Genomic DNA, 70966 nt, shown 5'->3' with positions numbered 1-70966 from the left:
TGGTAGGACCGCGACGGCGAGCCTCCTCATCTCCGCACACAGTTCACGAATCTCCAGGTGAAGTTCGGAGATTCCTTGTGAATGCTGCCGGACGATGGCTCCTTGTTCCTGGAGGGCGTGGAACATGGCAGTAGTCAGCAGGGTCCATTTTGGCGAAATTGTTCTGAGACGGGTGCGTGGGGGTTGGACCCAAAATGCACGACTCAGAAACAATAGTTAAATAAAGTCCCGTTAGGGCTTTATTCGGGACGAGTCCCAGGAGCGTAGTAAACACAAGCAAAGTCCATACACGAAGATCCAGCCAAACAAATATAAAACAAACAAAAAGCACGGTGCCGAGGGAAGAGGCAATCTCGTAGTCGGTAGACGTGCAGGGAGGTCCGGTAGCAGGAGAGCTGTCAGCGGGGCAGATGAACAGGCGGACGGCAGGCAGAGGCGTAGTCGTGGGCGAAGCGGGAGTCGAAACCATGAAACAATCAGCGGGGCAAAAGTACAAAAACGGTAGGCGAGGACGTAGTCAAAAAACAAACGATGGTCACAAAACAGAAATCAATAAACTATGGTCGGTAAACAGGCTTGGATCGTAACGTGTAATCAAAACAGTAAATGCTCAAGAGTTGCGTGGAAAACAGAGGCAGACAATTTCGCAGTGAACAGTTGCGCGACTGGGCTATAAATGCAGGTGTAGACAGGTGTAGACAATTAGTTAGAGCGTAGCAAGGAAATGGAAAACAGGTGCGATGGATGACAAGTTTAACAAGGAGATTAGTAATCGTTAGTAATAAACCTATCCTGCCCTAGCATTAGTAAATTAGTAAATGACATGCACGAGAAACGTAAGGTAACATGAACACATGATTAGTCTTGTTAGTTTCTACCCAATCCTGATCTAGCGTTAGTAGTTTTAGTAAATAGACAAATAGAAACACTAGGGGAGTGAAGGACAGAACGAGAGAGAGAGAGAGAGAGAGAGAGAGAGAGAGAGAGAGAGAGAGAGAGAGAGAGAGAGAGAGAGAGAGAGAGAGAGAGAGAGAGAGAGAGAGAGAGAGAGAGAGAGAGAAGGCGGAACGCAAGGTTTGCGGAAAAACATGTAAAAGTGTATGCATAACAACGACCAGTTAACGTAACAATAAACATGCATCGAAACATAACACAAAGCGAAACTAAGACGATAATCACTCAACATAACCAGGTAATATAATCGTAACGAAACATAACTAGACATGACGAGAAAATAAATCGTAACAAGAAATAAACTAAACAACATGACGAACCTAGACTAACATAATACATGATAAGACACTACGTGACTAAGACAACATGAATAAACATAAAACATGGCGAGACAGACCTGAAACGTGACAAGTCTAGTCTCGCCACGTTTTTATGTTCTATTTCTCGTTACGTTTCATTTTCATGTCATGTTACTTTTCATGTTTAGTTCTTGTTATGATCTTATCATGTCACGTTATATAGTTTATTCATGTCACAGTTCGTTTCTTGCTTTGTCATAGTTTAAGTTTTATTCATTTTCCCGTTCATTGTTTAGCATACACTTTTTCGTGTCATTCCGCAAACCTTACGTTCATGCTTTCTCTCTCTCCCTTGCTGTCGCTCACGCTTCCTTTATTGTTTCATTAACAATAAAACCGTGTCGATTTACTAATCTACTGACGTTAGATCAGGATTTGGTAATACTAACATTCTAAACATGTGTTCATGTTTACCTTACGTTTCTCGTGCATGTAATTGACTAATTTACTAACGCTAGGTCAGGATAGGTTTATTACTAACGATTACTAATTATCTTGTTAACTTGTGAATCCATTCGCATGCTGCTCTCAAGCTAATTGTGTGCACCTGTCTACTCCTGCATATAAGCTCAATGTTCATCTCGTGTCATGTGAAATTGTTTCCAGTAACCAACTTTCCTGGTTACTGGACTTTTTTTTCCATGGTGTACCGATTTCGAGACCGCCTTCTCCCTCGGTGCTGTACTTTGGTTTTGGCTGGATTAACCTTATGAGCTTTTGCTTGTTTTCTACTACGCTCATTGGACAATCCCCTAATAAAGCCCTGACGGGACTTAATCACATCTCCGTTTGTTTGAGTGGTGCATTTTGGGTCCAACCCCCACGCACCCGTCAGCTAAAGGTGGTGTAACCAGTTATTCAGCTTAAGGGGGAAATGTTTAGTTACTGTCTTGGTTCCGTTATTGTCATGTCACGTATTGTTAGTCGAGTCTCGCCACGTTTTTATGTTCTATTTCTCGTTACGTTTCATGTTTAGTTCTTGTTATGATGTAATGAATGTAATGAATAATGTGATGTACATTTAACAGGACAAGGCTGCATATCTCAGTTGATTCCTTTGAAATAAATAAATGTGAGAATGTATGTTGCTTTAATATTACTGTAAGAAGTGGCTTGATAAATTTAATTAATTGTTAATTGTTAATTCCGTGTTACGTTACGTGCGTTTTGGTTGCAATGCGCCTCCAGTGTTCTGTGACAACTGCTTTGTGAGAGGTGCTACACTAAGGTAATCGGCACGGCAGGCGTTAACAAGGTCCTTTAAGTTTCGTCGGGCACAGAGTACAAGCGCGTGTATAAAACCTGAGAGCAGGTGCACAAACTGTTTCATGAGAGCAGGAAGTTTCCGGGGTAGCGTTTGTCGTTAAGATGCTGAATCACTAGGAAACTACAACGCAATGTTTCCAACCAGCACTGTGCATGAGGTGAGTATAGTTGGCAGTGCGGCGTATTGTTTAAATACGGAATGAGTGTTTTTTGATTCCTGAAAAGACGACCTCCTCGCAGCAATCACAGATTAGCTGGAGCAATTAGGCGCTGATCCAATCAATTGCCAAAGATGAGTAAATCTGCAGAATTTATTAGACGATGGTAACTATTTTAAAATGAGCTACTTTCTGCAATTGGCTACCAAATTGGGAGAAAACGGGAAAAATCGGAAAATAAAAGAAAAGATGTACATGCGATGACAGATCCGAATTTCAGCTTTTATTTCCTGGTATTTTTATCTAGCTTTGTTAAAAAACTATCAGACCACCCAATTTTTAGGAAAGGCTTGGGAAACACCATCACATATTTTGGTTTGCACTTTCTAATGTCTACTCTTGCCTGTTGCATGGTGCCCAATGCAGGGTGGAATTTAACTAATCATTAACTAATCATTCCAGATGGTTCTTTCCTGTTGTTCAGGCTACTTGTTTAAGACTGCAGTGTGTTGTCTCCTCTAGTTCATTCTCTCTTGCCAAAATCAACTACCTAATAATTTAATTTTGTTTAATAATTAGACTAAAAATTTGAATTGTGACAGCTCAATAAGTTGTCAGTCCTCACAACAAACTTTTATCTAGAGGTTTAAATGTTAGGATACCATTCCAGGGTCACTGTTGCCAAAATCAACTGACATAATGACTGACAGAATCAGTCTACAAACATCACAAACTCATGATATTGGCTACTTTTATTGACAGGTTTAATAAATACATTATATCCGAGTATCCAGTGTAGGTATTAAGCCCACATAATGAATTTCAGTCCGATTAATGTTGTATCGCAAAACATTTTATTGGTTGCGCAACATTGCGATGTTTACGCACGGTTGATTTTCATGGATTTTGAACCTATAGCATTTATTGAATTGATACAAACATGGAATTATGTCTAATAGAACATGTGTTGAAAGTAAAGACAATTACAAACCTTAAAAACAGAGATACAATACACATTGCATGCCCCTAGTTTACCGCTACTTTCGACCCACTCCTGTGTTACTTATGTCCTGCTCGGTAGGGACAAAAGTAACAATGCACTCGGTCCATTCTCTGCCTATTTATGTTAAACTCATGAATCCTAGAATTAAAATTACAGTTGATATCGTGAAGAACATGTGCAAGTTGTGTGTCATACGGCATGCAATCTCTATCTCTTAATTTTGGAGTAAATGGGATCAGACAAAAAAGTGTTACTTTCAACCCGGCTCTCCCCTACATTTTGCTGTTCTTCAAATTATGGTTGAAATAAAAATAAAACAAGGCTGTACACTCGGAAAAGGGTTGGGCAGCCCTGCCCTACAGGAATGGAATTTCCCACTTGTAAATTTCCACTGATTAGCCTGACCATAAAATGTATTAATTTTTCTCTCTCTCTCAACAATTTCCCACCTCCTTATTTTTCAGATGCTTTCAAGACAAACCAAAGAGTATCACTGACAATGAGCGACACTGGGCACGGCGAGCAAAGCTCGGTGCTCAGTCCATTGTTACAGACACATGAGCTTTGTGTTGCATGTGCATCATGCTGTGAACAACCACATGACATCCACCTTTCTCACCGGTGTGGTGAAAACATCTTGCTGGCCAGGCAGAGAGGAGGCAGAGAAACAGACTGGAAGCATGTTTCCCCCAGGCCTACTTTCCGAAACCCCGCAAAGTACGTGAAGTGTTTATTCACGGCGGAGAGTGGGGAGTGCCTCCAGTATGGCAAGCGCTGCACCTTTGCCAAAAGCGATGAGGAGGCAACCGTGTGGAATTTTCTAAAAAACAGCAGGCTCGAGCACAGCTTGCTGATTGGCCTGGTTTCCCAGGCTCAGGGGCGGGAAGAAGAGAAGGAGGAGTTGGATGTGGCAGAGAGAATTCAGAGCCTCTTCACCGGCCACTTCCTCCAACTCTGCCACGCCTGCTTCCACAGCAGCCCCCGGCAGATTACCCCTGAGCGCCCTGCCAAGGCGTGCGGTCACCCCCTCCATCCCGCTCTGGTCCTCTTCCAAGTGGGAGGATGTCAAGGCGAAAAAATACAATTCAGCGAGATCCGGCCCATCCCCCTGGGCTTGCGATTCCTGCAGTTCCGGCACTGCTGGCACGTGCAGCGAGGTCACCCGTGCCGGACTGCGTGCACGTTCCCTCACAGCGAGGCAGAGATGGCCGTGTGGACGGCCGAGAGGAACGAGGGCCTGGACCGGAATGACCTAGTCACGGCACTTGACGAGTCTGACGCCCAGGAATCGGCAGAGGAACCCCAGGCTCAGTTTCACTGCACCTTATGCCAGCTTCAGTTCTACTCCCAGGATGGCTTCGTAAGCCACTGCTCCTCTCTCGCTCACGAGAGGAGGTACTGCGAAGATGAAGACCCTGTCACTGAGTGGAAGCACCGATGCCCGCCAGAGTGCAGCCAAGCCTTTGAGCTGTGCAACAGGTATTGAAACAGAGATGTTCATCAAATGCAAATCGAAGTCTCAAGTCTCTGAGCTAGAGTCCAAGTCAAGTCTCAAGTCTCTGAACGCGAGTTCAAGTCAAGTCTAAAGTCTCTGAGCTAAAGTATAGAAATTCATCACGATCCCTATGCTAATTGAAGATATAGAAACCAGAAGTGTAGTGTGTGACAACTGAAGAAGCAGTATTATCAGGGGCAGACAAAAATATTTCATTTATTTATTCATATATCAATGAACTACCACACCTGAGCCAATGTTTTGGCAAAACCTTTCTCAAGATGGCTGGAGAAAGGCTTGCTAAAACATTAGGTCTGATTGATAAATCAGTTTTTAAGAACTCTGTGTGACTCATGTGACATAATGTAAGCATTACCATGGGCTGTAATATAAGATGATGGTCAATAACGAAATAGGGGCTGGTTACATAAACACAGATTAATCTTAATCTTTGACTAAATGCACCTTTGTATGGATAATCTCCAATTAAATTTAGTCTAGGACTAGGATAATCTGCATCTGCGACTCAGTAATTATGATTGTAACTTTATTTGTAGATGAAGTTACAAAGTGTTGAAATTTGAATCAGATTGCAGTATTGGTTTATTAGTTGTTTTTTACAATCACTTTGACACTAATTTCAGAACCTTGAGGTCATTTTTCAAAACTGTGTGCACAAAACTGATTCATTCATTCATTATCCTAACCTGCTTATCCTGAGCAGGGTCACTGGGGGCTGGAGCCTATCATTGGGCAAAAGGCAGGAATACACCCTGGACAGGTCACCAGTCCATCACAAGGCACACACACCATTCAGTCATACTCTCACACCTATGGGCAATTTAGACTCTCCAATCAGCCTAACCTGCATGTCTTTGGACTGTGGGAGGAAACCGGAGTACCCGGAGGAAACCCACGCAGACACGGGGAGAACATGCAAACTCCGCACAGAGAGGCCCCGGCCATTCGAACCCAGGACCTCCTTACTGTGAGGCGGCAGTGCTACCCACTGCACCATCCGTGCCGCCCTGACACAAAACTAAAAACGGATAATCAAAAAATGTTCTAAACTCTAAACACTTTTTTTCAATTGCTTGGATACAATATACATAAACTGACTTAGCTTTCGTATGAGTTTTCAAATTTTTCAAAATTTTACGTGGTTGCTCGCGGATCTTTTAATTCTCCACATTGTGCGAATTGCAATCATTTTGTTTGGCTCGATGAGCCTGAATTATTAAAACTCAACGGCCACAACATGCGGAACTGTAGCTAATCTCAGCGAGCTATGCTGAAAGAAATACAGTGTAGGGTGTTGCTATTTTAATTCTCCACATTTTGCGAATTGCAATCATTTTGTTTGGCTCGTTGAGTCTGAATTGTTAGAACTCAACGGCCACAACATGCGGAACTGTAGCGAATCTCAGCGAGCTATGCTGAAAGAAATACAGTGCAGGGTGTTGCTATTTTAATTCTCCACATTTTGCGAATTGCAATCATTTTGTTTGGCTCGTTGAGCCTGAATTGTTAGAACTCAACGGCCACAACATGCGGAACTGTAGATAATCTCAGCGAGCTATGCTGCAAGAATGCAGCGTAGGGTGTTGCTATCGTTGCAACTAAACGCACGGCGTGGCGCGTAAAACGACTTTGGGTGTGTTTTTAACGAAGGAAGAATATCTGGCTGTGACATTATTCACTTCGTCATTTTCACGATGCCATTTGGCAGACTCTTATTGTTCTCGAGTCCTTATTGACGAGTAGGATCGAGTGTATGTGCGACTCCAGTCCCCATCTCTGTATTTAAACCTTTGATTTAACAAAAACCATTAACCGTTCCAAACATTGTGTTACCCCTTTGCCCGGCTATCTGAAAAATAAATAAATAAAGAGGCATCTAAACCATTTCACTAACAGCTAACGGTACTTACAGTAGACACACAGACTGACATGATGAACTGCTCTACAGACCAGACACCTGTGAATATAGAGAGAACTGCACAGCAGCCCACTCCATTGAAGAGCTCCAGGAATGGTGCCTGAGGATGAGGATGGTTCGCAGGAAGAGGAAGGCTGCCCAGGAGCAGGGCCTGCTGTCCTACAGGGACCAATTGCTGATGGAATACAGGGAGAGCATCAATGAAGTTCTCATCGTGAGGATCAATTTATCTATTTCTAGCGCTCTCTCTCTCTCTCCATTAGTTCTTTAGTGCCTACTATTTTCCTTGGTTATTTAAATGTTTTTAATGTTTTAGTTTGTTGCAGGTATTTTATTTATGGGGAGTATACATCTTGTGCATACTTTTTATTTTCTAACAGATGTCTGAAGACGTAGAGGGTGTTACAGTCACCTGCGATAAGGAGCTACATTTAAGCAGTGAGAAGAAGAAATTGGAAGTAAAGTGGACATTCACAATACACTCTGAGGTACAGTTTAACATGTTCTTCAACATGATACCGTTCTGCAGCATGACAAAGTTATTCAACATGATACTATTCTTCAACATGATACTGTTATTGGTGTTTGTAAAAGTCCAGAGTTGTGCCAATGGCAGTCATGGAAGCCATTACAAGACTGGGAAAGAAAACAAAAACTGTCATAGACATTAAAAAATGGCCAGAGACATTGGCCCAATAATAGGCTTACTGAAATAAAACTGTTTAGAACATCATCAAGAAGAAAGAGAGCACTGGTTGGCTTGGTAATTGCAATGGGGCTGGTAGGCAAAGCAAGATGACTGAAGAGTTCTTGCCATAATGAAGAATAACCCCAAATGCCTGAAAGTTCTGTAAAAAGGTATTGTGGACAGATGAGACCAAGACTGACTTGCATCAGAGTGGCAAGAGCAAAGTGTGGAGGCTAAAAGGAACTGCCCAAAAAACAAAGCAACCCCCTTCATCTGTGAAATATGGTGGCGGGGGGGTGTTATAGTTTGGGCATGTATGGCTGCTACAGGTGCCGGCTCACTTGCTTTCATTGATAATGTAACTGCTGATGGCAGCAGCCAAATTAATTTTCAAGTGTACAAAAGAACCTTATCTGCTCAAGTTTAATCAAATACCTCCAAACTCATTGAACAGTGCCTCATCCCTCATGTTCTTCTACATGATACTGTTCTGCAGCATGACAATGTTCTTCAACATGACACTGATCTTCAACATGATACTGTTATTCAGCATGACACTGTTCTTTGGCATAACACTGCTGCTGTTTCTCCCTCACAGAGGCCTCTGAAGGCTGCTGCCCTGTTGAAGCAGGAGCCGGGGGCCGCATTCACATTAGGGGACAGCACCAGCAAATGCCCCTGTGCCTACTCAGACGGGAGCCTCTTCTGCACCTTAGGCACCTCCTACACCCTTCCTGTCACTTTCTCATCTGACTGTCCAGGACGCTACGAGCAGTGGCTGGCTCTAGACTTTGACACAAGGCCCGTGTTGCTGCAGAAGATCCAGGTGCATGTAGGTGAGAGGCAGATCTTCCCCGAACTTGCAGAAGACATGAGTCAGAGCGGCAGCCCAGCTCCCACTGCTCCCCTCCCTAGCCCCCTGAGGACAGAACCTTGGCATAGGGGAAACAGGATCATAGTCACCTGTCTGCATAGAACAGAGGCAGCGGAAGAGCTGCTTAAGGAGTACAAACCTCCTTGGCTGAACCCAACCTTTAGCCCTGCAACTGTGATAAGTGATGTTACCTTGACCCGGAAGAACTACAGGGAAAGTATGCACAGCTTCCTGTATAGAGAGGAGCTGGCACAAGACGAGGTACTTTCCAGGTAATGAGGAAATTTGAGATCCATAATGAGCTCATTATCATTTTCAGCTAAATGTCTTGCGGTATACGTATACAGTGGGATCTAGAGGTCTGAGACCACATTGACAATCTGGTTTTAAAACATTTATAAAATAAATTAAAGTTACTTCAAAGCTTTGCAGGCACTATTCAAAGACCAAAGAACAGCAAGAAATGCTGCACAAAACTGACCTCAGTCCCATTAAACATTAATGTGGGCACTTGAAGACTGACAAAAGCCAAGCATTCAGTAACATCACAAGATGCTCTGTAGAACATGCAGATATTTGTGGAGTCCATGCCAGCTGGAGTGCCCATTGCCATTAAAGCAAACGGGGAACATAGCAAATACTAAGAAATTCTGAAATTCATGTAGAAGATTAAACTTTTTTGCTCTAATTGTTATGCTGATGATATCAATTGTAATTAAATTAGGAAAGAAGGGAGAATAGAAGCATTTTCACTTGTGGTCTCAGACTTTTGGTCCGCACTGTATGTAAAGACGTGCATTTAAAAAATCTATATACAAATGCAGAAACATATGTGTACTGTCACAGTGAAAAATCAATGGGCATTTCATAATTTTGTGAAATAACCATTGAGGTGGTTTGACTTAGCCGTGTATATTGCGGTTCACAAAAAAATGTCTTGTCTCTCAACGCCAGGCTCAGCCTGCAGAGTGTCGTTGTCACGCTGTCTGACACCATCACTCGTTCTCCGTTTGAGATGAAGGCCGTCCCTTTCCCACTGCTCTATGCCTCGGTCCCACTGTCCTACACGCCTCAGACCCCGGAGGGCCAGCTGCTCCGGACAGCTGTTGGCTCTGCCCTTGTGGCCCCTTCTCCCTCTGCCGGAAAGAAGGTGTACGAGGCGCGGGTGCTCCTGGAGGCCAGCACTGAGGATACAATCTATCTACTGCTCTCCAGAGCCTGCTGCTCTGAGCTGAGTCTCCGGAAGGAGGAGTCGTGCCCCATGGATATTCAATTCCAGCTAAACCGCCTTGAGTTCTGCGAGTGGCATCAGGCAGTCGACCTTCTTCCAGATGTGGAGCGTGTCCTGCCAGAGCTGAACCGACGCAGCATCCCTGACTACAGTGGGGAATTCCCCAAACTCAAACTTAATGTCAAGCAAAGGGCTGCCATGTCCCTGATCATAGGGGAAGCCAGTGAACAGACACCAACAGCCCCTGTGCTAATTTATGGGCCCTTTGGGACAGGGAAAACATTCACCCTGGCAACAGCTATTAAGGAACTCCTCCGACAGCCCTGTACCAGAGTTCTGATCTGCACCCACACAAACAGGTAAAACCGGTACTGATGACACCCATGAGTTCTGAGATATGCGTAGGCAATCTATTGTTGGCAAAGATAAAAACGTAGTAATGTTTTTAACTTTGAACTACAGTGCAAAATGTTTTAAAATTACTTCCTGCCAGTAAAAATGTATGGAAGAGTAATAGAACCATCACACAATGGATTTCAATCGCACAATGATTTCAAGGATTAATTTCAAGATTTCTAGAATAATGCCAAAAATGTAGAAATTAGCTTGTCCAATGTGAAATTAGTTGTCAGCATTAGTACCTTCTATCGTGTAGTTGGTGAGATTGTACTTTATAAATGGTTTCAATAACCAGGAAATTGTATTCAATTGAAGGCCTTCTTTATCCTTGCAGTGTCCAATATGCATCCAACAGCCCTTTGCCATGATTTAGTGTTAGAAAGGAGTAGAGGGAAAGCTGCTAATACAGGGATCTTCTATCTTCTAGATTTTATATAGCATAAGTTACAGCTACGTATATGTTTACTTTTTATTTCCTGCAGTTCTACAGTCCCCTCCTAAAGTTTTGGAACAGCAAGGCCAATTCCTTTGTTTTTACAATACACTGAATACATTTGGGGTTGAGATAAAAAGATGAGCACAAGACAAAAGTTACGAATGTTCCTGGTATTTACACCTGGATGTGTTAAACTACTTAGAACATAGCACTTTTGGTATCAGACCACTTAATTTTTAGGTAAGCAAAAGTAACAAAATTAATAAATACAAAATCAATTGCTCACTGAGTGTATATACAATTCAATTTTGACTATCTACTAAGGTAAACGTGAATCTCTTAACTAGTCATAACTCAAATTAGAGATATCTCCACTGTAATTTTGACTAGTCACCACTCCAGTTCATGATATCTTCATTCGTATTTTGACTTGTAATATCTTAGTTTCAGCTATCAAATTTGTCTTAATCGTGAGGAATTAAAAAACATCTTTAATTGAAATTGTTACTTGTCAGAATTAAAATGGAGATATGACGAATTAATCACTTGTCCCAGGAGATAGTGTACGCTAGGGGGGAATTTAAACTTTTGAAACAGGAAGTTTGGGGATACAGCCAAGCATTCTGGGCAATTTCACTGCACAAATTCTGCCATTTGGGACTTACTTAGTTTACTTCAATTGCATTTCTAATGGATTAGACCGCACTTGAAAAGGACAATGTAAAACATATGGCTTGTAAAGGGGGATTCCCCTAAGTGGAAGGGGCCAGTGGAAGTGTGCGAGGGCAAAATATTTAAGGATTGGACTGCAGCCCTGGTTCCTCCAGCCCTGGAAAGGGGGTGGTAGTTCCTGAGTTCCGCAAAAAGTTCCCAAGTTCAGAAATATTTTACCGCAGTGGAAAGGGGGATTTGTTCCACAGCAGCTTATTACAAAAATATTAAATATTAAATATATCTACTAATGTTGCACACTCTTGTCCTTACCCTAACTGCACCTTTCATTGTAGTTCTGCAGATCTGTATGTGAAAGATCACTTCCATCACTATGTGGAGGGTGGACACCCAGAGGCCCGCCCCCTCAGAATAAAAGCCAATAAGAAAGGGTTGGCGATATTAAGCACTGACAAAATCACTCTGGGCTATTGTCTTGTCGCTCCCGACAACGACTCCTTCCTGTTTCCGAAGAGGTCCGACCTGGACTCGCACCGATTGGTGATAACCACTGCCTCAATGGCACGTCACCTCCATGACCTAAAGCTCCCAGTTGGCTACTTCACCCACATCCTGATTGATGAGGCTTCCCAAATGTTGGAATGTGCTGCCCTGATTCCCCTGACACTGGCTGGGTCGAGGACGAAGGTGGTCCTGACTGGGGACCACATGCAAACAGGGCCAAAGCTGTTTTCGGTAGCAGAGGGCCGCAGCAGCTCTGACTACACCCTTCTCAACCGCCTCTTCCACTATTACCAGGGACAGAAAGGTGAAGCAGCCTCAAGGAGCAAGGTGATCTTCAGTGAAAATTATCGCTGCACAAAAGTGATTGTGGACTTCATTGCCACCCACTTTTACTTTGGCAAACTTGATGTCAGGACTAATGAAGTCATAAAAGCCAGTGGCAGGGTTCCGTCGCACCCTCGGTTCCACCCACTGAGGTTCCACCACATTCGTGGAACTTGTTCCTGGGACAAGGTGTCTATGTCTTGGTACAATGCCGAGGAGGCCAAAGGTGTGGCGGAGATAGTGGAAGAACTACTCAAAGAATGGCCACCCGAATGGGGCAAACAAGAGCAGCAAGCTATTTGTGTTCTTTCACAAGAATATGGTCAGGTATGGACAAGATGTTTCAAGTTTTTGGGTCAAATGAACCATTGCTTGTTTTTGGAAATAACTTGCTTTAAAGTGAAGACTAAAATTGACACTCTCAAATTAGCATTATCAAAAGGCATAGCAAATGTGTGCCTTGAGCCATGCGATTGCAATTGAACAGTATAAACTGAATTATTTTGTGGCAAAATTTATTGGGGCGACATCAGGAGGCTCAGGGCGGCTCATCTGGCAGTCGGAAGCTCTTGACGAGCTGATTAATACCTTGCATTGCAGTCTATTGCCGTGTGTGTAAATGTAAAAGCACTATATAAATGCAGTCCATTTTCCATATGTCCTCTGAAATCTGACTGTACACCAATAATGTTTTATTACAATTGCAGATTAAATTAATCAGGCGTGAACTGCGGAAAAAAAAAATGGGAAACGTGATTGTGGAAACTGTATACAATGTACAAGGTATTTGTGGATTTTAATTAAGATGTACAGTACTTCAGCCAAGTCATTTTCAGAGAACAGCTTTGTTATGTGGAATGTTTGCAGTCAAACATGTATGAATAAAATCTCAGAAGAGATTCTGATACTGCTGAATTCTGTTTATTCACTGACAAAGAATTCTACTTTTTGTTTATTCAACTTGTGAAATCAATGTTTCATGGCTGTAAACAAGTCTATTTTTGTGAATTGTGCAGTACAGATGAATCCATTGGTGTTCAATATACCAGGAGGGTACTGTTGCAGGTGCTTACTCTCAAAAACATAGTTTTTTTGGGTTTGATATTCTGTCCATGTTACATTCCATCATTACAGCTGATCAGTAACTACAGTTGTCAGGTGATTGCAACAATACAGTGCCTAGGGATGTATATGTTAAAGCAATGTGAAATAATATTTGGTCAGGTGATATATAATACCATTCTCAAGGATTTAAAATGGAAAATGGTGTATCACAATGTTTTCGTATTTTCCTTGTTTCTCCTTAAGGAAAGCAGTTCAGAGCCATTTTGATGACGGCGGTCCACACTCGAGACAGCCTGCTCCTCTCAGACTCAGCACACCCGGAACTCTTTGAAGACACACGTGTGCTGAACACAGCTATGACAAGAGCACAGTCACAGGTAGTTGCTGTTGGTGATGCCCCTGCTCTGTGCTACTTTGGAAGGTGCTCCAAAATCTGGAAGTGCTACATTAACGAATGCATTGACAAGGGGAGTGCCAACCCAAAGCACATCACCATCAACCACATCAAGCAAGAAGTAAAGGAAATCTCCAAGTTCCATAAAACAGGGGAGGGTTACAACAGTGATATTGAGTCCTCTGAGTCAGAAGTAAGCAGAATTGAGGACTCCATTCTTCAGGAGCTTCTGGACGAAGGTAAGGATGTTCAAGTGGGCATCACAGAAGAAGGACTATTGGAGATTATCCAGAAGGCTCTCTCAGGTGAAACAACTGTAGCCGAAGACTGGAGTGACACCAACATTGAGCTATTGTTGAGGACAAGGCCGAATGACTTCAAGCGCTGTAAGCTCATTATGGAGAAATTTGACTCAGGGTATGCTATACCCCTAGACCAGGCCACACTTCGCATTAGCATTACAGGGAGAGATAACATTGGCAGATCTTTTCCAGGAGATGTGGTTGCTGTGGAGATCTTGAGAGATGATGACATTTCTTGGAATGGTAAAGTGGTGGGGGTCCTGAAGGGGCAATCCCAAACCATATTTGTCTGCGCCATTGACATGTACGATCCCCAGGTAATGACACCCATCAATAAGTGTGCCCCCAAAATATTTGCACCCTTTGTCAAGGGCAAGCCCAATTATGTTGCAGTGCGGAAAAAAGAAAACGGACACTGGTTTCCACATAAGTATGTCCAGATCAATGAGGATTTAAGGCAAAACTGCCTTTTTGTTGTTGAAGTCTTGAAATGGGTCAAGCCTTGCCGGTATCCCCTTGGAGTTGTTACAAAGGTGCTTCAGAAAACAGGATCTGAAGAAGATGGACTTGAAATGTTGGACATAGAATACCAATTGCTCAAAGGCCCTCCTAAATGTAATGAAAGAGACTTCAAAGTTTGTTTGAAAAACAAAAAAGACAGAGAAGAGTTCCGCAATTACACCTATACCTTCACCATCGATTCAATCAAATCGCAGGACCTCGATGATGCAATTAGCGTGAGAGATTTGGGAGCTCACTATGAAATTGGTGTTCACATTACAGATGTTGCAAGCTTTGTGGCCAAGGGCAGTGAAGTAGACAAATATGCAGAGACCCAAGGAAATGTGCTCTACCGGGTAAATGAAGACCCAGCATTCTTGTTTCCAGAAGCGTTGAGACAAGACCATTTGAGCCTGCTTCCTGAATGTGAGCGTCATGCTATATCATTGATGGTAGTTATTGAAAAGGAAAGCAACAGGATTATGAGTAATACATTTGCCCTATCCCTGATAAAGTCAAAGAAACGGATGACATACCAGGAAGCAGATAAAATCCTCCAAAGACATTATGTGAACAGTGGAGTTCCACTAAGGTTTGACACTTGGGAGGATTGCCTTGCTGTGGTATACCACTTTTCTAAAGTTCACAAGTACCACAGGGTGTCTGGCAACGTGCGACATGTACAGTCTGATGAGGGTGGTAAAGGTAAAGGGATGTCCCATGACATGGTAGCGGAGCTCATGATCATGTATAACAGTTTTGTGTCTGACTTATTGATTGATAATGAGGAGACAAAAAGTCTCACCCCTCTGAGATGTCAAGATTGCCCAGATCCTAAGGAGGTGAGCCAGTTGTTGGCCAGACACAGTGCCCTGATGCCATTCTCTGCTCATCTCTCCCACCTTCAGAATGAGAATATGGATTTGGACAATGACAATGCCAAGGGCCAATCAGCAGATGAACAAATATTAAAATGTGAAGAGGACAAGGTAGACAGTGAAACTACAGAACAATGCCATGCCCGTGACAGTTTTACAGAGTTCAACATTTTCACATCCCTGTTCAAGCAATTCGAGGCTGCAGCACAAAACAGGGACTTTCACATGTTGGTTTACCTTATCACAGCTGACGACATCCACCCACAGCTTCAACCTATAGCAGTCAAATTTAGTAGCCTCCTGCAGAAGAACTACATCCACCGCTCCAAATCCACGTCCCAGTCAAAAGTAGGTCACCACGACTTGCTGCTTGACTCCTACACCTGGGCTTCCTCTCCAATGCGCCGATACATGGATGTCATTGTGCAGAGGCTGCTGCACTCTGCCCTTGAGAACACCACCCCCAGGTACACTTCTAAAGAAATTGATCTGTTCTGTGCCCTCTACATGGAAAAGTGCAAAAGGAAGGCTGAATTTGACAATGCTGTGCAGAACCTCAACACAACTATCTATTTAAGCCAACAGAGTGCACAAATAATGGCTGTTGTGAATGACTTGCATTCTAGAAGACACTTCCAGGTTTCCTTCCTTATAAACCAAGGCATACCGTCACAAATGTCCATACAGTTCAAGGACCTCAAACTAATAGATCAGCCAGAGTTCATGGAGAGCGATGGAGAAATCCATTCCATAATACTAAAATGGAAGCGAAGGGTGTATTCATTCACAAACTCCCACATCAGCTCGAAACTCAAAGGGGTCAAGCTAAATTGCCATATCACCCCTGTCCAGGCAAATACATGGGAGTCCATTGTTTCAGCTATCAGGGCAGAGGATTGGGAGAAGGTTGTCTACTATGTTCGAGAAATCAAGCCAAGCTTAAGTAGATGTTTGAAGGAGGGGGAATGCAGACCTCCCGAGTTTCAACATTACACTGAACTCTCTCTGGAGCTGAAGGTTGGACAGAGTCTCCCTGTACAGCTGGGTACGGACATAAACCGTGGTCGGACCTTCCCCGCAGTGCAGCTGCTGAACATTCATCCACAGTTTGATATTTGCCTGCAGCACTCAAAGAACCCAGTCATGTGCTTTTCCAACCTAGCACTCAAGGCATCAAAGCAAGTGTACAGCAGCTACAGGGAGTACATGCAAATTTGGGGACCAATGTGTGCAGTGGACACAGCTCACAATGCAGTGGCAGAAAATGACAGCATTGTTCTTGAAGGTGTGAAAATCACATGGAAGGATGAAACAAATGGTTACTTCTACCTGTCTCTGGAACAGAAGAAGCAATGGTCAATAGAATGTGACCTCAAGAACTGTTTCCTGTGTATTAGACTGAGGGACCAAATGGTAAATGGGTGCGAAGGAATGGATTTTTATGGGATTTCCCCACTCTTGAACTTGGAGGATCCCCAGTCCTTTACATGGGTAGCCCATGGAGTAACCACCAAAGAAGATGAAGCATCAAGAAGGCGTTTGTGCATTCAGATTGACTTTAGCCTCAACCACCTGTCCATGAAGAACACCCTAGTCTTCTCTGAGAATACAGTGTTCACAGTGGAACTGATCCCCAAAAATCTACCTTGCGTGTAAGTGCCAAAAATCTTTAAACTTGCAAATATATAGAAAATGTCCTACTGAAATTCTGTGCATTGTGTTATGAGACCAATGTTCATTTTTTAAACATGCCATATTTGACTAAATTCACATTTCATATATGTATATATATGTATGCATTTGTATTTACAGTCTCAGGGAGCATGCCATTGCCAACCTGGTTCGTGCTAATGAACTTGTGAAAAACATCTCCATGGGCAAGACACCATTTCACACAAGTAAATCTGAGCATGGTCTTGAAAATGAGTAACACTGTAAATGTTTATTCAGTAAATAAGTACACTCAGTTACCACTTATGTATACCTGTACACCAGCGTGTTAGTGCAAATACAATACCTAATCAGTCAATTATGTGACAGCAACTCTATGCATAAAAGCATGCACACACGGTCAAGAGGTTCAGTTGTTTTTCAGAAAAAACATTAGAATGGGGATGAAATGTGATCTAAGTGGCTTTCACCATGTAATGATTGTTGGTCCCAGACAGGGTGGTTTGAGTATCTCAGAAACTGCTGATACCCTGGTATTTTCATGCTCAATCTAGGGATTATTGAATGGTGCAAAAAAACTGTTTTTGTTTATATTTTATATTAAAATTAGAAATGTATTTTGTCCCCTAGGTGCAGTGTTTGAAAATAATGCACAGAATGTTGACATTTCTGATGGTCAATTGCCAAGCTTATCTGCTCTCAATGAAAGCCAGAAAGCTGCCATAAAAAAAGCGCTGGAGATGCCATTCTCACTCATACAAGGCCCACCAGGTACAGACACAGTTTGCTTGGGGTTTATGAAAAATAAATAAATAAATAATAATAAGAATTAGTATTATTATTATAATTATGATTATGATTATGATTTCTATTATTATTATTATTATTATTATACATTATACATCCTGCTATGGAAGCTAATTTGTCCCACATTTACTATTATCAAACAAACACGTCTAATAATGAAAACTTAGCAGGAATTAACAAACGACAACATTGCATGCAAACTCAATGCATAAATTAACAAATTGCCGTTTCTAATTTGTTAAAAGCTGTGTTTCTTTGATTAGAAAACAGCCGTATTTTAATTAAATAAACACCACTTTTATAAAATTGTATCATCACCGTCACCTATGCCATTTATCGTTCCATTTGTCATCTCAAGAGTATACAACATTTTCGGAAACCACAAAAATCTGAAGCAGCAGCCCTCCAGGACAGCAGAGATCCCTTGGCCTGGTAGTCTATAGCAGTGGTTCTCAACCTTTTTTATTTGCGAGCATGTTCTCAGACACTGTCTGCAACGGTTTGTCTGTGTGTGTGCTGTGTCAGTACGGTTTCAGTGTATGCATTTGATTGACTGGATGTTTTTGTTCAACAGGAACTGGAAAAACAGTGGTTGGGATCCATATTGTCTACTGGTTCTTTACGAGGAATCAAAAAGCTGATGCCACAGGTCACTACACCCATAACAAGAAGGGGTTGGAAAAGAAGAATGGGATTTTATATTGTGGCCCTTCCAATAAATCTGTGGACATTGTCGCTGGTAGGAGTCCTAGATTTAGAGCTTTCTTTTGGTTTTTTCTTAAGATTTCAAATTAATTTCAATATTATAGTAGATTATACTCAACTAAATTTAGCTTTAGACTGTTAAAGGGATAATTAACTTTCTGGCATTTAAAATTCTGATTTCAGTTTTAGTGTATATTTAGATTATTCCGGGAAGTTTTTCTGTGCAATGTGTGCGTGAGAAATGTATGTACTTATCTAAAAATGTCCTTTATCACTGTCAGGCAGACTCAGGAACTCAGAGTAAGGGCAGGCTTTAATAATAACAGGTAGATCAAGGCAGGCAGAGGTCATATTCCAGCAAACCAATATAACAGGTGAGAGGAATGCAAGACATGAAGGAAATCTATATGGGTTGTGAAGAGCAAAGACACATAATGAGGAGAGAGGGAAAACAAGGACCAGAGTGAGAAGATAAGGAAACAAGGAAACGAAATAAGAAATACATAACACAGGGAAAACGAAGAGAAGATCAGCATAGGGGAAAGGGCAAAACATTTTGGGCCATTCAAAATTATTCACTAAAACTGAAATAATATCAATTGTTGCTGTTTTTTACAGAGCAACTCCTGAAGTTGAAAGATGTGAAAGCTCTGAGAGTTTGCAGCGATCAGATGGAGATGCTTGAGTTTCCCTACCCGGGGAGCCGTATGAAGGTGTGCCGCAAGTCTCTCCGTGAAGAGAAGCCCGACGAAGCTTTGAGGTATGTACGAAGCTCCCTCGCGTGGTGGAAAAGAGGATACTTCTCGTAAATATTGGCACGCGCCCAGGACCTTCAAGAACCCACTGTTCCATCCTTAAACTGAAGGCATAATGACTGTAGAGAAGGTGTGAGACCATGCATCAGCTCTTTGTTCCACCTCTTACCTATGGTGTGTTCCGATACTTGGAAAATGTCTCCTCCTTTCCCCCACTACCACCTCATCTCCTCTCCAGAAGTATGAGAGTAGGGGGGAGATGAGTGGAGAAAGGAGGATTCATTTTCTGAGTATCTGGATGCACTCTATCTCTCACTTTGCTTCTCTTTGCACTGGGGACAGTGTCACTCATTAGCTGACAGACCCGTTACTGTGACCAGGATACTCTACAGCAAATCGGCAGGTGGAAAAACAATTAAAAGGATATTGATTGTTTAAAAAAAAAGAAAAGAAAACAGTTACAAGTACATTTCTCACAATATGTTTCTCCAACAAAGATACAGTGGTCTCCAGAATGATTGACATCCTTAATACAAATGGAGAAAAAAGGCTGCATATAATAAACAACCAGGATAATGATCTATATTTTATGTTCAAACATACAGGAAAACTATACTTTGATTTCAATAGATTTAATCTCATGTTTCAATGTTTTTTCATTTAGTAATCTCATTTCTTATGAAAACGAGAGGTGCCAAAATTATTGCCACCACTAACAATTATTGTAGATAAAATCAAACGAAATTAAATAGACAATACAATTTCACTTTAATTTAGTTAATCTCAGTCTGTAGGAACTATAATGTGTCATTCCATCAATTTCTGTTTTCATAAATTATAAAAAAATGAGGTAACAAGTTTGTATTAAGTTTGGTGGGGGCTTTAATTTTGAGGTAATGAATGGGAATAAATGAATTAGTACTGCTAGGTGTGTGATAAAATCTAAACCTGCACCCTGACCAATCAGCTGTAACATTCAATATAAAATGGACATAATATCTATTGGTACATTTATTGGTACATCTTTTGATGTGTAGAGGTAGCTAACCTCAGCTAGTCTAGGTATTTGTATACTGCCTAACCTACTGCTAACATTACCCAGTTTAACTGAGAAAGCTATAGCTACCTAGATAACATGTAATCCAAACTAGCAAACTGTTGAAGATAACATTTATCTGTCATTATATTGAATGATTTCCCAGATAAAACCTAACAAGCAAGCGAGCTAGCTAGCTAAGGCTTGCAGCAGCAAACTCAAAAGCTAGCAAATATTTACACTTTAATTTGTTAACCAAGCTACCTGTGGGCTACCGCAAAAAACTGCCAGCTTTTCATACAGAGAAGAAATGTATAGTACTTGTGGTGTTCAAATTAAAAGACCACTATGTAATTTTAACTGAGACGCTGATTTCTTTTCTGCAATCTCCACAATCCCACAACCCATCTTGCGCATGCACAAGGTAAACAAGAATAAGTCAGCCACTCTAATGGAAAACCCTGATTGTTGCCCAGTCCCTACGGGTCTGGCAAATACATAAAATGGCACCTCCATACCAGGAAAAGGGTGGCACAAAGACAGCTTTATGAATTATGACTGGAAGACGGTGCTTCGGTCAGATGAAAACAAAACCGAACGTTTTGGATATACATTACATGCTAGCATTTAGCTGACACTCTTATCCAGAGTGCAGATCAAGCACAAGTACAAGTGTGAAGAGGACCTGAGAGGACAGTACGGTTCCGAGTCCTAGTGTGACCATACAGATACAATCAGAACCCTTGAAGAAAACTAGCATACCACAGTTGGCAGCTAAAATACCCCGAGTACAACAATGCAATAGCTAATACAAAACACAACAATATCTATATAACTATATAAGTGCCATTATAGTCTATGGCATATATAAGGCTAATCATGGTGGTGAGTTAGGGAGGGAAAGGTGTAGCCTGAAGTCTTCAGTCTGCGCTTGAAAGAGGTCAGAGACTGCCGTTCTGACATCCACAGGGAGGTCATTCCACCACCGTGGGGCCAGGACAGACAGTAGTCGTGAGCGAGAAGTGCAGGTGTGGCGAGGGGGAGGCACCAGGTGTCCCAAAGTAGCAGAACAGTGGGGTCTTGCTGGTGCATACATCTTGATAAGTGATTGAATATATACAGGGGGGTGGCATGGGTGGTGCAGTGGGTAGCGACCTGTCCAGGGTGTATTCCTGCCTTTTGCCCAATGTATGCTGGGATAGGCTCCAGCCCCCCTGCAACCCTGTTCAGGATAAGCGGGTTCAGATAATGGATGGATGGATATATACAGGGGCTGTTCCCTTAATTGCCTGGTACGCGAGCACCAAGTGCGGTGTTGTAGGATCAGTTGTAGGGGTCTGATGGCGGATGCTGGAAGGCCAGCCGGCAGAGAATTGCAGTAGTCCAGACGGGACAGGACCATTGCTTGTACGAGGAGCTGAGTGGAGTAGGTGGGGAGGAAGGGACGGATTCTCCAGATGCCTGCATGCCCGGGTCACCATAGCGATGTTCTTGGAGAAGGACAGCCTGTTGTCCATCACCACTCCAAGGTTTCCTGCACTGGGGGAGGAGGTAAGTGTGGTATTTCTTTCTTTCGAGCAGTAGACTGCTTTTCATAGAACAGTTCACAAATGTGTTTCAGATCCATCACCCTGCGCTATCTGATCCGGAAAACAGATAATCCATTTTCCCATGAAATCCTGTCTTTTGAAAGCAGAATTGAAGAAGAAGGCACAATTGATGATGATGAAATAGCCAGGTAAAGTGAAAATGTGTCTTTTTAATCCATATGCCACTTCTCTCAGGATCAGCAGTAACTTAGTTTCGCATTTCATTTCCATTTTGGGTGAATTGCTGAACTGAGTAGCAGCAGTTACATATTTCAATTGTACTCCTTTTTCTTCTTCCTTCAGTTACAGGAAACTGTTGAACAAAGCCCGCCAGTATGAACTGAGAAAGCATGATGTTGTCCTCTGCACTTGTGCGGCTGCCCAAGACCCAAATCTCCTTAAGACAATGAACTTCCGGCAGATTCTCATTGATGAGTGTTCAATGGCGACAGAGCCCGAGGCTCTGATTCCACTGGTTGCGCACAAGCCGGAACAGGTATTACATTACATTATTACTGGCATTATATTACATTATTGGCATTTGGCAGACGCTCTTATCCAGAGCGACGTACAGTCAATTAGACTAAGCAGGAGACAATCCTCCCCTGGAGCAATGCAGGGTTAAGGGCCTTGCTCAAGAGCCCAACAGCTGTGCGGATCTTATTGTGGCTACACCGGGATTAGAACCACCGACCTTACGTGTCCCAGTCATTTACCCTAACCACTACACTACAGGCCGCCCTGTATGCTTGGCATGTTCTCCCTGCGTGCTAGTAACCCAGCTCTATCCTTTGTCCATTTACCAAGAGTGAGAAGGTTTTGACTTCCTGGCTCTTTGGTCATTCAGAACACAATGTTTAGAGTGCTTTGTTTCACTGAAAGACTTAATAATTCAAGAAGCATCGCTGAAAGTATGTGTTTTTTCTAACTGTGTATTCTTTTTTTAATTCTGTGTACTGTAACTGATGTTTGTTATTGTATTCATGTTCTGTGCATACTGACCTTCTTGGCCCAATCTCGTTGCAGAATAGATTGTATACTGTATCTCCATGGGGCTTAAAATAAGGTTAAATCAAAAGAAGGGATAGTAGTATCTACTCTCGGTTTTGGCAATTGAGTGATTACCGGCCTACTCCTCTGTCTTTCAGATTGTGCTGCTAGGAGACCATAAGCAAATTCAGCCCATTGTTCAATGCAACCTGGTCAAGACACTGGGCATGAAGAAATCTCTATTTGAGCGCTACCAAACTGAGTCCTATGGGCATTTGGCGACAATGCTTGACACCCAATACAGAATGGTACTGTTCCCCTCTTTAGATCCCAGTTCACATTTTATGATGAGCTGAAGATATAGCCTGTTTTGGCAAGCAGGTCAGGTTGTGTCCTTTTCAGGCCCATTTTAAATGATAAAAAGATATAAGAAGGGAACAAAAAAAGGACATTCACTTTGCAGGGTGTGAATTCTGAGCTATTGTGACTGGGTATGATGACTTGATAAGAGAAGTTTCACCCTGTAACTTATATTCCAGCGCTAGGAAATCCATACAAAATTAGTCAATCATTTAATATAACGTTAGCTAATCATTATCTTCTATAGTTCACTAGTTTGGATCCCATGTTACCTGGGTAGCTATAGCTTTCTCATTTTAATGTGGTAATGTTAATTTAGTTGGCTACCTAGGTTAAGCAAATAGCTACGTCGCTACCTCTGCTAGATAAAAATGCTGTTGTAGTGATAAATATTATGTGAGTATCATTGATCAAATAACATGAGAAAAAGCAAAAAGCTTAACATTTTTTTTCATATAGTTTCTGCCACACATACTCCCCTGTAGCTACATGAGCGTCCGGCTAAGCCTTGTTTTATAAACCTTGTTTACAATAATTGTATGATATCAGTGATTTACAGTACTGGAGGAAAAGTCATGTGTTTGTTAGGTTCACATGTTCTGTTAATTTTATTTCTTTATTTTATTCATTGCTCACTTTTTGTGTGTGTGTGTGTGTGTGTGTGTGTGTTTGTTTAGCATGAGGACATATGCAAATTTCCCTCTGAGACATTTTACAATGGCTGTCTGGTGACCAAGGCCAAACGTGAGACCAGTGTCCTGCTGTCTCCATCAAAGAAGCCTACTGCTATACTGTTCGGCCAAGTGGATGGGAAAGAAGAAACGCTGGTGGTTTCCACAGAGAAAGGGAATGAAAACTCTACAATGAATGTGGAGGAGTCTAAGCAGGCGGTTAGTATCATCATGTTATTGTTGCTATAGACATCACAAACAACTTGATACTTGATGTACATATATTGTTTGGGAAACACCAAACAATATACACTCACTGAGCACTTTATTAGTAACACCTGTATACGTACTTATTCATATGATTATCTAATCAGCCAATGGTGTTGCCACGATAAGATCCTGCCAGCGAGCTTCACCTTGTGACCACTGTTCCTCTTTGCCAATGCAGTTTCTTCATGTTTTGTATACTATGTATCTTGGGCTCTTAGAACATTACTTTCATCCTATTGTTTTGGAAACTTTGTCAAACCTCTTTTATGGCTTATTTGAATTAAACTTAATGTGACTGTGTATCTGGCTTTGTAATTATGATTAATTGATTTAAAATTTAATGATTTTGTTTCATCCAAAAATAATTAATAGAATAGTGCTTAAATATTACCGTACATACAAATTATTACCTCACCTGTAATTTTCGATAAAGTAACACTTAATAAGCTGACCTACAAGATGGTCTAAATAGGATGAGAACAAGGCAATTGCCATTCATCTGTAATCTGCAAGCTGCTTATCTCTAAGTCTGGTATTGAACCCACAAGCATTGCCATCTTGACACCCTACAATGCCCAGAGGTCACAGATTAACAAGAACCTGTCTGAGAATCACATTAAGGGTGTTGCTGTGTGTACCATTATGAAAAGTCAAGGTATATCACTCTGTTCAGGTGTCGTGGTTAAGGTACATGACTGGGGCCCGCATCGGTGTTGGGCCCTTGAGCAAGGCCCCACATTAATCGCACATTGCTCCAGGGGGATTGTCTCCTGCTTAGTCTAATCAACTGTTAGTCGCTTTGGGTAAAAGCCAAGTAACATGTAATGTAATGTATGAAGATCTTAGAAGATTATATATACAGTCAGCTCCATAATATGTGGGACAAAGACATTTTGATTTGACTCTGTACTCCATAATTTTGAATTTGTAATTCACAATTCACATGTGGTTAAAAAGCAGATAAAAAGGGATTTTTTATACATTTAGTTTTACCTTGCAGAAATGACTGCACTGGTCACTGACTGTATAGGAATGTATGTGACTAATTGGAAAAGTCCAATTATCACTCGTGTGTTGTTTATTAGTGCATGGGTGTATGTGTTTGTGTATGTTTACAGTCGTATGACTGACCATCAGCAGGGATAACGTCTGTTTGTCTACAGGAAGCGAGTGGCGCTATGTTATCCTGTCCACAGTCAGGTCCTGTCCCCGCTCAGAGATTGACGGACAGGTTCCAAGGCCCACCAAAGCATGGCTGTCAAAGCAGCTGGGCTTCATCACAGATCCCAACCAGGTTAACGTGGCCATCACCAGGGCTCAGGATGGCCTCTGTATCCTAGGTACTGTACTGGACCAACACACTTACATGTCACTTAAGTCCTTAATAAAGCCTCTGCATTCAAAATAGTTCTTATGTAAAAACTTACTGTATCATTCATGATGCATGCTGAATCAATGAGAATGATGCATTTTGACAGATAGCTGCAAGCACCTTAGATGCACTTTTGTAGCAGTATGGGAGTCTATGGGATGCCAACTTTTTCATCTTTCCATTAGGAAACTTATTTCATACATCATAAAACTTAAGTGTTAATTCAAAAATCAACAAGCTGCTAAGTTCACTACTTGTGTAATGAATTCACTCCTATGAAAATCTCAATTTTAATTCGTGCTCAATGATATTTTGCATTAGATTTGTGCAGTGCTCTTAATTTATCATAACATCCTAACATTTCCTGACAGGAAACCAGCACTTACTGAAGTGCAGTGCCCTCTGGAATAAATTGCTGGCACATTACCAGAAACAAGAATGTGTGGTGGATCCAGCAAAAGCAATCCAAGTCAACCCCATAGGGAAATCCAAATCCAAACAACAGAAATGACTTGTATCATTTATCAATGGTATGATACCTAAATCTACTGTTTATTGTTTGTGTGTGTAGTAGCATCTTAAAACATAGCTGAGCTTGATGCCTCAGGAGTTTCCCTATAGTTGTGGAAATATTGGAAAAATATTCCCTGACCTTGGGAAAAGGTGTTTGGAAATGCACCTAAAGGAAGGTGACATTATTTTATGTTCATTTTCCAGATATTCTGATAGAGATTTAACCCAAATTGTTTCAATAAAAATGTGCAACTGTATAAATTGATTGTAAAAATATAATCTGTGAAAGTCACTCTGGATAACAGTATCTGCTCCAGTAAATGCTGAACCGTAAGACCTCTTAGGCAGTTGTCCCCACAAATATGTGATGTGAATATTCTTAACTGACATTTGGATGTTTATGTAACATCATAATTGAGTTCACTACTATACTATCACTATTAGTTCTGGGACACTGACTTTGAATTTAGGAGAAAAAAAAAAATCCAGAAGAGATCCTCCTCAAAGGCTCAAATTCCGCAACCAATTGAAATACAAAAACTAGTTGATAATTTTAGTTGATAATGTAATTAACTGTTTTAACATATTAAAACATATTTTTTAAAAGTCTAAAATGAATATACAAAAGTACACCATGTGGCTCTCCAGGACCAGAAGTGAGGACCAGTACACTAAGGTAAGCTGGAGTTACCTAGTGCCACTATGTATCCAGCAGATGTATAGCACGTGTTTCCCACTGTGGCTTTGAAATATACTTATTGTAAATTCGGTGCTATGGAAACATGCCACTTGAAACATGCAATGTACTGGAATATTTTCAACTACTCAGTTATATTTTGTAGATTTTTTATTTTGTAATTTGTCACTTTATAGTGAAAGCGTTGCAACCTACTTTCTAACACTGGTTTTAATGAGTAATATTTGATATGAACACATTCACAGTGGATGGCAAAAAAAAACTTTGTATTGACTCGTTAGGGCTTCAATGAGTCAGGTGAGTATGATTCCATTTTTTTTTTATTCTGAAGTCAATCCATGCCTTCTAAAGTATTCAACTGCAGTGGCTGTTCTGTCTGGTGTTAACAAATATGGGTTCCATGAAAAATCAACCATGAAGTACCTCCAGGAAAGACGGATGGAGGTTTTGGAATGGCTACCACAGTCCCTAGACTGAAATATTATTGAAAATCTGTGGAGAGAACCATGCTATACATGCAAGGAGACATTCAAATATTTCTGAGCTAGAGGTGTTCTGCCAGGAATAATGGAAGAATTCCAAAAGCAAGAATTGAAAGACTCTTAGCTGGCTACTGGAAGTGTTATAGTTGCCCGAGGAGGAGTTACAAAGTACTAACTGACAGGGTTCCCAAACCTTTGCACAGGGCCTTTTTCCTTTTTTTTTGTTTTTTTTTGGGTGGGTGAGGACAAGATAGAAAGATCAAGGAATAAGGCATGAGAGATCATGGTGTATCGTGGAATTAAACAGTTACCAACATTGGTTATGTATTATTTATCAGTTTTTCACCAACTTACTTTTGTAAAGGGTGCTACATTTCCTCAGATTACTGTATATCATTTTACCAATGAAATGTTAACCTATCAACTTTGCCCCCGTGTGGCAAACTTTTTTTGTATGATAGAAATATTTTTTCTCCGCTCTCTTTTATTGCACGTCCAGCCAACATATTTCTGGTTTGGTAGAAATATAAGTTTGTTTTGCAAATTATTTGATATAGACATATTTGTGGAACCAAATATGCCACCTGGTTATGAAGCTACAACTGTTTTAAAAAAGTTTTTTGTTTAAAACGATATATTTTTTATATTGATATATTTGGGCATGCTTCAGAAAAACATACTCATATATGTGAATAAAACACATGTGAATATTAATTTTCTTTATATTTAGGATAAGAAAATAAGCATTTCTGATCATTCATGTGTCTTGTCAAAAGATTTAAGGATGTGTTGTATTTAGAGAGATTTGGGGACTCTTGAGGACATCTGGTTGCAGTTTTGCGAAAACTCATGGAATTTGAATGCCTGTCGATATCTTTGCCTAAGTTGACATCAAGTTTTTGCACAAATATGACATAGTTCTGGGTTGGTCCCTGACTTAGAAATCGAGATCTTCAGCGCTACAATATAAAAACATGTTTTGTAATTGTTTTGTATTTGAATGTATCTAGGGGGGCAAAGTGGAAAGGTTTAAAGGCAAACCTTCAGTTACTAAGCCAAAACAGCTAGTCGTGTAGTTTGATTTGGTCCGTAGCTTGTTCGTTACACCTGTTGCTATGTTACACAGACTTGTGGCTAGCTGAGTTCATTTTTCTATTTCAATGTGATAAATTACTCAATAGCTGGGGAATTACAAAGGTGTTCCAATTTTTTGTTTTATTGATATTTATTAAAAAATAACATATGTATATGCCAGAAAATTCAGATTTTTACCATTTTCTTTTTTACATAAAATACCTCATGAAATAAAAATGACAAAATATTCCAAAAACCATGCTCTAATTCCCTGGCTATTTTGGTTGAGACACAGCAAGTAAATTTGGCAGCTATGTACATCTAAAAGCTTATACCAGGCACGGCTCATATAAAAACATCTAAATGAACTGCCTAAAGTCGTTTTTGATCATGGTTTCTTATATTTTATGAAACTATAGTGGTTGTAGCTAGATATTATAATATCTCAAAACTGACTTATCCAGCCAAAAACACAATTTTCACCTGTGGTTTAATGCGATTCCAGCAAATCAGCATCCAGGAATTATCTGTTTTGACTACCTCAACACCCCCTGTGATCTTTGCCCAGAGCCCAGGTTTGGAAGCCATGTACTAGAGTATAAAAAGCAGCAAGCATGGCAGCAAGCATGCTAAATCCCTTTGTTATCCATCTAAGCCAATCAATTCAAAAGGGACACGGAAGGCGAGGAAGATGGTGAGGGAGGAATGAACCCAAGAATCAAATACTGAGATTTGTCAAATTTGGAGGTGGGTCATGTTTTGGGGATGTTTTGTAGCCAGTGTTTAAAGAATCATGTTTTCATGCTTTAAGATCAAAGGTATAATGAAATCAACAAAGTATCAGGAAGATCAGGAGAAAATCTGCTTGTCTCTACTAGGAAGCTGACACTTCCTAGCAGGTTGTAGGTGTAGGACTTCCAGCAGGACAGTGCTGGAACATTCATTCATCAAAATCCACCAGACTTAAATGTCATCAAATCCCTGTGGTCTGAACTGGAAAGGGCAAACCCAAGGATATCAATGTGGATCCTGCCACACAATTGGCTGATCAAATAATCGTATTAATAAGTAAGCGTAAAAGTTAAAATGTTCCTAATAAAGTGCTCGGTGTGTGTAGAGTACAGACAAACCTTGTGTGACCTGGCATAACACCACTCGATTACGCCACCTTGGGAATGCCGCCCAAGGAAATAGTTTAAGAATCAAAGATTCTTGATCAATCCCCACATACAGTAGGTATGTTCAAGTAAATGAACAAGCTGAGACGTGAATTAAATAATAAAACCAGAGTTTATTCATTACAATTCAAAGAAACACAGTAGAAAACCCACACAAAAACCCAAAGGATCCCCAAACTTATAAAATTAGCCGGTAGGTCTTCCCCGCTGCTAGGGGCGCTACTGGGTGTGTGCAGGTACGGGTCCGTGGAGGGTGGAGGACTTACCGGAAGTGGACCCGAAAGGTCACTCGTGAAGGTGCCTGCAGACATACACACGCACTGTAAATCGGTGAGATACGGACACGGTCATAGCTAAAGGCCGTTGTTTCGCCCGACGTGCCCCGTAGTTGTGATAAACTTTCCATATACCACGTCCTGGAGTGAGTTATTACTTTCTTAAAGTGGTTACCAAACATAATAATATAGATATTATAGACACAATCAAATATTTCTAGTATTTCTTTATTATAGTATTATCTTCCAGACTCACATGCACAGACATACTCACAGGCTACATTGGTGCTGCAAATCAGGCACAAATTCCATGTGATTACTGAACCTTTTCTGTAAGAAATGTTTAAAATTGCATCTGCAACTTTTCTACCCGTACTTCATTTTGGTGAAATAATTCATATGTATGTGACAACAGATTTCGTAAGTCTTGAACTCATGAACCCATCACCAAGCCTTAAAATCTATCTCTGGACGTTGGTTATTCTTGCTTGTTCCTGGTACCAAGAATAAGAACTGATTTGGTTAAAAAGGTCCTGGAATAATCTTTATAACCATTCTGCCTTGAGATCTTAATTTCAGGGAAATAATTTCTCAGTTAAAGGCATACAATGCAGGATTTTCACCTTGAAAATATAAAACAAACATGTTCAGTCATTATGTTATTATTACTATGATACACTGGCAACCTGTGTCTGTGTTCACTTCTGCCTAATACCTTACTTGTCTACTGTCAGTTTAATATGCTGTACAAGGAATTGTCATCAAGTTGTATTTTCCACAATTACAGCATTAGCATTATGAATAAAACAGAGGGTGGCGCTGATTAATGATTAATAATTAAGCAGCCTTATTTAGAGTAAGTAAAAAATGAGCAAGAAGCAATCTGGATGGCAAAAACATGCTATGCACTAACAGAAACATAACTACTGTCTGATAAAGGATTAAATTGTCAATAGTACATTTCAGTTCAACAGAGAGTTTAGTTTACTTTAGCTGTAAGAATGGAGTTACTCTGCCTTGGAGATGTGAGGAAGATGGCTGTTTTAGCTCAGCTACTTTAGATACTCCTGGAGGAGACATCTGTCCTGATGGCTGGGCATCTTGCCGGAGGTTTCGTGAGCTGAAGGCATAGAGGAAGGGGTCCACACAGCTGTTAATGAAGGTCAGAGCCCCAGTAATGTTCCAAGCAGTCCAAGAGAATTTTAGCAGACTTTTGGATCTGAGTAAAACCAATGATATGTTCAAAATGTTCATGACGTGAACGGGACTCCAGAAGATGAAGAAGGTGACCACGATGCTGGTCACCAGCCTGGTCATCCTCTGGCTGCTGAAGAAGGCGGTCTGGTTCACTTTCTTGTGGAGGCAGAAGTAAGAGGTGACCAGGATGGAGAAAGGCACAACATACCCCAGTAGAGTCTCCATGAACAGAACGGCCACTTTCACCCCGTCGGACCTGTACATTTTAAAACAACTGTAATGTCCTTTATCCTTGTCCAGAACCACATCCATAACCACAATCATGGGAGAGGCAAGTACACCTGACAGCCCCCATATGGTGACCAGCAGAACCCTCTCACCCATCCCACGCAGCCTAGCACAGGGCTGAGGGTACAGCACAGCCAGGTAGCGCTGCACACTCATCAGGGTGACCGTCAGCAGGTTTGAGTATAAATTACAGTAGAGAAAATAAGCTGTTAATTTGCAGCCCAAACGTTGAAGCACCCAGCCATACAGCCAGTTGTAGATCCACAGTGGCAGTGTGATGAGGGACAACAGGTCGCAAACTGCCAGGTTCAGCATCAGCTTCAGGGTGAAATTTTCACTCCTGTACCTGCGCACTATCACCACGATGACCACAATGTTGCCAGGGACGCCCACCAAACAGCAAAGCCCCATGATCACACTGGGGGCCAGTTGGTTAGTATTCAAGGGGAAGGTGGAGTTGGAGCTGTTGAGATGCTTCATGGTGAAGTAGGAGGCAAGCAAGTGTCATTTAGGTAAGGAATAACATGCAAATAATGCAGAAAGTAGTTTCCACATCCTGAAACACGATCTGTGGCATAATTCCAACTTCCCAGTCTAAACAATTGACAAAACGAAAACATGAAGTACCTCATACCTTTTTTAAGCAAAACACCATATTTTGCAGTTTGCATCCCACATGGCTTTTAGTTTCATTTAGTTTGTTATATTATGTAATGTGTTATTGATGCATATTCATATGTTTTAAAATATAAGTGTCTGCTGTTAATTACTTGTATTGTCATGTGTTTCTGTTCAAACTGAAATGCCATGCTGACTGGAGAAAGGTAGTTGTGGTGATTGTAGGGCCCCCCTACTGAAGATGGGAAACTCTACGAAAGCATTTCACAACAAATGTTTGCCGCTTGTAATTGCGATTTATCTGTAATACACTCCAAAAAGGGCAGGATAAACCTATTGCGTCTCACAGACCTCATCTTTTATGTTGCAACTTATTTATTTCTATGGATGGCAGTGGATTCTATCTAGTCAGCAGTCTGAGATTGAAGAGCTGGAGACACTCAAGGGGGAAATGCAGGCAGTGAAAATTCAACGGTAAAGTCACTGAGGGCTCCAGGATAGAGGGGGCAGACTGGAACAGGGCATTACAGAAACTGAGCCTAAAACTTTGCCTACGTCATATTGCAGTTGTGATGCAGGGCTGGGGATGACCACTGTGTCATATGGTGAACAGACAGAAACACAAAATCGGTAGGTAATTGGCTGATTTCCTGTAATAATGCTGAAATAAGTTTATTTGCCAAGTGTCAGCACAAATTCAAATGCTTGACTTTCTTATTTTACACATGTATATCTCAGGCCTGAATATTCCCTTAAACAGTGGTACAGTGTGTGCATAACCAAAATTAGGTTTTTGGTTCACTGATATGCAAATACATTCCAGGTTATTATGTCCCAGACTCCCAGACACAAATATACAAACAATAATGGTGCAGAAAATCTGACACAAAATCCCTTATTACTGATCCTTAAGCAATTTTCGAAGTTGAATCTGCAACTTTGCAACATTTTTGGTTGTAATCGCCTCCTTGTTGCTGCATGCTCTGTGATAGTTGTGGTGGTTGTCCCTAGCAAGCCATGGCATAAAATACAGTATGTTTTCATTTACATGGAAATAATTTGTTTCAAAACTGATAGGAAATTTCCAAAAACTGATATAAAAATTCGGAAAACTGATTTAGAAATTCCTAAACTTGATATCAAATTTCATGAAAGTTGATATCAATTTTGACAAAGTTCATTTGACTTAACATGTCTGGTAAATGTGTAAATTGTCAATTTTAAATTTCAGGTTAGTTTACTTCTGCTGGAGAATGGAGTTTCTCAGCTGTGGAGATGGCATTATGAATTAAACAAACAGCAGCCTTGTTAAATTTGTAATAATATGAATGGTTTCATTTATAAGAAGTAAAGTACGTAGAAAAAATATGTAAGTTGGGATATTGAAGAAATAAGAGTCACGCAGCTGTGGAGATGGCAGGAACACCAGGTGCTTAAGACCTTCCTGATGCAGACATTCGTCACATTTCCTGATGGCTGGCAGAAGTAAGAGGTGACCTGGATGGAAAAAAGCACTACAAACCCCAGCAAAGTCTCCATGAGCAGAACGGCCACTTTTGCACATAATTTTTAGTACTTTGAGAATAAATTACAGCAGACAGAATAGGCTATTAATTTGCAGGTCAACCGTTGAAACACCCAGCCATATAGCCAAGTGTAGATCCACACCAGCAGTGTGACGAGGTCAGACACCACCAGGTTCAGCATCAGCTTCAGAGTGAAATTCTTACTCCTGCACCTGCCCACTAGTACCATGATGACTGCAATGATGCCAGGGACACCCCAGGACCAAACTGGGGGCCACATTGTCAGTGTTCCAGGAGACATTGGAGAAAAGAAGGAAAAATTCCCAATCCCATTAATCAATAATACTATATATTTTATTTTCAGTTTCTCACTGAAATGGAGTCAACTGAATAGGCTTACATGACAACTGCCAGCAGGTTTGAGTATAAATTACAGTAAGTTAGCTACTAACTTGCAGATCAACTGTTGAAACACCCAGCCATACAGCCAGGTGTAGATCCACACCAGTGTGATGAGGGAAAGGAGGTCAGAGACCGCCAGGTTCAGCATCAGCTTCAGGGTGAAATTCTTACTACTGTACCTGCGCACTATCACCACGATGGCTGCAATGTTGCCAGGGACACCCAGCAAACAGCAAAGCCCCAGGGCCACACTGGGGGTCATATTTCCATAACAGAGTCATAGTGAAGTGCTAGAGGTACATGAGGGGGAACTACAGTAGAAAATGCCAAGGTAAAGTCACTTTGAATGTTCCAGGATAGAGTGAATACTACATATTGTAGAGGGGACATACAGTACATGGATAACATCATGCAAAGTGTTTCCTTTGGAAAGGATAGCAGAAAAAAACAGCAAAAGCATGATCTGTGTCACGATTGTATTCATCATTGAGGTGCATTAATATGCACTCTGTTTAGAGGAATGCAAATTCAAATGTCACCTGCCCGACCAAGCCTGCCCTCTAGTTCCATCTAGTCAAGACTATACATTTCCCTACAGACTACACAATATTTATTTATTTCATGATGGTCATCGTGTCAGATTAGGCAATCATAATGCCAAAGTCACACCGTCGTCAGGAGTGTCAAACTACGCAGGAAAATGCAAAGAATTCTGACATGCTAGAGATAGCAAAGTGCTGGAGGCACATTACAGCTGGTAAAAAAGCCAAGGTAAAGTCACTTAGAAGGTAATGAAAATCATGGATAAATAGATTCAACCTGAATTGCTTCAGTAAACCTGCAGCTGTAAAAACTGATTGTATATAACGATATAGTCTGTTTAAGTCGCTCTGGATAAGAGCATTTGCCAAATGCTAAAATGTAAGGCATTTGTCCTTAATCTTGGTGAGTAGGGATCGACCAATATGCATTTTTCAGGGCCGATACCGATATCTGATGGCCTAGAGTGGCCGATACCGATATTTGGCCGATATACTAGGCCGATATTAATTTATCATATTTGACTTTTTCAATAACAGAAAATGATTAAGGATAGTGAATTTCTATTCTAAATACCGTCTATAAGGAATAAGAAACAATATAATGAGTTGAGAAAAGGATGCTTTTAATGAGAAAATGTATAAAACAGTTTATTAAGAAATAGTAGAAAAATTGAAAATGTTGAAAATGTAAAGCAAAAAAAAGACATTTGTCTTAAGTCCATTTAAATGTTGTTTTATTTGATGGTCATATAACTGTACAAGAGTGGGCTGAACGGCAGTTTTAGTGGCAGATGACCTCTTTTGTTTTTCCTGTGCTGCCTTGTAGAGATCAGCGTGATTAACTTTTAGATGAGACCACATGTGTGAGGTGTTTTTAGTTTTAGATGTTTCAGAGCCAAGTTTGACAGAGTTGTTGCATTCTTTGCAGAGTGCAGTTCCTGGTGGTTGTTCTGTAAAATGCTCCCAAACAACACTCTTCGGTCCACTTTTTTGTCCAGAAGTCTGTAATTAGAAAAGGAATAATAATGAATTAGGCGGCACGGATGGTGCAGTGGGTAGCACTGCCGCCTCACAGCAAGGAGGTCCTGGGTTCGAATCCCCATCGGCCGGGGCCTCTCTGTGCGGAGTTTGCATGTTCTCCCCGTGTCTGTGTGGGTTTCCTCCGGGTTCTCCGGTTTCCTCCCACAGTCCAAAGACATGCAGGTTAGGCTGATTGGACAGTCTAAATTGCCCATAGGTATGAGTGTGTGAGTGAATGGTGTGTGTGCCCTGCGATGGACTGGCGACCTGTCCAGGGTGTATTCCTACCTTTCGCCCAATGTATGCTGGGATAGGCTCCAGCCCCCCTGCGACCCTGTTCAGGATAAGTGGGTTAAGATAATGGATGGATGGATGGATAATAATGAATTAAATGCACAAAATTACTTTAATCACAAAGAGCGTGTGTGTGCGTGTGCGTGTGTGTGTTTGTGTAAGGCTAGTTGTATGAAATTAAAATAATGTTTTACTGACTTCATTGTAGCCTATGCCTAGCCTACTTTAAAACTCATGAGCATTTATTCATTGGAAGTAATTCTGCAGCTTATGACATCCATATGCAGTGTAAGCAAAGTACAATTAAATTGACATGTTTATTAGCCTACCTACACTATGTTATAGTAACCTTTTCATTACCACAGACGCACATAGCCAGGACATAGATAATAGGCTACTGTTTATTTGGCTAGGCTAAATAGGCAACACTACATCCTCTCGATTGATAAGCTCCACCTCAGGCACAGAGAGGCAGGCACAGAGAAATGCGCACGCACTTCGGAGCAGTCTAAGCGGTGTGAGTCGTGTCGACTGTAACCAGAGAATGGGCTAGAGAGACGGGACGGGACGGGACGTAGATGGGCTCTGCTGTAACGCAAAAAAGCTTGAGCAACAGCATTGTGGAATGCAGGCGGGACTATTGCAATGCAACAATAAGGGAATTCGCTGCCATATATTTGATGTTCCTACTTGCTAAATGAGGCTGAAAGTTATTTGTGTTTACTGTATGGAAGGGCAAAATGCGGAGTGCAGCAGGACTAAAATATCCACTCCGAGTAGACATCTGGGGCGGTCTACTTCTGCAGTGGCTTCCTTCCGCGGTTGGAAGCTAGACTATTCTCTACTGGCTCGTGCTTAATTGTACGAACAAAATAAGTCTGCATTTCATTCATTTATTTCTCGTTGGGGTTAAGACACGTCTGAAATTAATAGGTTGGGTGGCAATGATAACACATAGGGGCTGAATAGTTCAGGAGCCTATTAACTAACACCAAACGCATTACAAAGTGTTTAGAAAATGTAAGCGAGACTTAACCTAGTACGTCAAACATCAACCATAAGCTCCACTCTAGAATATTTGCATAAAATACTTCAAATGAAAATAGAAACACTGACTAGCATGGCCACGGAGACCGCTAGCATCCACTCGTTATAGCTAACTTGGGGCCATAATTAAACTAACGCATTGCAGCGTTAAATGTACATCAGCTTCATGTTGAAATATGTAATCTTACTTAAACATACCAATGTCAAGCACGTGTAAGTTTGTCTAAAGAGGTGTTAATACAAAGAACATACCTGCTCCATTTCTTCAGTGTCCATGAATTAATTTTTTCCTTCACCATCCCATGTTTCCATGCGTTGTTGCTGGTTTTGTTTACCTTGCCAACAGACCCGCGGTAAGCCAGTGCTATCGTAGTTGTTGAGCAAACACTATTGAAATTAACTTTAGGACTAATATTTTTAGTCACAGTAAATTTGAACCTGCTAAATGTTGGAATTAACATGAGATGGCGCATTTTGGACAAATATCGGCAAAAGCCGATATGAGAATGGCCGATACCGATATGGACAGATAAGGTAAACATGGGTAAAAAATGGCCGATATATCAGTGGTGAGCCACAGTGTATGCTGACTTTTGTATTGAACAAAATTTCCACAGATGCTTCAAACTAAACAAAAATGTAAACATGGGGTGAGTCAGCTATGTAATTAACTGTGTTAATTGATTAATTGTATACTGAATAACAAAAAAAAGCAGGTCCCTTGGCTCTGCAGGAACATTCTCTGGCTCTCCAAGACCAGAACTGAGGTCCAGTGCACTGAGCAGAATGTGTTACAGTGCCATATGTGTCCAGCAGATGTCTCTAGATGTACAGCATGTATTTAACCTCAGTGGATGTCCTTCCCACTGTGACATTGCAAAATAAAAACCTTTTGTAAAGAGTAATTATTCAGAATTCAGTGCTATCGCTTGAAACAGACTGTGGCGTGGCGTGGCAGGGTTCCATGATGAAACTGACAGTGAATGGATTTCAAGCTGAACTACTTTATTAAGCAGGAACACAGGCAAACAGTCAGGCTTCAAACCCCAACTGCCCCCTGGTCCCGTACAGGTTGACATATATTTATTTTACACACATACTGTACATATTTTTCTGTGCAATTATGTCATTCGCTGATCTAGTTAAAGGATTAAACAAACAGTTAATTCAAAGATTGCTTAATTAGTTGGTTAAAGTCTTTCACTCACCTGGAACAGCGAGGACACGTGGTGCTACAATACTATGCCATTGAATATTTGACATTACAAAATCACTCACAGTTATACTTTGTATATATATATTTTCATAATTTGTTAGTTCAAATTGAAAGCATCGCAACTTTTGGTCGCTTTTAACAGTGATTTGAACGATTAATATTTGCTATGAACATTTCTATTTTCCCTTTGCTATTTTGCTAGGTGTCACCAACCACAGTCAGCACTGGCATGATCCGGATTCAATCCAAGACTGTGAGGCTCATCCATGCACCACAGTGTGCTACATACACTGCATCCGGAGAACTTGCATATTCCTGAGGTTGCAGTTAGAATAGCAATATCAGTTGATTTGAAATTTAGTAATGATGTTTGCCATCTAGGTAACCTCTTAGACTGACTGTACTTTTTGTTGTAATGTTATGTTTTATAACCTATAGATTGCTGTGTTTTGTAAAACATGCCTTAATTTCTTAAACTAGTTATTAATTGACAGTTTAAAATGACTAATATCATCATTTTGCCCGCTGATTGGCTGCTGGGAGAATCTTGGTAGAATCTGAGATCTGATTTTGAGATCTTTAAGGATTATACCAATTTATTTGAACATCTTAACAGGATCCTTAAGGATTATACCAAAATCCTAACACACTCCTTAAGCATCCCATGAAGAACCTTGCTAGTTTGAAACTGTGAGGAAACCCTTATAAGACACTATCACATGCTGCTCACTTGCAAATAGGGCTATAATAAAGTAACCTACCCAGTGAGTGGAGATGGGCCTAGCATTTTAAATAAATGATGTGCTTTATTACAGTCAAATATTAGCCTACCATACAGCAAATGAATAGTTAAATAGTCTACAATTTTCCTGAAATTATGTGTAGGCTATGTCAACTATTTACATTAATGTTATAATAATGCAGCAAACATCAATACAACAAGCTATATCACAGAACATATAAAAAGGCACATTACCTGATTTGTGTTGGTGAGTTACCATCTGTGTCTTCTGAATTGATAGTTCTTTGGCATTTCCCATGCTGATGGTTGACAAAGAGATTTTGCATGCTTTTTACCTCATTTCTCTATTGAAGAGGAAATACATTTAAATGTAAAATTGTATTTCCAATTTCTCTGTGTTAGATTTTATCTACAATAATTGTTAGGGGTGCAAATAATTTTGGCACCCCTCAGAAAAAATGAGATTACTAAATAAAAAACATTGAAACATGAGAGTAAATGTATTGAAATAAAGGTGTATAGTTTTTCTGGATGTTTGAACACAAAATACAGATCATTATCCTGCTAGTGTTTCCTTATTTCAGTATTTCAGCAGATTTCTTTATTTCTCCCACATGAAGACACTTGGCGAAGCAACTAAGAAAGAATGTTGCTTCAGCAGTATTGATCATTATTTTCCATGCACTCTCATCCAGATCATTCACCACACATACACTCTCATCCAGATCATTCACCACACATGCACTCTCATCCAGATCATTCACCACACATACACTCTCATCCAGATCATTCACCACACATGCACTCTCATCCAGATCATTCACCACACATGCACTCTCATCCAGATCATTCACCACACATGCACTCTCATCCAGATCATTCACCACACATGCACTCTCATCCAGATCATTCACCACACATGCACTCTCATCCAGATCATTCACCACACATGCACTCTCATCCAGATCATTCAGCACACATACACTCTCATCCAGATCATTCACCACACATGCACTCTCATCCAGATCATTCACCACACATGCACTCTCATCCAGATCATTCACCACACATGCACTCTCATCCAGATCATTCACCACACATGCACTCTCATCCAGATCATTCACCACACATGGGAGGTTGTAGGTTGGATGAGGAACAGCATTTAAGAGGAGCTGTTTCAGAAGACTGATGGCAGAGGTGGCAAAGTCTGATGGCTCATGGAGGTCAGGAAGGAGGGCGTTGTAGACCATACAGGAGATCATCCACTCTAACTTCTGTGTTGACTACTAGGTGAGGAAGGGTTGCCCGTCACTGAAGATAGGTGTGTTGTGTGGTGTCCGATCATCATCTATTAGATTTTCATTTTCTTTATTATTTTAAATGGGAAGGAACAGCCTGAGGTCCTGCTGCTCAGTAAGCAGAACTTGATGAAGGGCGGTGGATATTGTGTATTTTGCCCTTAGTAGTGACACAAGTAGTGATCTCCTCCTCTGATTTGTTCAAACAAGTATACAATATACTTGAGCAATAACTCATGACAGGCAGTGGTATGTAGAAATTTTATCATAGCTAAAGGGCGTTGTTTGGCCCGACGTGCCCCGTAGTTGTGATAAACTTTCCATATACCACGTCCTGGAGTGAGTTATTACTTTCTTACAGTGGTTACCAAACATAATAATATAGATATTATAGACACAATCGAATATTTCTAGTATTTCTTTATTATAGTATTATCTTCCAGACTCACATGCACAGACATACTCACAGGCTACATTGGTGCTGCAAATCATGTGATTACTGAACCTTTTCTGTAAGAAATGTTTAAAATTGCATCTGCAACTTTTCTACCGGTACTTAATTTTGGTGAAATAATTGATATGTATGTGACAACAGCTTTCATAAGTCTTGAACTCATGAACCCATCACCAAGCCTTATCTCTGGATGTTGGTTATTCTTGCATGTTCCTGGTACCAAGAATAAGAACTGATTTGGTTAAAAAGGTCCTGGAATAATCTTTATAACCACTCTGCCTTGAGAGCTTAATTTCAGGGAAATAAGTTAAATCCAGAATTTCAGTAGGGAATGCTAGATGAGATTGCTTTTAACATTGACATTTTTTTAAATGTATAATTGATGTCAGGCATTATTTATTTTATGATTGTTCCACCCTGTGGGCCAGGTCTACCTTCTCTCAATTGCAATGGGAATTCTCAGTTAAAGGCATACAATGCAGGATTTTCACCTTGAAAATATAAAACAAACATGTTCAGTCATTACTATGATACACTGGCAACCTGTGTCTGTGTTCACTTCTGCCTAATACCTTACTTGTCTACTGTCACTTTAATATGCTGTACAAGGAATTGTCATCAAGATGTATTTTCCACAATTACAGCATTAGCATTATGAATAAAACAGAGGATGGCGCTGTTTAATGATTAATAATTAAGCAGCCTTATTGAAAGTTAAAAATGGCAAAAAAAATTGCAATGCACTAAGAGAAACATGACTACTGTCTGATAAAGGATTAAATTGTCAAAAGTACATTTCAGTTCAACAGAGAGATTAGTTTACTTTAGCTGTAAGAATGGAGTTACTCAGCCTTGGAGATGTTAGGAAGATGGCTGCTTTAGCTCAGCTATTTTAGACATTCCTGGAGGAGACATCTGTCATGTTTTCTGATGGCTGGGCGTCTTGCCGGAGGTTTCGTGAGCTGAAGGCATAGAGGAAGGGGTCCACACAGCTGTTAATGAAGGTCAGAGCCCCAGTAATGTACCCAGCAGTCCCAGATAATTTTTGCAGACTTTCGGATCTGAGTAAAACCGATGATATGCTCAAAATGTTTATGACGTGAACGGGACTCCAGAAGATGAAGAAGGTGACCACGATGCTGGTCACCAGCCTGGTCATCCTCTGACTGCTGAAGAAGGCGGTCTGGTTCACTTTCTTGTGGAGACAGAAGTAAGTGGTGACCAGGATGGAGAAAGGCACAACATACCCCAGCAGAGTCTCCATGAACAGAACGGCCACTTTCTCCCCGTCAGACCTGTACGTCCTAACACAACTGTACTGTCCTTTATCCTTGTCCAGAACCACATCCCCAACCACAATCATAGGACAGGCAAGTACACCTGACAGCCCCCACATGGTGACCAGCAGAACCCTCTCACCCATCCCACGCAGCCTAGCCCAGGACTGAGGGTACAGCACAGCCAGGTAGCGCTGCACACTCATCAGGGTGACCGTCAGCAGGTTTGAGTATAAATTACAGTAAACAAAATAAGCTATTATTTTGCAGGCCAAACGTTGAAGCATCCAGCCATACAGCAAGGTGTAGATCCACACTGGCAGTGTGATGAGGGACAACAGGTCGCAAACTGCCAGGTTCAGCATCAGCTTCAGCGTGAAATTTTCACTCCTGTACCTGCGTACTATCACCACGATGACTGCAATGTTGCCGGGGACGCCCACCAAACAGCAAAGCCCCAGGACCACACTGGGGGCAACTTGGTTAGTATTGAAGGAGAAGGTGGAGTTGGAGCTGTTGAGATGCTTCATGGTGAAGTAGGAGGCAAGCAACTGTCATTTAAGCAGGAAATAACCTGCAAATAATGCAGAAACATGATCTGTGGCATAATTCCAACTTCCCTCTGAACAGTCTGAACAATTGACAAAACAAAAACATGAATGTTCACGTGGTGGTAGCAAGAAGTACCTCATACGTTTTTGAAGCAAAACACCATATTTTGCAGTTTGCATCCCACATGGCTTTTCATTTAGTGTGTTATATTATGTAATGTGTTATTGATTGCGTCTCACAGACCTCATCTTGTATGTTGCATCTTATGTATTTCTATGGATGGCAGTGGATTCTGTCTAGCCACCAGTCTGAGATTGAAGAGCTGGAGGCACACAAGGGGAAATGCAGGCAGTGAAAATGCAATGGTAAAGTTACTTTGATGGTTCCAGGATAGAGGGGGCTGAGTGGAACAGGACATTACAGAAACTGAGCCTAAAACTTTGCCTACTTCATATTGCAGTTGTGATGCAGGGCTGGGGATGACCACTGTGTCATAGGGTAATTGGCTGATTGCCTGTAATAATGCTGTAATAAGTGTATTTGCTGAGTGTCAGCACAAATTCAAATGCTTGTATATTCAGGCCTGAATATTCCCTTAAACAGTGGTACAGTGTGTGCATAACCACAATTTGGTTGTCGGTTCACTGATATGCAAATACATTTCAGGCTATTATTTCCCAGACTCCCAGACACAAATATACAAACAATAATGGTGCAGAAAATCTGACACAAAGTCTGCAACTTTGCAACATTTTCCTGTGCTTCATTTTGGTGACATAAATGATATGCATGTAACAATTTGGCATTTCAAGGCATGCTTCCATTTAAGTCTTGGTCTGTGCTCATGGAGCCTTAAGATCACTGGCTGTAATCCCCTCCTTGTTGCTGCATGCTCTGGGATAGTTGCGGTGGTTGTCCCAAGCAAGCCATAGCATAAAATACAGTATGTTTTCATTTACATGGAAATAATTTGTTTCAAAACTGATGGGAAATTTCCAAAAACTGATATAAAAATTCGGAAAACTGATATAGAAATTCCTAAACTTGATATCAAATTTCATGAAAGTTGATATCAATTTTGAGAAACCTTAAATTTAAATGAATTTTGATATTAAAAAAATGATTAAATGTTAAAACGGCTTGCCAGCTGAATTCCAGTTTTATTCAATGATTTAAAAATCCATTGTTTCTTGTCATTTTGGAGATCTTTGAGTGGTTTTACAACTAAGTTCATATGACTTAAAATGTCTGGTAAGTGTGTAAATTGTCAATTGTAAATTTCAGATTAGTTTACTTCTGCTGGAGAATGGAGTTTCTCAGCTGTGGAGATGGCATTATGAATTAAACAAACAGCAGCCTTGTTAAATTTGTAATAATATGAATGGTTTCATAAATAAGAAGTAAAGTACGTAGAAAAAATATTTAATTTGGGGTATTGAAGAAATAAGAGTCACTCAGCTGTGGAGATGGGAGGAACACCAGGTGCTTAAGACCTTTCTGATGCAGACATCCGTCACGTTTCCTGATGGCTGGCAGAAGTAAGAGGTGAGCTGGATGGAAAAAAGCACTACAAACCCCAGCAAAGTCTCCATGAGCAGAACGGCCACTTTTGCATATAATTTTTAGTACTTTGAGAATAAATTACAGCAGACAAAATAGGCTATTAATTTGCAGGTCAACCGTTGAAACACCCAGCCATATAGCCATATAGGTTATTTCCATAGTGTAGATCCACACCGGCAGTGTGATGAGGTCAGACACCACCAGGTTCAGCATCAGCTTCAGAGTGAAATTCTTACTCCTGTACCTGTCCACTATCACCATGATGACTGCAATGATGCCGGGGACACCCCAGGACCAAACTGGGGGCCACATTGTCAGTGTTCCAGGAGACATTGGAGAAAAGAAGGAAAAATCCCCAATCCCGTTAATCAATAATACTATATATTTTATTTTCAGTTTCTCACTGAAATGGAGTCAACTGAATAGGCTTACATGACAACTGCATGAAATGTAACCAATTTGAGAGTTGTCTCTACACAAACAACATTGTGCATTTTCTGTGGGATTGATGTGTGAGAGGAGATGACGACATTCCTGTGTAAGTGCACTGTGCTGAATGGAGAAGTGGAGGAACGACAAAGTGCGCTGAATTTGTTGTGAGCGAAGAAGTTCCTTTTTTTAAATATTGCACTTCCTGTTTCTTTAACTATGTTCCCAGTTTTGTGTTTGTTTCGTATATTTTAGCACTTTTCGCAGCGTACCTTTAGCCTTGCCACAATTTTCCTTTGACTGGAAACAAAAAAGCAAATTGCTAGGCTATAATTAAAAAATAAAAATGAAATCAATTCAGTTGTGTCCTTTAGGCTAGCTCAAGAAGATAGTCTTGCAACATTTTATTTTATAATCTGTATGAAATTAGGCTGCTGTGTGCAAACAATGCTGGATGAGCCTGACTCCACTGGGCGTCAGGCTTGGCGGTTCTAAGTAGTAAAAACTGCAGCCTTTTTAGTGTTAACATGTCTGGTGAATGCCTAAATTGTCTATTGTAAATTTCAGTTCAACAAACAGTTTACTGTAGCAGTAAGAATGGAGTTGGTAAGAAGATGGCAGGGTGTTTTATTAATTTGTGGTGCCATGGCTGTACGTCTTGTCTTGACTATTCGTGAGCAGAAGGCATAGAGGAAGGGGTCCACACAGCTGTTAATGAAGGTCAGAGCTACAGAAATGTACCAAGCAGCCTCTTGGTAAACAAGACTTTTGGACTTCAGTACAACCGATGACATTTTCAGCATGTTGATGACATGGAAGGGACTCCAGAAGATGAAGAAGGTGACCATGATGCTATGTCACCAGACTGGTCATCCTCTGGCTGCTGAAGAAGGCCGTCTGGTTCACTTTCTTGTGGAGGCAGAAGTAAAAAATAACCAGGATGGAGAATGTCCTTTATCCTTGTCCACAAGCACATCCCAACCTATGATCATGGGGGAGGCAAGTACACCTGACAGCCCCCACATGGTGACCAGCAGAACCCTCTCACCCATCCCACGCAGCCTAGCCCAGGACTGAGGGTACAGCACAGCCAGGTAGCGCTGCACACTCATCATGGTGACCGTCAGCAGGTTTGAGTATAAATTACAGTATGTTAGCTACTAACTTACAGATCAACTGTTGAAACACCCAGCCATACAGCCAGGTGTAGATCCACACCAGTGTGATGAGGGACAAGAGGTCAGAGACCGCCAGGCTCAGCATCAGTTTCAGGGTGAAATTCTTACTCCTGTACCTGCGCACTATCACCACGATGGCTGCAATGTTGCCAGGGACACCCACCAAACAGCAAAGCCCCAGGGCCACACTGGGGGTCATATTTCCATAACAGAGTGATAGTGAAGTGCTAGAGGTACATGAGGGGGAACTACAGTAGAAAAGTAGAAATGCCAAGGTCACTTTTCCAGGATAGAGGGGACAGACTGAACGTGACATTCTGAAGAAACCAAGCCTGAATTTTCCACGACTGTATATTGTAGAGGGGACATACAGTACATGGATAACATCATGCAAAGTGTTCCCTTTGGGAAGGATAGCATGCCAACATGTCAACGGCAAAAGCATGATCTGTGTCACGATTGTATTCATCATTGAGGTGCATTCATATGCACTCTGTTTAGCGGAATGCAAATTCAAATGTCACCTGCCCGACCAAGTCTGCCCTCAAGTTTCATCTAGTTCCTCATTCCCGGAATTCAAATTCGGACCCAACGCTGGAAATTTGTCAGCGGCAACTAAATCGTGTCAAAATCTGGCAGAATTAATGTAGTGGTGAGTCAGCTATGTAATTAACTGTGTTAATTGATTAATCGTATACTGAATAACAAAAAAAAAGCAGGTCTCTTGGCTCTGCAGGAACATTCTCTGGCTCTCCAAGACCAGAACTGAGGTCCAGTGCACTGAGCAGAATGTGTTACAGTGCCATATGTGTCTAGCAGATGTCACCAGATGTACAGCATGTATTGAACCTCAGTGGATGTCCTTCCCACTGTGACATTGCAAAATAAAAACATTTTGTAAAGGGTAATTATTCAGAATTCAGTGCTATCGCTTGAAACAGACTGTTGCGTGGCGTGGCAGGGTTCCATGATGAAACTGACAGTGAATGGATTTCAAGCTGAACTACTTTATTAAGCAGGAACACAGGCAAACAGTCAGGCTTCAAGCAGTTGTGGCAAACAGGCCGATACTGCCCCCAACTGCCCCCTGGTCCCGTACAGGTTGACATATATTTATTTTACACACGCACTGTACATATTTTTCTGCGCAATTATGTTGTTCGCTGATCTAGTTAAAGGATTAAACAAACAGTTAATTCAAAGATTGCTGAATTAGCAGGTTCAAGTCTTTTGCTCACCTGGAAGAGCGAGGACACGTGGTGCTACAATACTATGCCATTGAATATTTTACATTACAAAATCACTCACAATTATACTTCGTATATTTTTTATTTCATAATTTGTCAGTTTAAATTGAAAGCATCGCAACTTTTGGCCGCTTTTAACAGTGATTTGAACGATTAATATTTGCTATGAACATTTCTATTTTCCCTTTGCTATTTTGCTAGGTGTCACCAACCACAGTCAGCACTGGCATGATCCGGATTCAATCCAAGACTGTGAGGCTCATCCATGCACCACAGTGTGCTACATACACTGCATCCGGAGAACTTGCATATTCCTGAGGTTGCAGTTAGAATAGCAATATCAGTTGATTTGAAATTTAGTTACGATGTTTGCCATCTAGGTAACCTCTTAGACTGACTGTACTTTTTGTTGTCATGCTATGTTTTATAACCTATTGTCATAGATTGCTGTGTTTTGTAAAACATGCCTTAATTTCTTCAACAAGTTATTAATTGACAGTTTAAAATGACTAATATCATCATTTTGCCCGCTGATTGGCTGCTGGGAGAATCTTGGTAGAATCAGAGATCTGATTTTGAGATCTTTAAGGATTATAGCAATTTATTTGAAGATCCTGACAGGATCCTTAAGGATTATACCAAAAACCTAACACGCTCCTTAAGCATCCCATGAAGAACCTTGCTAGTTTGATACAGTGAGAAAACCCTTATAAGACACTATCACTTGCTGCTCACTTGCAAATAGGGCTACAAGGAAGTAACCTACCTGGTGAGTGGAGATGGGCCTAGCATTTTAAATAAATGACGTGCGAACAAAAATTCTGGAGGAATTCACGGTTTGGCTTGATCGTTTCCAATTTAGAATTTGATCACACATGAAGGTAATCAGGGGAGCTGGCATAATTATCCATTCATGAAGTTAGCTTGGATATTTATATTTATATTGTGGAGAAACTGGTCTGCAAGTGCACTATGCATGAGGAAATGGTGAAATAAACATGGACAATTAAAACAGACAAACGGACATTTCAATATGCTTTATTACAGTGAAATATTAGCCTACCACACAGTAAGAACAGCAAAGGCACATGCTCAGTTGTGTTCTTGGTCACATGCCTAGTCATATGCACAACAAGGGATGTGTCCCATTAGTCGAAAAATGCACACCCCTACCACCCTCCTCCACTCCATGCCCCGGAAACCAATCTTTGTGGACTCCTTCCCTCCACGGTCCCATTTTTGAAGTAGATGAACAATGCGGCTTCAACTCTTTCTTTCTCCACTCCCCCGGCAGAGTGTACAACGATGTATGTTTCAGCTGAAATCTTTTCACATTCCTGGGAGTCTTCATCATGCTCACGCCCACATACTACCTCCAGTTTTGTCCAATGTGAAAATAGGCTTTTTGAGCACAAATGTTGGTACCACTCAAGGCGACTTATCAATTGGCAGAACTGATAACTCAGAAGCTGACATGTCTTCGACCCAACGTCCTCTGAAGCCAGGATATTCCATTTGCCTTATTCAAGTTCTCGATTCCCCCATCTTCACCTCCTTTTCTCACTTTCTTTCTTTCCTCCCTGAGGTAGAAAAGGAGCAAGGAAAGGAAGAATGAAATGAAATATAAGCGATTGGAAAGAGCCCTCCATTTCAGTGACTTCCTGTATCCAATTTACTTGCTCTTGTGTACCAAGCTGCAAGAACTACTGCACCCTCCTTGTTTTAGGCACTGATAGACTCCAACCAGAACGCTCTGCTCAGTCTTATCCAGGCAGCAGACTGTCCCTTCTCTTCAGGGAGCTTTCTCTCCTCACATCCCCCGCTCCCCTCTACTCTCATTCCCCAGTGAAGGAACAAGCTCCCCTCTCAGCCAGCAAGACAGAATCACTGGCTTTTGTCTGAAAACTAATGAAAACCCTAATTTTTACATTTACAATTTTGAATGAATTCCAGTACTATTCATCAATTTAAAACTTTAACTTTATCATTTTATCGCCCCTTTTGTAAGTCATTGTGGCTAAATATTTCTACTAAATTCCTAAATTATTTATAATTTCGAACAACAGACAGTTTACTGTTGCAGTAAGAATGGAGTTACTCAGCTGTGGAGATGGTAGGATGATGGCCAGGTGTTTAGACATTCCTGGTGGAAGCATCTGCTGTGTTTTCTGATGGCTGGGCATCTTGCCGGAGGTTTCGTGAGCTGAAGGCATAGAGGAAGGGGTCCACACAGCTGTTAATGAAGGTCAGAGCCGCAGTAATGTACCAAGCAGTCTCAGAGAATTTTTGCAGACTTTTGGACTTCAGTACAACCGATGACATTTTCAGCATGTTGATGACATGGAAGGGACTCCAGAAGATGAAGAAGGTGACCACGATGCTGGTCACCAGCCTGGTCATCCTCTGGCTGTTGAAGAAGGCGGTCTGTTTCACTTTTTTTGGAGGCAGAAGTAAAAAGTAACCAGGATGGAGAAAGGGATAACAAATGCCAGCAGAGTCTCCATGAACAGAACGGCCACTTTCTCCCCGTCAGACCTGTACGTCCTAACACAACTGTATTGTCCTTTATCCTTGTCCAGAACCACATCCCGAACCACAATCATGGGAGAGGCAAGTACACCTGACAGCCCCCACATGGTGACCAGCAGAACCCTCTCACCCATCCCACGCAGCCTAGCCCAGGACTGAGGGTACAGCACAGCCAGGTAGCGCTGCACACTCATCATGGTGACCGTCAGCAGGTGTGAGTATAAATTACAGTAAGTTAGCTACTAACTTGCAGATCAACTGTTGAAACACCCAGCCATGCAGTCAGGTGTAGATCCACACCAGTGTGATGAGGGAAAAGAGGTCAGAGACTGCTAGGTTCAGCATCAACTTCAGGGAGAAATTCTTACTCCTGTACCTGCGCACTATCACCACGATGACTGCAATGTTACCAGGGACACCCACCAAACAGCAAAGCCCCAGGGCCACAGTGGGGGTCATATTTCCATAACAGAGTCATAGTGAAGTGCTAGAGGTACATGAGGGGGAACTACAGTAGAAAAGTAGAAATGCCAAGGTAAAGTCACTTTGAATGTTCCAGGATAGAGGGGACAGACTGCACAGGACATTCTGAAGAAACCAAGCCTGAATGTTCCACTACTGCATATTAGAGTGAACACTACATATTGTAGAGGGAACATACAGTACATGGATAACATCATGCAAAGTGTTCCCTTTGGGAAGGATAGCATGCCAACATGCCAACGGCAAAAGCATGATCTGTGTCACGATTGTATTCATCATTGAGGTGCATTAATATGCACTCTGTTTAGCGGAATGCAAATTCAAATGTCACCTGCCCGACCAAGCCTGCCCTCAAGTTCCATCTAGTCAAGACTATACATTTCCCTACAGACTACACAATATTTATTTATTTCATGATGGTCATCGTGACAGATTAGGCAATCATAGTGCCATAGTCACAGGGTCGTCAGAAGTGTCAAACTACACAGGAAAATGCAAAGAATTCTGACATGCTAGACTTTTCAGTGCACTGTCATGGGACATCCCAGACACCACATTGCTGATCTTTGATTATGTCACCCTAAAAGGGGTAAAGACGCCTGTTCCTCATTCCCGGAGTTCAAATTCGGACCCAACGCTGGAAATTTGTTGGCGGCAACAGTTCAATGATGAAACTGACAGTGAAAGGATTTCAAGCTGAACTACTTTATTAAGCAGGAACACAGTGAAATATTAGCCTACCACACAGTAAGAACAGCAAATGCACATGCTCAGTTGTGTCCTTGGTTACATGCCTAGTCATATGCACAACAAGGGATGTGTCCCATTAGTCGAAAAATGCACACCCCTACCACCCTCCTCCACTCCATGCCCCGGAAACCAATCTTTGTGGACTCCTTCCCTCCACGGTCCCATTTTTGAAGTAGATGAACAATGCGGCTTCAACTCTTTCCTTCTCCACTCCCCCGGCAGAGTGTACAACGATGTATGTTTCAGCTGAAATCTTTTCACATTCCTGGGTGACTTCATCATGCTCACGCCCACATACTACCTCCAGTTTTGTCCAATGTGAAAATAGGCTTTTTGAGCACAAATGTTGGTACCACTCAAGGCGACTTATCAATTGGCAAAACTGATAACTCAGAAGCTGGCCCCTGGAACTGACATGTCTGCGACCCGACGTCTTCTGAAGCCAGGATATTCCATTTGCCTTATTCAAGTTCTCGATTCCCCCATCTTCATCTCCTTTTCTCACTTCCTTTCTTGCCTCACTGAGGTGGAAAAGGAGCAAGGAAAGGAAGAATGAAATGAAATATAAGCGATTGGAAAGAGCCCTCCATTTCAGGAACTTCCTGTATCCAAGTTACTCTACAAGTTGCTCTTGTGTACCAAGCTGCAAGAGCTACTGCCCCCTCCTTGTTTTAGGCACTGATAGACTCCAACCGGAATGCTCTGCTCAGTCTCCTCCAGTCAGCAGGCTGTCCCTTCTCTTCAGGGAGCTTTCTCTCCTCACATCCCCCGCTCCCCTCTACTCTCATTCCCCAGTGAAGGAACAAGCTCCCCTCTCAGCCAGCAAGACAGAATCACTGGCTTTTGTCTGAAAACTAATGAAAACCCTAATTTTTTTTTGCCTGAATTCCAGTACTATTCATCAATTTAAAACTTTTAAAATTGTAGCAATTCTTCCTTTATTTTGGTGATTTCCTATTATCATTTTATCGCCCCTTTTGTAAGTCATTGTGGCTAAATATTTCTACTAAATGCCTAAATTGTTTATAAATTCGAACAACAGACAGTGTACTGTTGCAGTAAGAATGGAGTTACTCAGCTGTGGAGATGGTAGGACGATGGCCAGGTGTTTAGACATTCCTGGTGGAAGCATCTGCTGTGTTTTCTGAAGGCTGGGCATCTTGCCGGAGGTTTCGTGAGCTGAAGGCATAGAGGAAGGGGTCCACACAGCTGTTAATGAAGGTCAGAGCCCCAGTAATGTACCAAGCAGTCTCAGAGAATTTTTGCAGACTTTTGGACTTCAGTACAACCGATGACATTTTCAGCACGTTGATGACATGGAAGGGACTCCAGAAGATGAAGAAGGTGACCACAATGCTGGTCACCAGCCTGGTCATCCTCTGGCTGTTGAAGAAGGCGGTCTGTTTCACTTTCTTGTGGAGGCAGAAGTAAAAAGTAACCAGGATGGAGAAAGGGATAACAAATGCCAGCAGTGTCTCAATGAACAGAACGGCCACTTTCTCCCCGTCAGACCTGTACGTCCTAACACAACTGTACTGTCCTTTATCCTTGTCCAGAACCACATCCCGAACCACGATCATGGAAGAGGCAAGTACACCTGACAGCCCCCACATGGTGACCAGCAGAACCCTCTCACCCATCCCACGCAGCCTAGCCCAGGACTGAGGGTACAGCACAGCCAGGTAGCGCTGCACACTCATCATGGTGACCGTCAGCAGGTTTGAGTATAAATTACAGTAGAGAAAATAAGCTATTAGCTTGCAGGTCAACCGTTGAAACACCCAGCCATACAGCCAGGTGTAGATCCACACAGGCAGTGTGATGAGGGACAAGAGGTCAGAGACCGCCAGGTTCAGCATCAGCTTCAGAGTGAAATTCTTACTCCTGTACCTGCGCACTATCACCACGATGACCGCAATGTTGCCAGGGACGCCCACCAAACAGCAAAGCCCCATGATCACACTGGGGGCCACACGGTCAGTGTTCCAGGAGACGGTGGAGTTGGAGGTGGAGGTGTTGAGGTGCTGCATAGTGAGGTAAGAGACCAGCAACTGTCATTTAGGCAGGAAGTAATCCACAGCTTTATGTGTAATGCAGCAGTGTTAGCAAGACCAACCTTACACTTCTTATTTTTTAAGCAAAAGGCACCACATTTCACTTCATGAAATGAGTCTGCTCTTTGTTTCCTGTATTGTTACGTGTTTCTATTAAGGCTGGCTTGGCATGCTAACAGTTTAGAGGTGAATGACAGTTGTGGTTGAAGCTTGAAAATGACATGCCCAAAATAAAATGGTTACGATTCTTCAATCCTTGACTGCAGGAATAATAATTATCTTCTGAAAGGTTACAGAAGTGCAAACACAGTGGAAGTGGAAGACTATTTTCTCACCGAAAGGATGTTTCTCACCGTACAGATGCTTCTGGCCAGTGGGCTTAGAAACACGATGGAGCCTCAGCCACAACTCTGGACAAATCCCTTTTAAATTTGAAGACAATGTCACCATAAATGACTATTCATCATTGTTTTTCTGAGCTATGTCAAGATGGGTTTCCAAAAAGGTAATTTGGAGACTCCAAAAGGACACCTGGTAACTAAATTATATTATGGGTGTTATGAGGTGTAAAATACTATATATTTTATACTAAACTGATCCTGGAAGACTATCTGAAATGCTTCTGAAAAAAAGTGTTGTTACTCCTCCTCTGCCTGTCACCCTCCCCGTACCTATCCCTCTCAACCTCCCTCTCCTTGCTCTATTGTAAGAAATAACTACCATCATTAAAATAAAAACATTCAGTCTAATAGTAAATAGATTGAGGTCCATTGATTGAAGACAAATACCCAACCCCCATCAAAAAGCATCACAAACGTCCCACAATTTCACATGCCATTTATTATTAAAAAGCAGAACTGCACCTTATTTATAAGTATCCTAAATAAGAATAAAATATTTTGAGAATGTAATTCGATGTTCTCCGATATGAAATGGGGTCAAGTCACTGATGCTCTCTAATGAGGAGACAAAAGCATTTTCAATATCCTCCTCAGAAATATTGATTCTGAGTGATTTCCTCCAATGCAACCAAAGGCAGTCTTTTATTTAGCAATGCAAAACACAAAACATCATCCTTTTTAGGCACAAAGTGTTAGGTGTCCCGACCATACTCTCCAGTGTTATTATCTGATTGATTTCTGTTACGAACTGTTTTGTCTTAGACTTCCACCTCCTGCTTTATCCTTCTGTTTTGTTTTGGTCCGTAGTTTATCAACACATTTTGGCTTATCGACTTTTGTTTCTGGATTCTGTTTTTGTTTGAACTGCCCAATTATTATCAACCCTTTGCCTCTGACTTCAACTTCGTTTTGGATTATCCCTGTTATTTCTGTTTGCTGGTCTACTGACCCTCTGCCTGGACTCTTGTTAATAAACTGCCTATTTCCTGCTGATTCTGTTTGCTGGCTATCGATCTTCACCTGTATACTCCGCCAACAAGTTAATAAACTCACTTCTGTGCTCTCACTACTGGGTCTAATTGTTCTGGATCCTGACACAAATGTGATTGAGACTCCTACTAGTGTTTCTCCCACATAAAGACACTTGGCGAAGCAACTAAGAAAGAATGTTGCTTCAGCAGTATTGATAATTATTTTCCATGCACTCTCATCCAGATCATTCACCACACATGCACTCTCATCTAGAACATTCATCACACATGCACTCTCATCCAGATCATTTATCACACATGCACTCTCATCCAGATCATTCACCACACATGCACTCTCATCCAGATCATTCACTACACAAGCACTCTCATCCATAAGTTCTCCACAAGTGTGTGATCATGGATATGTTTTTTTTATTTTTTATTATCTGTGTCTGCATGCAATCAAGCATCAAGCAAATTAGGGTATTAATTAAAATACAATATCAGTGATGAATTCTGTTTTCTTATTGTCCCTCTGAGAGATGACTGTGACAGTGTAAAATATATGTAGATGCAACTGCCAACAACATTTTAATTCGAAAGTATTTACATAAGCCGAGTAATACCGTAATTTAGTATCAATGAAATTAACAGCAAGCTCATTCAATCAGTATGAATAATTAATCTGTCACCTATACACCGATCCAAATATTTCAGTGTAATGGAAAGATACCAAATAGCCTGCATAGCCAGTATGGCAATAAACACTCATCAAGCAAAAGAAAAGAATAAATAAAATACAAGCCTTAAAGAATAACTTTTCGCATTCTTATTGGACCCAACAATTATATTTGAATGCATAACAACTATGTACTCGTACTATGAATATTATGACTACAATGCATAGAAGATCAATTTACAAAATGGACTGATTCCTCTTCCACCAATTCTTCTTCAAACAGTGAGCAAAATGGAGCAATATCCTTGGAATATAATTAGCATTGGCTGTTGCAAGAACATAAAATTTCCAATCACAATGCCTTTTTGCATAACTTTCCACAATTGTGAAATTGTGTACAATCAGTTTAAAAACAATGGTAAAAAAATTCCAAAGCTACATACACACAATTCTTATACATTTAATTAACAAAGTAGTAATGGAACAATATAGAAATGATTACACCAAACAGTAAATGACTGATTACAATGAATTGTTGTAAATAGGTGATAGTATCCAAGGGAACACAGAGTTAACAACACTGATATCACTCCGGGAGTTATAAATTGCTAGTTGAAACAACCTGTGACGTTGTAGACTGTTCTGTGTTCTCCTTACGGCAGCGGGTAGCAAAGGCATAGAGAAAGGGATTCACACAGCTGTTGAGGAAGGTCAGAGCCTGGGTGTAGTCCACGCAATTCTTCACAAAGTTCTTGAGAGTTTTGGATTTGAGCAAGACCGCAGAGATTTGCAGGATGTTGGTGATGTGAACGGGGCTCCAGAAGATGAAGAAGGTGACCACAATGCTGGTCACCAGCCTGGTCATCCTCTGGCTGCTGAAGAAGGTGGTCTGGTTCACTTTCTTGTGGAGACAGAAGTAAGAGGTGACCAGGATGGAGAAAGGCACTACAAACCCCAGCAGAATCTCCATGAACAAGGTGGCCGCTTCCTCCGTGTCCGATCTGTAGTGCCATTTGCATTGCATCTCTTGCCCGACCACATCCCCCAGTGCGATCGCTGGTGATGCAAGGACACCCGCCAGTACCCACAAGGCAACAAGGAGAGCCCTCTTACCTGTGCCACGCAGCCTCGCCCAGTACTGAGAATACAGCACAGCTACGTAGCGCTGCACGCTCATCAGGGTGACCGTCAGCACGCTGACATACAAGCTGCTAATGACCACGTAGGAGGTAAATTTGCATGCGCCAAGGCCAAGGGTCCAGCCATGCAGCAAGTTGTAAATCCACACAGGCAGCGTGAGGAGGGACAGGATGTCTGAGAAAGCCAGGTTCAGCATCAGCTTCAGAGTGAAGTTTAAATCCCCCCTCTTGTGATTGCACACTATCACCGAAACCACTGCTACATTGCCGAAGACACCAATCAAGCAGCACAGCCCCATGACAGCACTAGGGGCTATGTGGTCAGAGTTGATGGAGTCCAGGCTTCGGTCAGAGTCATTGAGCTGTGACATCTTCAAACTGATATTAAGCAAATGGCCAGCGATATAGCTGACATCTCAGGCTAACTGAAATCTGGAAATGTTGCACAAATTGCTTCACATTGTCCTCTGAAATCCAGATGGCTAACTTCTCTTTTTCTCTGACCTGTCCTACTGTGTGGCAATAATTGAGTGTCACAAAATAACATTACATTGCATTGCTTTACATAACATTTCAGTTACTTATCAGATGTTCCTATAAAGTAGTGGAGAACAGTTGTGGTATCACAACTAAAAGGGCAACGGCCCTTTTAAAGTCAATAAATATAGTATTGAACTAATACACAACAATTGTTATTGCAATAAATAAAATGCCACTAGACATATACCCAATGTATACCCATATACAGCTTTGGTATGTTTGGCATCGAAATAGATACATACAAGGAGAAACACCTCATACCCATGGTGAAATGGTGGTGGGTCTTGGGCTGTTTCAATTCCAGAGGTCCAGGGGCTCTGGTTAAGATCCATGGTATAATAAATGATAAATGCAAGATAGCAAGCTAGCATCTTGAAAGGATCTGCATAGAGGAATGATCCAATATCATTCCAAATATGTTCCTTAACCTTGACATTTAAGGAAAATATTACAGGGAAAGATCTAAACCAGGGGTGTCAATAATTATGGAACCTTGATTTTGGTGAAATGCTTTTTTATTAAATGAATGTATGATTTTGTTTGGTTCCATTGAAACATTAAGTACAGTATTTTTCACATGTTGGCATTTTGAGTTTATCTCAATAATTGTATTCATTTCTTATAATTTTCTAAATGTTTTATTTCATTTTTTAAGAGTATTTTTGTGCATTGCAATCAGGGATGCCAATAATTATAGAACCCACTGTATACCACTGTCCAAAAGGTAATCAAAAGAAAAGAAAAGAAATAGAAAAGAAAGGAAAGATACGTAAAGGAGGTCAGGGGAGCCATAGTGCATTCTCAGTGTCGGAGGTGAGTCTTCGGTCTTTGTCAGAAGATGGACGGGGTATCTGCTGTCTTGGCTGCAGTGGGAAGCCCATTCCACCACTTGGGTGGGGGGTGGCTAAACAGATGCAAAACATGACCTTGTAATGCAGGCATGGAGGAGTGGGTGGGGGGACAGGTGTACAGCACTAGCAGAACAGAGAGAGCATTCTGGAGATTTTTCAGAAGTCTGTAGGCAGAGGCCAGTCAGGAGGGAGTTGTAGTTCAGATGGGAGATCATCACTCATGCTAAGAGCTGGGTTGAGTAGGTGGTGAGAAAAGATTCTCCAGATCCACTATGAAGGAAAAATGTGCATGCTTGACAAACCACTATGATGTTCTGGGAGAGGAAATGTACCACTCCAGGATTTCTAGCACATGAAGAGGATGACACTGTGATGCCAACCATGGTGAAGGATAGGACCAGCATTGGGTAAAACCAAACTGGCAAGTGCAGTGTTTCACTTTTAAAGTTGCACTTTAGGTCATGATTTCAGCCTCAGATGTATTGTGGGCAAGCAGAAATGCTTCATACAATAATACAATCAGTGTTGATCAAAACAATGCAATTTTGTCAGGAATCTGGGAGTGCAATTGATTAAGCGCCATTCTTTTCAGCATAAATGTTACTTTGATTTTAAAACAGTATATGATTATGACAAATCCTATCTGTGTCCACTTGTAGTCCTAGAAATAGTCACCGGACTAGCTGATGGAATGTTTATCTGGTAGTTAAGCAGATTGGGATATTGTAGGTATTGTAGGAGGCTGGGAGTGGGAGACCAGCCTACATACCTCACTTCCACTCGCATCTGGAGGAGGCCACCATACTCCTTCTGGAGACCCTTCTGGGGTTCCTGGTCCCAGGTGTCATCCTTACCGCCTCCTACCTCTGCATCATCCATAGAGTGGGTCACTCCCCCGTCCTCTCTAGCTATAGGCTCAACCAACTAGTCACCTGGGTGGTAGTGGCCTTCTTCTTATTCTGGGCCCCCTGGCATGCCTTGAACCTGGTGCAAGCAGCAGCTGCCTTTGTAGAGGGGGAGAGGCCAGGGAGGGAGGTAGGGGCGAGGCTGCGGAAGGCCATCAGGCAAGGCCATAATGTGGCAGGAGACCTCACTTTCCTCAACAGCAGCCTGAACCCCTTCCTGTACGCCTTCGCCTCTCGCAGCCTGCGGAATGGCAGCAGTCTCCTGACGAGGATGGAGCGTGTCTGTAGCCCTAGAAATAGTCACCGGACGAGCTGATGGAATGTTTATCTGGTAGTTAAGCAGATTGGGATATTGTAGGTCAGGAACATTCCCTCTTTCTGTGGTTTTGGTCATTGTGAAAAGTAGAGCTCACTGATACTTAGTCTGTCAAGCTTTTTAATATACCAATCAATGTCTTGTTGTTTGAAGTGAATATGACACTGCCATGCTACTCCCTCATTTTGCCTGAGAGTTTCCTGCCAAAATGGCAGCATAAGCAAATCTTGTGATGTCCAAAGTTCTATAGCAGTTGAAATGGCCTTCACTAACATAGGGTGTATTCATTCAGTTATGCCCGGTCACATTCTGGTGTAATCGAGTGGTGGTTATGCCTGGTCACATTCTGGCATAATCGAGTGGCGGTTATGCCTGGTCACATTCTGGTGTAATCGAGTGGTGGTTATGCCTGGTCACATTCTGGCGTAATCGAGTGGTGGTTATGCCTGGTCACATTCTGGTGTAATCGAGTGGTGGTTATGCCTGGTCACATTCTGGCGTAATCGAGTGGTGGTTATGCCTGGTCACATTCTGGTGTAATCGAGTGGTGGTTATGCCTGGTCACATTCTGGTGTAATCGAGTGGTGGTTATGCCTGGTCACATTCTGGCGTAATCGAGTGGTGGTTATGCCTGGTCACATTCTGGTGTAATCGAGTGGTGGTTATGCCTGGTCACATTCTGGCGTAATCCAGTGGTGGTTATGCCTGGTCACACCTTGTTATCCACTTCCTCAACTCTCACCCTACCCCTTTCAACCCGTAGCTGTACATGGTCACCTTCTTTGATAGGAAGGTTGCTAACATCAGCTATTTTTTCATGATGGAGGCTTCAAACACAATAAATCAGGCCTCTCCCCAAACTACCCCCCACCCTCCTCATCCAATACCCCATCCTCTCTCTCTCTGCCTTCTTTCCTCATACGGATGCTGACCTCTCTGAACTTTTACTATCCTACCATCATCCTATCGGCTCCCTGAATCATATCCCTACACTCCTCCTCCTGTCCATCTTCTGATATCCTCCCATTCATCCCGCTATCTTCAAACAAGCTTGTGTCACCCCCTGTTCAAGAAACCCACTCCCTATCATCCAGACGTACAGTCCTGTCCTCAAGAACTTTGTTGCTTAACACATGTTCTCCTTACCTCTCACTCCTGGTCCTGGTGGGCTGTATGGTCTGCTGGTTTTTGCTCTCACCTTTTACTGTAATCCAGACTGCTGACCCATGATTTTGGTTCAGGAAATGTTCATAATAAAACCAACAAAAAAATTGTTCTTTAGCATGTTCTCCATTATGAATTCTACTTTTTAAACTGACTGCAAGACTATATGATCTGCTGTGCAGCTACATGGGCTCTGTGTGTTTGTGGTAGTGAAGGAGAGTGAGCAACAGTGAATTTCAATTGAAACATAGGCTGTATGTGGTCAGAGCTGAGAGATGAGATCACACACCACACATCTATCTGATAGGAAGTGAGAGAGAGAATATCGTCAGCCTTATATCATTTCAGGCAGTCTCTTGTTACTTGATCCTCAGAGCTGCAGCTGTTCAAATTATGACTGGCTGTCATTTGTGGGTCTTCTGAGCATTTATTTTGACATTTCAGAGGTTGTTCCTGGTTTCAGAAGTAGGTATTGGGCATATGAAAAAAGAAGAAAGAAGAGTTTTTGGTTGGAGAACTTCATCAGAAGCAGCAGCAAGTCTCCAGTCCTTATCTCACACCATGCAGCATCTCAACATTTCCAGCCACAATTCCACTTCCTGGAACACCAAAGACGTTGCCACCAGTGTTGTCCTTGGATTGTGCTGTGTGGTGGGCATCCCCGGAAACCTTCTGGTCGTAGTGGCAATAAGCCGGCACCTTCGCAAGGCCTCCCTGATGGTGAAGCTGATGCTGAACTTGGCCCTGACAGACATCTTGTCCCTGCTTATGGTGCCCTTGTGGATAGTGGCCCTACTAGAAGGTTGGCCGTATGGACACGCTGCTTGCAAGATCCTCTCCTATGCTATCTACTGCGGCCTGTATGCCAGCGTCCTGACCATCACCCTGATGAGCATCCATCGCTACCTGAAGGTTCTGCGACCGTTCTGCAAGGCCAGGCTCCAACTAGGGGGGAGAGACGAGAGGGTTCTGCTGGCCTCCTTATGGGCCATGGCATGCTTCCTGGCAATTCCAGCAGCCATTTTGCGGAAGGTAGAGGAGGCTGGGAGCGGGAGACCAGCCTGCATACCTCACTTCCACTCGCATCTGGAGGAGGCCACCATACTCCTTCTGGAGACCCTTCTGGGGTTCCTGGTCCCAGGTGTCATCCTTACCGCCTCCTACCTCTGCATCATCCATAGAGTGGGTCGCTCCCCCGTCCTCTCTAGCCATAGGCTCAACCAACTGGTCACCTGGGTGGTAGTGGCCTTCTTCTTATTCTGGGCCCCCTGGCATGCCTTGAACCTGGTGCAAGCAGCGGCTACCTTTGTAGAGGGGGAGAGGCCAGGGAGGGAGGTAGGGGCGAGGCTGCGGAAGGCCATCAGGCAAGGCCATAATGTGGCAGGAGCCCTCACTTTCCTCAACAGCAGCCTGAACCCCTTCCTGTACGCCTTTGCCTCTCGGAGCCTGCGGAATGGCAGCAGCCTGCTGAAGAGGATGGAGCGTGTCTGTCACCCCAAGTTTCCTGACAAGCCTGAACCAGACCGCAGGAGGGCCGTGCTGGGTATCTCGTCCATTGACATCACCCTCGCCACAACGGCCGAGCTGCGTCCCATGCAGCCAGCATCCAGTCTTTCGTCTGAGCTCAAACCAAGGTGTGTTCCAGACACCCAAAAATCCTCTCTTTAGACAGGCCCATTTTAAGCTGTCGTGTGGTGATCTAGTGTCTCCTCATGCATATGTTCATTCTGTACATATGTTCTACTCTTGTTTACAGTCAGTAGTTAGGCTGTTTGAAGCATCCTGTTTGACTGCTAATTGTCCTTCTCTTCCATGGTTCTGAATGCTCAACTTTAATTGTTTTGCAAAATGCTTTTTGGATGACAAACTAGTGCTGACATCCTCTAACATGCTTTCATTCACCTGCCAATTCCTTCATGCATGAATCCACCAGCTGAACAGTAATGGAAACTGTGCAAAAGCACATTTACCCACGATTCCCACATAAGATAAACAAATGCTCTTAATGATGTGACATGTTATTTGGCTGACACTTTTGTGACTTATCGTTGATTAGAATATGCAGGGGACAATCCCCCGTGGAGCTATGGGGGGTTAGGGGCCTTGCTTATGGGCCTTCACAGTCTGAACGGGAGAGACAGTGCTCTTCTAGGTTACAGAAGGGCACTACAGCTGAGGCCAGAGATGACATTCTGTCAAAGTTGGCCAGGAACGTGAGGTAGGAGAGATAGGAAACGCTATTGTGCTCTAAAGGAACCCATGCCTACCACTGATGTGAAAGCCTCCATTTTCTACAGAGCAGAGCGAGTGCCCAACTCCGGTGTCTGGATCAGTTATTGGGGGGCAGAGTATGCCTGCTGAACAAATTTCATGCACTATTTACAGAACAAAATACTCAATACTCTGAGGCCCTGGGCCAACCAGCTGGCTTGTTTTACAGGGAAATCGGGCTCCGAGCAGCGTAAGGAGAATTGAATAGACAGGTAGGGTGCACTGCGGGCGGACTGCACCAGCAGATGCATTTGAAAAGTTGTAAAGGCAAAAGGACTGCACTAGACAGCACGTTGCAAATACTTTCCATTCTGCCAGCTGCCCATGGAAGGAAACCACATCACAACATCTACATCAAAGATGCCTTTTATAGATTGTGGCTCAGCCGGCATCGTTTTGCTGTCACCAATAACTATTCATACTTAAACAAGTAAACGGTTTATGAATATTGAGTGAACTGTGAAACTTTAAATTTGCTGTTTAGCCAATTCTGGGTTGTAGGAAACGTCAAAAGGCTAGGCCAGAGCAGCCTAGAGGCAAGACACAGACCCCCTGCCCCAATTCACCTCTTCATCACTTCCCCTCTATTTTGAGTCAGGCTTAATTATAGCTTACAGTAAGGGCCACCCAAGAGCAAGGGCAGGCATCGAGGCGATAGCAGAAAAAGCAGCAGTTGTGGTTTTAGGTCTGCTCTGGTAACCCTGATGGGAATTAAAAAAAATATCACTTTACAGTTGCCTACTTTGAACTGCCACATTCACAATTTATATTGGTATCAGCAGTGCTCTTTAATTGACGGAATTTGCATTATTTTACAAACAGGACAACACTGACTATGACCATGATAATTGTCTTTTGAAAAGGTATGCCATGGCAGTCAATTTACACTTCAAAGTTGTTAGCTCTGCCATGCTTCAACAGTGCTGGTGATGGCATGAAGCAATGCAATGCCTGCTGGGACAGCTATTGCCTGTAAGCCATTGCTTTAATTTCCTCATTATTGAGAGAGCGTCGGAGGGCCGAAGCGACACTCCCCCCTTGTGCAAGATGGCGCCACTCGCAAATGTGCAAAATGAGTGTTAGTGTTGAGGATTAGGAATGAGTGTTAGTGTTGAGGATTAGGAATGAGTGTTAGCGTTGAGGATTAGGAGGTGAAATGAGACCGGGCGGACCAGGCCAGTCTTGGGAGAGCCAGGTGTAATGTGTGTGAGCATGGATGTGGGATTAACTGCACCTATGTGCTAGGCTATTACAGAATAAAGCAGAAGCCAGACTGCATGCAGGCTTTGTAACGACTTTAATTATTGCTTTATCTCGTCTTGCCACATAGTAACTCACAGACATGTCAATAATAGCCAAAGCTGTCCCCAAAAAGATTTCAAAATCCATAATATTGAACCAATATGTAACCATAATGCTTATCAAGAGAGGGTTAACATTGAAAAGATGTAGATAGACCTGAACCAATAAGATGTAAAAGTGAATAAATCAGTATTCCTTGAATCCTTCCCTGATCATTCATTCAATATGCATGGGCCAGGAGAAGAGGGGGTGCCCCTTCTCTTTCAAATGCAAAAAATGTTGGGCTGTCATTAAGGCCAGTTTATAGTCTAGTGATAGAGCATTGCTGCGACTGACGACATACATTGGATGTTGCTGCTCGCAGCGATATCGGGTTTACACTGACTGGAGTGTGTTTATTCTTTTTCTTGCTATGGACAAGGACCACAGAATGCACGATAACAGTCGTGACACTGTCGCTGGACTATAAACTGGCCTTTACTCTTTTGTTGTGCATCTGGGACTGGTGCATGATAGGACGCTCAGTCTCTTGTGGGGTCTGACATTCTTGATCTCACAGCTGATCTTGAATTTTACATTTCATCCCTGGGGCCTGTTCCACAAAGCAGGATTATGGAGTTAGCTGGATAACCTCATGAGTAAAACCCGGACCTTGCCCAAATCTGGAACATGGACTGAAGTCAAATGAGCCATTCTGGATTTTACTTGGAGAGATGCACTGTTGTTTGGTATCTTCTTACATTCATTTATTTTGTGGCTGTCTATGTCTAACATTCATTGCTTGTTCACATAGTTGAAACTTTAGATTGTAAGTTGAATACTTGTTGCAATTTAATAAATCTTTTTTTTATTGTTTCACTGGTCGTGAAATTCTTAGTCTTGCAGCAGCTTTTTATACTTCACACAATTATAAATTATACTTTCACACAATAAATTATAAATTATACTTTCACACAATTTAATAAATTAGTAATGACGTCACCTTCAAATGCATGACATTATCAGGCATAGGAGTCAGGCCGGGGCGAGTCAATTATCAATGGTGTGCATCCAATGGCTCAAAGCTTAATGTAAACAGCTAAAGCTTACATTAAGGTCTTGCTGTACGTGTGCTCAGTCAACCTACCATGTACACAAATGTAGCAATATTAGTATTAGCTTCTACCATGTACTCAAATGTAGCAATATTAGTATTAGCTTCTACCATGTACTCAAATGTAGCAATATTAGTATTAGCTTCTACCATGTACTCAAATGTAGCAATATTAGTATTAGCTTCTACCAGGTACATATAAACAAGGGTTCAAATAAAATCAGCAAGATGCATTGGACAGCGGGAGGTGGCATTTTAATTTCTGTAAGGGCACACAGGGCGTTTTTTTATCCAGTCTGTTTCACTAATGCCATACTTACCAACCACGCATCCATTATCTGTCGCACACAACCATGGAGACACAGTCTGTTTACATAGTTTATTTTTTTAATGAAAATATATTAAACATATATTTTCCAGTTAGGCAATGTACAGTATGTCCTTAATGCATTTCTTAACATCTTTCAAATCTTAAAACACAGATTTGAGAACAGAATACCAGTACAACAAATACCAGTAGGCCTTTTCTTGTTTTTTTTGTTTTTTTTAATGTACACTTTTTCAAATGGATTGGCTTTATACCATACACACAACAACATGTTGCATTTCCTTTCCACATTATTGGTTTCAACGAATCACTTTCTCTTACCCATCCCCAAACTTAGAACATCAACCATGTTCTAAGATGTCGGATGAAAAAAAAACACAACAGATATGTGTCCTTTTCTAGATTTTTTCAGGAAAATGGAGACGCCATGCAAGCCTTCAGAACAGACAACCGGTGAACATGACCACCACCATACCCAGCCAGTGCACAACATTTGCGAAACATTTTGTAACATTGTAACAACGTTTCCACATTGCTGCAAAAAAGACTCCTGGTAGCCCGCAGTGACCCGTGGTTTCTTTTTTTTTATTTAGTAAAATGTGTGCCAAAACATTTGGGCTTCACATACCACAGAGGCAGAACCCCCGTCCAGCGGGGGGGCGCCACTGCTGTCCAGGAGGAGCTTAGGAAGGGGAGAGCGAGTTCTCAGCGCAGTCTGCACAAAGTTCCAGATCACCGCAAGGACAGACACAGCCTGTCAGAGGGTTCCCGATTTACCGGAGACTTCTAGAACGCTCGGAGGAACACCAGTATTCCAGAACGTGCGCGGCTCGTCTGGAGAGCGCGCAGAGTGTAGGGGACACACAGGCAGGCGTGCGGAACGCCTGCGGGGAGCAGAGGGATCCAGAGAGAGTCTTGAGGAGAGAGGTACGTTTGGGCGTTGCCACACACGCAGATAAGGCTTTGCGTCGGGAGAAAAAACGGGGTGTGGAAAAGCTGACGGGGTTCCGCGGGGAATGCTCGTTCTCTCAGAGAGCCCTCAATTACAAAAACAGCCTGGTCATCGCTTTTCGAAAAGAAAAAGAAAACCTCTGACTTCTTCCGTTAGCCGTCCCGTGTCGGGTCTGACTCTGAGACCTTCTCCCCCCTCCCCCCTGACGGCAGGAGATCCTATTAAAACCGGCTGGAGCTGCTTAATTGGGGTCTTTTAATTAGCGCGCAGACCTCTTCAAATGAAACCTGTCCCAAGACAGAGGAAAAGCTGAAGAAGCGATTAATTGTCTGTCAGCGCGCACTCTCCCAGCTCCTCCCCACACCTCCTCCTCCTTCCCTCCTCCCCTCCATCCCTCCATCAGCAGGGAGAAACACTCTCAAGTTTTAGCGTCTCTTCTTCCATCTCTCCATGGAACATAAAAAAACGTGTTTTAACCCCATAAATCATTCGAGAAGAAAAACAGGATTAAGTACTTCTACATACGTTTGAATTTTAAACACCCTTAATTTCATTTCCTCTAATAAGAACAATTATAATAATTATCGTAATATAATTACAGTATAGCAATAATAGTGACAATAGTAATAACAATAATAATAATAATAATAATCAATACAGTCTAAAAACTACCTCTCCTCTTTTTTCCACCGTATCTTCAAAAACATGTGGTGTAGTTCATTCTCAATTCACCTCACTTTTTTAATTAATCTTCCTCCGCAAGTAGCAACTTTAAATATTTACAATGATTCATTTACAACCAATGGCTCTGCCCAGTCTCATAAACGTGTCCATTGTTTGGGGGGGGGGGGGATAAAGAGTGTGAAAGATGAAAATGAAGGGGTGGAGGGAGGGTCCGTGAGTCCCGCCCGTGGAAACGGGCACGAGGGTCGGGCTCGAGCGGCGTCGCCGTGGCGATGGCGTGCCGTTTCCGGGCGTGCCCCCCCCCCCCCCCCCGGCCCCCGCGCTCACATAGCCGCCAGCTGTCCCAGTGCGGACCGCAGCTGCTGCGTGCAGTTGGCCAGCTCGCGCACCCTCTCGATCATGTCCCGGGCGGCGCCGGGCGAGGGGTACTGCAGAGCGGCCGTTTTGGTGCTGACCACGATGTCCTTCAGCTTGTCGCAGAGAGCGTTGCTGTGCTGGGCCACGCGCGCCCGCACCTCGGGCGACTTGGCCTGGCGCGAGAGCGTGTCGCCGATGAACACCAGCTTGTGCGCGCTGAGGATGACGAACTTGCTGTGCGCCACGAAGATCTTGGGCGGCTGGTTGCTGTTGATGGAGGAGTAGAAGGCGTCCACGGCGTTGGTGAGGGCGGTGATGTTGCACTCGCACTGCTCCGAGTAGAAGAGGAGTAGCTGCCGGTCCCCCGCGCTCAGCTTGCTCCTCGACAGGCAGTGCTGTGAGGGAGGGGTCCAGTTGGACACGTCGTTGTCGATGGGCTGGGATACTTCCTGCTCCAGCCGCTCAAACTGTTTCAGCTGTGGATGGAGGAGAAGGGGGGGGGGGTGAGTGAGGCGGTCACGTGTTGCAGATTCTGATCATTATCATGGTATTATAAGCTCTTTCTTCCTCAGGTGCCTCTCTCTGATTTGACTGATCCACGATCAGAGGGCCCAACACTTAACCATACCACAACCATGGGGGGACAAGGGATAAATCTGATCCAGGGACATGGCCAGAATCTATCTAATCGCATTTAAATGAAGCAGGCAATAACTAAAATGCACACACACACATGCACGCACGCACGTACTCACACACACCCTGATATCGCTATATCTTTCTCACCTGCTGCTGCTCCAGCTGAGTTTTGTTATGACGCATAATGTTCCCTTTTTCTAACAACTGCTTCTGGTTTTTCTCAAACTCCTCCTTCCCCTGAAACCCAAAAAACACAATCATGAGATATATATATACAAACACACGTACGAACACACAAACCTCAAACCTCTTCCTTCTCTTCCTCTAAAAACCAAGGTCAGGTTGACTACATTTATCCCACGGAACTTATAATTACCGTACAGTCAAGCGGCTTTGCATCCGACTGATGCAAAGTGACCTTCGAATGTTTGTTCTGCAAAGCATAGAGCTTATGACTCCATAATAAGCTACTGACAGAACATTAGCTTTCTCATATCTAAATCTTAACATACAGAAACTGGGCTTCAGCACATACATGAGAAGAGAATGGCCGTTATCATCCTTGCTTTTCAAAATGCACATTACAATACACACAATACACACAGGCAATACTAGTACTACATTCAGAAAACTTTGGGACAGAGGACTCACAGTCCAATGAGCAGCGGCAAACACACACACACACACACACCATTCTACACTGCTCCTGGCCTACTCTCAATGGACGCAGTTCCTGCATGTCACCACTGAAATTACCAGTAGGTGGCAGTGTGGTACCGCAATATAGCAAGTTAGTGAGAGAGGGCTGTTTTTGGTTTACTGGATTCCAGCATCAAGTTTTAAGTTGTTCGCACACACATACGCACACATAGAAATGGGTTCGGAATCTGAATTTTTGGATAAAGCCAGGGATGTCAACTCAACTTTTCTTTTTATCTGAAACATAGCACGGTGAACGAAAAATTGATCAGGATGAAGCGTGAGGCACACATCAAATGACGTCCAAATAGTACGTTCTGCTACTGAGCACCCTTACCACAGACCCAAGATACAGCGATTCCCACAAGTACCCTACACAGCATATTATGTCCTCTTAAAACAATTACTTTTTTTTGTAATGTAACACAATGTTACTGTGTTGGCAGATGATGCTCATGTAAACAACACCAACGGCAGCAAATTCCACCGTTACGAAATTCGCGGATGAAAAATGAAGGAAGAGATATTGCATTTCTGTACATCGCTTGCATCAAGGTTATGTTGCAGACCGCCGTCAGGAGCCAATGTGACAGCTTCTGCAAAATATGAGCACAGCTTGCGCACACTTCCTGAAATGTGCACGTCCCGAACGTAGCCGCTAATCTTACAGCAGGGACCATGTCTGAACAGAGGAATTTAATGTGCCAATAAATCTGAGGAAACGCTGATGAGGAAGGTAACCATATGTGACTAAGTATGCCTAAGGACAGAAACCACTGTAAAGGATGATCATCTGCTAGTAAATGTGAACAACGCCGATATCCTTTGCACATATACTTTCCTTAAAGAGTGTTTTGGGTGTGGGAGTATGGTAGTAGATTTCAGGGCTTCATTTGTAATTGTGCACACTCATTCAAAGGGGTGGACCGGCGAATATACACTTAGATAAAGAGCTGAAGCTATCAGTACACATTCTCACAGGGAGGGACATGCCATTGAACCTTTGTGTTGTCCTCAGGGTCAAAAATGACCCTATCCCAAGTTTAACAGCAGTGAAAACCCCCAAAATTAAAAAGTCGAATTTGATGATTTTTTCCTGGAGTGATCACACCATTAGAAAAAGTTCAAATGAATATTTTTTTATATTTTCATGAGAATGGTACACCGTCTGGGTACAAAGATTGTCTTTTGAGTATTTTTTAACCCTGCAGTTATGAAATCAGCGGCCAGTATCGCAGATGCAGATTAAGCCTATTCCTAGACTAAATTATATTTCAAATGAAAACACAATTTAGTCCAGGACTAAATTTGATCTATGTCTGCGAAGCTGGCTCAGAATTCTTAATCAAAGCTAAGTTACACTTATTTATTACATCAACAAGAATAAATGATATGTGTTTTTTTGTAAAACCTTGTCTCTCTGGACAGTGACGTAGGAAAACAGCTATTTGAGGATGTATTGATGAACAGGCTATTTCTACATGGAAAATATTGATTTTGGGGTTTAAAATTCAATGAAGAGGCTTTATCACAGCAAGGGCGAGTCATTTCCGACCCAGTGGATGTGGCGCCCCTACATAATATCGGCCCGCAGAGGCCTGTACCTGCTCAATCACAGCCGACGTACCTGTAAATGCACATAGTCGTAGTCCTCCATCCAGCCTTCCTCTGTGGTTTCGTACGGCCTGTCGGGGGACTCCTCCTCGGCGGTGAACTTGGGCGGGGACGGGAGCGGGCGGGACTGGATGTTGGCCCTCTCGGGGCCGGCTGACTGGTAGGCGGGGCCGTTGTTGTTGTTACCGGGCTGGTCGCCGGGGACGGGCGGCAGCGGCAGCTGCTGCTTGGTGCGTTTGAAGAGGAGCGAGGCGTTGCCGTGGAGGAAGGAGGCCAGCTGCTTGGTGTCGTCGGGCACGCCCCGCGCGCACAGCACCAGCCTGTCCAGCTCGTCCCCTCCGGGGCAGGGCCCCAGGAGGGCCCCGGGGGCCCAGCCCGCACCGTCCAGCGCCTGGCTGTGCCGCAACAGGCCCTGGTAGCCTTCCTCCATCTTCTGCACCTGCCTGCCCAGCTTGGCCTGCAGGGAGCGGTCGGTAGCCTGCGCGGCGTTAGCCACCGCGCCGCGGGCGAAGTCCAGCAGGTCGCGCACGGCGCCCTTCACCCGCTCGGCCGCCTGCCGGATGGCGGGAAGGTTGGCCTCCAGCTGCTCCGGGGCCCGCCAGCCCCCGCTGACGAAGCTCATGAGGAGGGACACCGAGCCCTCCACGCCCTGCTGGAGCCTGACCAGCCTCTCCATGGCCTGCTCCAGGTCCAGGTTCAGCCTCCCGGAGGACGAGGGGGCCGAGGAGGAGGAGGAGGAGGTGGAGGAGGAGGACGAAGGCTCTTTGACGGGCACCAGGTCCAGCGAGGAGGTGGACAGGTTGCTGCGGTTGCTGCCGGTGCTGGAGGCCGACAGGCGCTTGAAGCTGAGCGCCAGGTCCTCCGAGGCGGGGTCGCGCACCACCTGGGGCGGGACGTCGTAGATGTAGTCCCCGCCGTCGTCGCCCGCCGCGGGCCGCTCGCGGGGGAAGTCGTAGACGTCCTGGGGCCTCTCGGGGGCGCCGCCCTTGCGCAGGCTGGCCGGGATGTCGTAGATGTCCTGGCCATAGGGGGCCGGGGCGGGGGCTTCTGGGCGCCGCTTGCCTGTCAGCGGAGGGGGAGGGACGTCGTACACATCTTCGGGGACGGGCTCCTGAAAGGACTGGCTTTCCGGACCTTTCTTCAGCTTGGCGAAGTGCGGTGGCACGTCGTACGTCTCCTCCCGTGCCGGCAGGTCCGGAACGTCCTTGCTGACGGACGGCGGGAAGTCGTACACCTGCGACTGGGGACGGAGAATACAGTGTCACCCAGGATACCGTTTATTCTGACTGATCCTAGACATACTGATAATTGGACCCTAAATACTTTGACCAGAGACAGAGGACTTAGATGTGAAAACCACACACATCCACAGCTTTGCACTCTTTGACAGCTGACAGAAGAACAGACCATTCAATAATAAGGCACATTTATTGTGTGAAAATAGCACTTCTTGAATAATTAAAAAACA

At 42.6% G+C, this 70966-nt stretch overlaps 7 protein-coding genes, 1 long non-coding RNA gene and 2 pseudogenes across 15 annotated transcripts in view; 2 read left to right on the top strand and 8 right to left on the bottom strand.

Annotated features, from left to right (window-relative positions):
* The first annotated feature begins 2513 nt into the window (after positions 1-2513).
* Positions 2514-28345, top strand: LOC133131152 (helicase with zinc finger domain 2-like). Of its 5 annotated transcripts, XM_061246334.1 has the most exons (20): positions 2514-2737; positions 4205-5219; positions 7205-7388; positions 7555-7662; positions 8461-9008; positions 9691-10326; positions 11810-12629; positions 13010-13085; positions 13611-17094; positions 17255-17340; positions 17744-17884; positions 18495-18659; positions 19244-19385; positions 22038-22154; positions 22309-22501; positions 23154-23303; positions 24033-24250; positions 24800-24951; positions 25460-25636; positions 26040-28345. In XM_061246334.1, the coding sequence occupies exons 2-20, from the start codon at positions 4240-4242 to the stop codon at positions 26177-26179; spliced, it is 8517 nt and encodes a 2838-aa protein (XP_061102318.1). In that variant the 5' UTR covers positions 2514-2737; positions 4205-4239; the 3' UTR covers positions 26180-28345. The 5 variants fall into 5 exon arrangements, 4 of the variants coding, with proteins under 4 accessions (XP_061102318.1, XP_061102315.1, XP_061102316.1 ...); XM_061246331.1 differs by lacking the exon at positions 24800-24951 and having other exon boundaries at positions 24033-24245; positions 26040-26177; XM_061246332.1 differs by lacking the exons at positions 24800-24951; positions 26040-28345 and having other exon boundaries at positions 24033-24245; positions 25437-25573.
* Positions 28346-30871: 2526 nt separating this feature from the next.
* On the bottom strand, positions 30872-31852 carry LOC133131539 (leukotriene B4 receptor 1-like). Its single transcript, XM_061246916.1, has one exon. It carries the CDS (start codon positions 31850-31852, stop codon positions 30872-30874), a length of 981 nt encoding a protein of 326 aa, XP_061102900.1.
* Positions 31853-35177: 3325 nt separating this feature from the next.
* LOC133131753 (uncharacterized) lies at positions 35178-37477 on the bottom strand. Its single transcript, XR_009709048.1, has 2 exons — positions 37074-37477; positions 35178-35462 (listed from the first exon to the last, which is right to left on the bottom strand). It is a non-coding gene; the product is annotated as an uncharacterized LOC133131753 (long non-coding RNA).
* A 3003-nt stretch (positions 37478-40480) lies between these two features.
* On the bottom strand, positions 40481-42344 carry LOC133131328 (leukotriene B4 receptor 1-like). The gene has a single exon (XM_061246633.1). The coding sequence runs from the start codon at positions 42336-42338 to the stop codon at positions 41424-41426; it is 915 nt and encodes a 304-aa protein (XP_061102617.1). The 5' UTR covers positions 42339-42344; the 3' UTR covers positions 40481-41423.
* Positions 42345-42656: 312 nt separating this feature from the next.
* On the bottom strand, positions 42657-45729 carry LOC133131538 (leukotriene B4 receptor 1-like; annotated as a pseudogene).
* Positions 45730-48910: 3181 nt separating this feature from the next.
* LOC133131537 (leukotriene B4 receptor 1-like) lies at positions 48911-49765 on the bottom strand (annotated as a pseudogene).
* A 1883-nt stretch (positions 49766-51648) lies between these two features.
* On the bottom strand, positions 51649-52569 carry LOC133131536 (leukotriene B4 receptor 1-like). The gene has a single exon (XM_061246915.1). The coding sequence runs from the start codon at positions 52567-52569 to the stop codon at positions 51649-51651; it is 921 nt and encodes a 306-aa protein (XP_061102899.1).
* Positions 52570-54377: 1808 nt separating this feature from the next.
* On the bottom strand, positions 54378-56228 carry LOC133131364 (leukotriene B4 receptor 1-like). The gene has a single exon (XM_061246680.1). It carries the CDS (start codon positions 56152-56154, stop codon positions 55243-55245), a length of 912 nt encoding a protein of 303 aa, XP_061102664.1. The 5' UTR covers positions 56155-56228; the 3' UTR covers positions 54378-55242.
* A 3852-nt stretch (positions 56229-60080) lies between these two features.
* Positions 60081-61228, top strand: LOC133131535 (leukotriene B4 receptor 1-like). The gene has a single exon (XM_061246914.1). It carries the CDS (start codon positions 60121-60123, stop codon positions 61225-61227), a length of 1107 nt encoding a protein of 368 aa, XP_061102898.1. The 5' UTR covers positions 60081-60120; the 3' UTR covers position 61228.
* Positions 61229-66512: 5284 nt separating this feature from the next.
* The window catches only part of bcar1 (BCAR1 scaffold protein, Cas family member), a 100512-nt gene continuing 96058 nt past the window's right edge, over positions 66513-70966 (bottom strand). For all 4 annotated transcript variants that reach the window (XM_061245820.1, XM_061245817.1, XM_061245818.1 and 1 more), the window contains exons 5-7: positions 69512-70738; positions 67333-67422; positions 66513-67022 (exon numbers count right to left, since the gene is read on the bottom strand). In XM_061245820.1, the coding sequence (XP_061101804.1) occupies positions 66513-67022; positions 67333-67422; positions 69512-70738 (1827 nt within the window). The remainder of the gene's footprint in view (positions 67023-67332; positions 67423-69511; positions 70739-70966) is intronic.

This window comes from Conger conger, chromosome 6, assembly GCF_963514075.1.
Source record: "Conger conger chromosome 6, fConCon1.1, whole genome shotgun sequence".
Taxonomy (NCBI): Eukaryota; Metazoa; Chordata; class Actinopteri; order Anguilliformes; family Congridae; genus Conger; species Conger conger.
Note: the sequence above shows the minus strand (reverse complement) of the source record. Positions and strands in the feature narration are given on the sequence as shown.

Bases quoted from the DNA above. Each gene is read 5' to 3' on its own strand.
- LOC133131152 (XM_061246334.1), top strand. From the start codon at position 4,240: ATGAGCGACACTGGGCACGGCGAGCAAAGCTCGGTGCTCAGTCCATTG. The intron at 17,885-18,494 runs GTACAGACACAG...TTTGTTCAACAG, and splicing joins ACTCATACAAGGCCCACCAG to GAACTGGAAAAACAGTGGTT. The intron at 22,155-22,308 runs GTAAAGTGAAAA...TTCTTCCTTCAG, and splicing joins GATGATGATGAAATAGCCAG to TTACAGGAAACTGTTGAACA.
- LOC133131539 (XM_061246916.1), bottom strand. From the start codon at position 31,852: ATGAAGCATCTCAACAGCTCCAACTCCACCTTCCCCTTGAATACTAAC.
- LOC133131328 (XM_061246633.1), bottom strand. From the start codon at position 42,338: ATGAAGCATCTCAACAGCTCCAACTCCACCTTCTCCTTCAATACTAAC.
- LOC133131536 (XM_061246915.1), bottom strand. From the start codon at position 52,569: ATGCAGCACCTCAACACCTCCACCTCCAACTCCACCGTCTCCTGGAAC.
- LOC133131364 (XM_061246680.1), bottom strand. From the start codon at position 56,154: ATGTCACAGCTCAATGACTCTGACCGAAGCCTGGACTCCATCAACTCT.
- LOC133131535 (XM_061246914.1), top strand. From the start codon at position 60,121: ATGCAGCATCTCAACATTTCCAGCCACAATTCCACTTCCTGGAACACC.